Source organism: Callospermophilus lateralis, chromosome 9, assembly GCF_048772815.1.
Source record: "Callospermophilus lateralis isolate mCalLat2 chromosome 9, mCalLat2.hap1, whole genome shotgun sequence".
Classification (NCBI taxonomy): Eukaryota; Metazoa; Chordata; class Mammalia; order Rodentia; family Sciuridae; genus Callospermophilus; species Callospermophilus lateralis.
This window is the reverse complement of record NC_135313.1, coordinates 28,672,391-28,731,188: the sequence shown is the minus strand read 5'-3', so window position 1 is coordinate 28,731,188 and position 58,798 is coordinate 28,672,391. Positions and strand designations below refer to the sequence as shown.

General features: G+C 37.1%; 2 protein-coding genes and 1 pseudogene across 4 annotated transcripts; 1 reads left to right on the top strand and 2 right to left on the bottom strand.

The window, feature by feature from the left end:
• Window positions 1–3,791: 3,791 nt before the first annotated feature.
• On the bottom strand, window positions 3,792–26,845 carry Mdh1b (malate dehydrogenase 1B). The gene is made up of 12 exons (XM_076866451.2): window positions 26,824–26,845; window positions 22,490–22,602; window positions 19,867–20,001; window positions 19,529–19,671; window positions 17,360–17,856; window positions 13,963–14,104; window positions 12,446–12,609; window positions 10,437–10,576; window positions 10,092–10,143; window positions 7,906–7,977; window positions 5,503–5,568; window positions 3,792–3,881 (listed from the first exon to the last, which is right to left on the bottom strand). Exons 1-12 carry the CDS (start codon window positions 26,843–26,845, stop codon window positions 3,871–3,873), a joined length of 1,557 nt encoding a protein of 518 aa, XP_076722566.1. The 3' UTR covers window positions 3,792–3,870.
• A 373-nt stretch (window positions 26,846–27,218) lies between these two features.
• Window positions 27,219–53,900, top strand: Fastkd2 (FAST kinase domains 2). 3 transcript variants are annotated; one of them, XM_076865603.2, is made up of 12 exons: window positions 27,219–27,288; window positions 27,942–28,777; window positions 30,629–30,732; window positions 31,498–31,606; window positions 31,858–31,981; window positions 32,244–32,383; window positions 33,854–34,026; window positions 45,912–46,075; window positions 47,428–47,643; window positions 47,991–48,075; window positions 50,421–50,535; window positions 51,587–53,900. In XM_076865603.2, the coding sequence occupies exons 2-12, from the start codon at window positions 28,040–28,042 to the stop codon at window positions 51,704–51,706; spliced, it is 2,088 nt and encodes a 695-aa protein (XP_076721718.2). In that variant the 5' UTR covers window positions 27,219–27,288; window positions 27,942–28,039; the 3' UTR covers window positions 51,707–53,900. The 3 variants fall into 3 exon arrangements, with proteins under 3 accessions (XP_076721718.2, XP_076721717.2, XP_076721719.2); XM_076865602.2 differs by having other exon boundaries at window positions 27,223–27,374; XM_076865604.2 differs by having other exon boundaries at window positions 27,240–27,267.
• Window positions 39,132–39,617, bottom strand: LOC143407177 (large ribosomal subunit protein uL23 pseudogene; annotated as a pseudogene).
• Window positions 53,901–58,798: the final 4,898 nt, after the last annotated feature.

Below are 58,798 nucleotides of genomic sequence, written 5' to 3'. Positions count from 1 at the left end.
GAAAAGACTGCTCCATAGTGTCAGACCTAAAAAGACTCCAGTGACATAGATTTTGGGACACTCTGTTTTAGTCAGCTTTTTCACTGCTGTGACCAAAGGACTTATTTTGTTTGGGGGCTCACATGCTTCAGAGGTCTCAGTCCAGAGATGGCTGACTCCATTCCTTAGGACCTGAGGTGAGGCAGAACAACACATGAAGAGTGTGGGTGAGGAAGGCAAGTGGGAACATGGTGCTGGGAAGCAGAGAGACACTCCACTTGCCAGAGATAAAATATAAACCCCAAAGGCACGTCCCCAATGACCCACCTCCTCCAGCCACATCTTAACCTGCTTTTCATTACCATTCAGTTAATCCCTATCTGGATTAATTCACTGATTGGATTAAGGCTCTTAATTGGATTGGATTAACCTGCATCAACTCATATTTTTAATATTCTCCCCAATTCTAGCCAGAATATCTGCTGCCATCAACCTACTTCACTCCTAGACCAGTAGGACCGAATAAATCAGAACCAACTGTTAAGACAGATAGCTGAGTTTATGATACCTAGGACTTGCAACTCAGCAGGTTTAGGGGGAGCCTGAGAATTTGCATTTTTAACATGTTTCCAAAAGATAATGATGCTGCTGTTCTGGGGATCATACTTTGGCAACCACTGCCCTCGGCTGTAGGCAGTCACCCTCTAAATCAACCACTCCCTAACTCATTTTATCCTTAATTTCACTCCAGATATTGTAGTCTGGATTTCACTTTCTGACCACAGAATTCTTCTCGAAACATACCAGTAAATTCTTTTAGGGTTTTAATGCCATCTACTGTAGTCCATGCTCAATTTTATAAGATTCAGATTTGCTGCTTCCTTGCCTTTGCACATATCATTTGTCCAACTTGGATTGTTATGGTTTATATATTAGGTGTTCCCTAAAAGCTCAAGTGTGAGATAATGCATCAGAGTTTAAAGGTGAAATGATTGGGTTATGAGAGCTTTGATGTAATCAGTGAATTAATTCCAGTAGGGATTGATTGAGTGGTAACTGAGAACTGGTAGGGTGCGGCTGAAGGAGGTGGGTCCCTGGGGACATGCCTTTGGGGCAAAATTTTGCATATTTTGAAGTCTCTCTCTGCTTCCTGTGGCCAGGTCTGAAGCCACTTCCTTCCACCATACTCTTCTGCCATGATGTTCTGCCTCACCTCAAGCCCCAAGGAATGGAGCCTGCTGCCTATGGACTAAGACCTCTGAATCCATGAGATTCCAAATAAACTTTTCTTCTTCTAAAATTGTTCGCAGGAGTAGAAAAATAAATAAATAAAAAATAAAACCTCTAATACAGTAGGATATCATTTTAAGCAGGAAGGAAGGAAGCAGGGAGGACCTATATCTTGCATACAGATCTTCAAAAGACTTCTCTTTATGTGTCATTGTCCAAAACTGGATAACATGCCTGTCCCTAGACCAATCACTGTCAAATAGGGACTAAATTAGATGTATCAATATTTATTCCCTAGTATTAGGCTCATCCCAACAAAATCAGAGTTCTTTAGTTAAGATGATAGGGCAGGGATGTGGGAGGAGCAACTGATACCTGCTAAAGTGACAAGGATTTATATACAATTAACTCATTTTTCAGTGACCAATAATTGTTTTAAAAACACCACCTTTCCCCAAATCATGCACTAATTTTTCTACCAAATATCCCTCCCTCATGCCTGTTACCATGTCAATTTTAATAACAGAATTTTTAAAAATAATCTCACACTTAAGTTATTTCTAGTGGAGAAACCAGATGTTTCCCAAATTGGTAACAGACTACTCTGAGAATCAGTGCAAGAGTCAAAAAACTAAAATCTCCCTGAAAATTATTTTTGAGATGGCACAGTCATTATTTTTAAATAAATAACAAACATGAATACTCTTCTCCCAGAGTAATATTTTATATTAATTTGGAACAAGGGTGTTGTAGCAGATGTAGTGATTAAGGTCAAGTTGTTCCATTTGCATATGGGAGTCTCTCCTAGGGTATGCTATATAATAGTTCAGATTTATGCTGGAAAGTACAGAATGCTGAGGATTGGGATGAATGTGTTGCAAGAGGACAAAATTGCCTGTCTCTCTCTAGTTTGATATCCATCAATTGCAGAAAAAAACATTATCTGATTGGTTCGAACTTAACAACTATTGGGAAAAATGTCTCTAAGTAGCAGGGCCACTGTGATGATAGGTAATGTGTGTTCATGGTTATATTCTGTTTCAGTTTTTCCACCTTGTCCTGAGTGCTCTGTGATTCACATAACTGGTTCAAAGAAAATGGAACAGGAAGCTTTTCTTTGGCTTCTTGGTCTGAATCACATTTTTTAACCTAGCTCACTTTTACCATGAAAAAGTTCTGCAGCTATGTGTAGAGAATTCATTCAATTATTGTTCTTTGCGGCCACACTACTTTGGCTAAGGAGTCCACAAAGAAAGGCAGGGGAAGTGACAGTAGATTAGGGCACAGACTGATGTCCTTAACACAGACATTAAAGTTTTCTTCACAATAACATCAAATCAAGTGCTAACCTTAAAGACAAGCAAAAATCAGTCATAGTTTTGAAATTATCCATTTCACTATATGCTGGTATAGAAACAATATAGAGGCATGTGAACGTCTCCTGATTATTAGAAAGCAATCTGGACCTTAAGAGCTGTTCAAAGGTATAGGAAAAGCACAGACAACTTCAGTCTTTTATAATAAGAGTCCTGGACTTTCAAAAGTTTCTACCTGGCATTTGTTAGAATTTTTTTTTAAAGGGGGGGGGAGAGAGAGAGAGAGAGAGAGAGAGAGAGAGAGAGAGAGAGAGAAAGAAAGAGAGAGAGAGAGAGAGAATTCTTAATATTTATTTATTTTTTTAGCTTTTCGGTGGACACGACATCTTTGTTTGTTTGTATGTGGAGCTGAGGATCGAACCCGGGCTGCACGCATGCCAGGCGAGCGTGCTACCGCTTGAGCCACATCCCCAGCCTTGTTAGAAATTTTTAATGACAATTTTTTATTTCAAGCATGCAATTTTATAGTCAAAGTCTATGCTTTTCCTTCAAAATTCAGCTTATTAAGGCCGTATCTGGTGTCAAAAATAAAAACCTATTCAATTGAAGTTAAAGACAAAAATACAATTTGTTGCAAAGACACTCATCTCAAGCAAATCCCAGAGAGCACAGCACATAGCCAGGTCTGGAGGTACCAAACCTGACCAGCCCTGAAGATTTCATAGGTAGAAGTTTGTGGTCTTTTTTAGTTCACTACTATTAATATCACTCAGACACAAACTTACTCATTCATTTGTCTCAGTTCAAGTATTTTTTTTTAGAAAAGAAAGATCAAGTTAATAAATAAGTGGTCTCCTTGATTCTCTCAGGAGGATATACAAGCAAAGATGCAATGATTGACAACCGTTTAAATGTTATTTAAGAAAATAATATTTGATACCAAAATATTTGAGAAAATGCAATAATAAACAAACATAGTAACGGATACAGGTACCACAAAATGATTGAACTCTTGACATTTTGTTCTATCAGTTTTATTTAATTGCCTAGCATAATATTATCTAAGACTGAAATAAATTCTTCAAAATTATTCTTTCTTACATACTGACATTCACAGGTCTTTTTATATATGTGGCAGTACCAAATAACTTCATTTTGGTCTAATTGAATCTGTTATAGTTCTGCAGTTTTGCCTTTGGAGTATGTACAGGAAAGAAAAACAAAAGATGTAACAATTTAAAAAAGACATCAAGTAGGCTATGTTTTTTATTAGTTTTTCATTTTCTCCTCTCTTCATTCTATTTACTGGATTACTGTATTCAATCTGATTCAATGGCCAAGGGAGTCAGGTAGATTCTATGGGGAAATAAAACCAGAAGATCATCATTAGATATTTTCATATATTTTTTCAAAATACATTTTTATATATTTCAAAATGAATTCTGGCCTCTCTCCTGACCTTATGCCATTTCCATGTGCACTCTCTATTGGCTCCTTTGTTTCTCATTGTGAATTATGTATGCAGATATATTCTCAGCTCCATTTCATCTCTAGGTCCTGCTTCTCCTGAATAGACCAATTCTGATTCTCTGTGCTTAACTCCATTCCAAAGTCCATCAGAATGAAAGTTGCACTAGATTGTGTCCATTTTATTGAACATTTGCATAAGTGTGGAGACTTGGGTGAACATCCTGATTCGTCAATTACAAAGAAATCTGTCTGCCTTGATTTCATAAAATATTAGGAGAACTCAGTAACTTACTTTGGAAACTGGACTTGCAGATATATCTGGTCTGTTTTCTTCCTTATTCAGTCATTCATTCTGAGGGAAGGATTAGGGCTCTTGCTGTTATAGCTTTGGTTATAAAAGAGAGAAGCTAGGTTCCAGAAGAGTGGGCAAGTCAGGCTGAGTGCCTGGGGATGTGGGAGCAGGAAGAATTTAAAAAGAATTGCATAACAAGAAAACTGGATTTTCTATTGCCCAGTTCTGTTTGTAGAATAAGAAAATATTCACTAATGTTTTGTCTACCCACCGACCATTTATGGGTTCTTGATTCTGACTTTCAGAGATGGTTTGAGGTATCAAATCTAAAAACTCTACTGTAGTAAATAAAGAACTAACAAAATAGTTTTTAGCATTTAAAGCACATTGAGTTTTGCAGTTATTCTCATTTTCACCTATATTGTTCTTTTCACTCAAGTTTCTCTTAGTGCCTTTCCCTGAGAAGAGTTGTATGATGTTAGACCACTTTTTTTTTTTTTTATGGAATCTCAATCTAAGACTATGGCTTGAATCCAGCCACATAGCAGCTTTTAGCAATTTCCTGTGAAGCCATGGCCTCACAACAGAAATCATTGGGGAACATCTCAGTGCTTGCCAGCTTCTTTCTATTCAAAGAGGTAAAGACGTAGTAAAAATGGAAGCAGACTAGATTATTATTATTTTGACATGTGATTTGTATAGGAAGATTCAGAAAATATGTGATCCTCTGCATAAATATTTGCAAGTTATATATGTGATATAGACATTTATATGACAGAGAAAGGGGGTGGGCAATCACCAGATTTCCTTTCTTAGGAGAATTCTAACTTGGCTTTGTCAGTCTGTTCCTCTGACCCACTTTCCGAGAACGATCCTGTCTAGCCATATTGGCTATTTCAGCTTTGTAAAGAAGAATTAAGTAGAAAAAGGAAATGTGAGAAGGACAAGACACAAGGGGCCAGAGCTGAGGTTGGAGTATTTTGGGAGAGTCTGAAGTGAGTCTGAGATGGAAACAGTTTCAGTCTTAAACATAATTATTGACATTTTTATCCCCCCATTCAAAGTACTTACGAAGTGTAAGAAAAGTAACAGAGAGCTTTCCAAAAATTGTTCTGGATTTTTGGGCATGTTCTTCTGACTACCACATCTAAGACTGGCTGATATGAGCCGTGAATACGAGCACCGCAAAGATTGTCCACAGCCCCAGTGACTTACCGTCTGACAGCACTGCATCTTTTTCGTCTTCTGGGGCTTGATCAGAAAATATGCTATCTTGATGGCCTGAAAGTAAAATTAAAGAAGACATGTTGGGTTTAGAATATAACCAACAGCCTATGAGGTGATCTAAGCCAGTGTTTTTCAAGGGTGGTAGACCAGGATCCACAGTCAAGAATACATTTTATGTTATAGACCAGGACATACACTTTTATACATTAAAATGAAACAAAAATTATATAAAATAATATTATCTAATCTATACTTGTTTATTTTTTTCTTAAAAATCTTTGTTTACTTTTTTCTTTCTATTCTATTTTAGTTTGTTGGGGGCAAAAAGGACCTGGAATTTTTACTATTTTCTTATCAATTTTACAATATTTAGATGAAAAAAATGCTAGTAATGAAATTGATTTCATTAGTCACTAGTTTTTTTTTTTTTTTTTTTCCTAACAGCCCAGTAAGGTTATAGCCCAGACGTAGCTCTAGCTAACGGGCCCTCTTAAGAGATCTCCTCGGGTTAGGACTGAGTTTACCAAGCTCATTTGGGCAGTGATTTGGGATGTGTAAACATCCTCTATAGGGCCGGTGATGCATCCAGAGTGGTTCTGTAAGCCATCTATTTCATGCTTTGTCCCGCCGTCCACCAGCCATACTGATAACCATACAGCTGAATAGTACATGGCCCCTCCTTATCTTACCGACTCCACTCATCCTTTTTACATTCTCTGCTTTAGCCCAGCTACCCTACTTAATATCTTCTGGAAATCTTTTTATTTATTTATTTATTTATTTTTACGGCTCTAGGTTGGAAGTTCTGGTTAAGTCTTGATTTCCTGAAATGCCTCCTTTGCCACATTCCTTTCCCCTGGTGGATACTTTTACAACCTCCTAAGAAGGAGGTTCTCTCTAAATGAAGTGAATGATCCCTACTCATCTTTCCAGAGAAGGTCTCATGTCATCTCTTCTGGAAAGGCTTTCCTAATATTATATTAGGAGACCCTAGGTCCTTCCACTTCACCCTGGACCTCCTACCATTTGATAAGATCTAAATGCTTGTGTTATCCCTCCACCCCAATTCCTATGTTGAAACCTCAACCCCAATGTACTCTACTGAAAGTGGGGCCTCTGAGAGGTGATTAAGTCATGAGGATAGTCCTCACGTGTGGGATTATATCCTTATAAAACAGGCCCAAGGGAGCTTGTTTGTCCTTGTCTACCATGTGAGGACACAGTGAGAAGCGCCATGTATGAACTCGGAAATGGTACTGATCACACAACAAATCTGCCAATAAGGTTCTATTATTACAAGCTATCCCGTTTGTTTATTTATTTGTTTATCTTTTGGTACTGGTGTTTGAACCCAGGGGCATTTAGCCACATCCCCAGGCCTTTTTATGTTTTATTTTGGGGCAGGGTCCTGCTGACTTGTTAAGGGCCTTCCTAAGTTGCTGAGGCTGGCTTTGAACTCATGATTCTTCTGCTTCAGCCTCCTGAGACACTGGGATTACAGTCATGTACCACTGCACCCAGCCAGTGTATGGTATTTTGTTATAGCAGCCTGAACAAACTTAGACATCTCTCAGTGAGGTAATTTTCTCTTAGTTATTTCCTATGCTCCATGGTAAATACTTTTTAGGGCAGATGTTAACGTTTATTTTTATGTTCCTATCATATAGCACCCCTTCTCCCTCCCTCCCTCTTTCCCTCCCTCCTTCCCTCCCTCCCTCCCTTCCTTCCTTCCTTCCTTCCTTCCTTCCTTCCTTCCTTCCTCACTTTCTCCCTCCTTTCTTTCCTTCCTATGGGCAAAATACATATAACAGGGAATCTGCCTTCTTAAAATTTTAAGGACACAGTTAACTATGTGTACATTGTGTGCAGCAGATCTCTGGAAGCTTTTCAACTTACATAACTGAACTAGCACAGTTTCTGAATAAATAAATGCCAATTTGTTTATCTTTAGCCATCTTAAGTCCCAGGTAGATTTCAAGTTTCTTTCTCCATCTTACATAAAGGATCCTTCCTTTCCTTGTGAGGTTTTAGAGAGTTACTTATTATGTACTTTCTTTCACCCTATGGTGCCCCAACTTAGCATGTTTTCTAATTCACTGAGTGTCCTGCACCTCAGAGTCTCAAGGCTCCTTTCCTCTACAGGGTTTGTGTGGCCAGCTTCCCTATTGTGTCCCCCAGCAACTAGGAAATAGAAGATGCACCACAAATTTTGGGTTATTTCCTCCAAAGTTTTAAATAAATTTAAAATATGATCTTATTTTTTAGTATGTGATAAGGGTGATAAATGACTTAACTCCCTTTTTGTAGTTAATGGATGCTCAAATTCTTTTCTTTGAAATTTAATGTTAACCTTTAGATTAAAAAAGGCACCTTTTCCTTATGTGTACCTACCATTTTGTTCTTCCTGATTGTCATCTGTGCTGGCTAAGGAGAGCCTTCTATCTCTTAGGGATAATTCAGTTTCTAAAAGTCAGAAAGGTAAGCATTAAATTAATTGAAGAGATTAAAAAAAGTCATACACGAATCATATCAGTGATAAGTTACTAAGCAAAGTTCTCCAAACTGTGAGTGTGCAATGCTCTGATTACTTCAATGCTCTAAGTTTGGGATCCCTGCAAAGGTTCAAAGGTAACAGAGTCAAGGTCAATCAAATACTCCTGCATGCACGCCTGCTCACACCCTCCCACCCACCCACCCCTTGACCTTTGTTAATAAGTACACAGCATATGATCAGGTCATTTTCTTTTTCAAGATTCTCTATAAGGCAAATATAGATGGGAAATGTAGGACCAGCTACAAGTCAATGGAGTCAAATTTAGGACAACAGTTTTATAGCCCTCTCTGATAAAAGGAATTTGAGTTCTAGTCTGCCAAATGCAGAAAGCCACCCAGAAAGCCTCTAAATTCTGGGAATAAGAGTTCTACACAACCCTCTGTGCCTGCACTTTCCACCTCTGCTCTGTCTCTGGGCTGCTTGGTTTGGACTGCTTCTGACTTGACCAACGGTCAGAATCGCTTCTGAATTCCCAAACCTTTCAGGAAATCCACGAGTTGTTTAACCAAAAGAAGCCCGAGTCCTCTGGGACTCCTCAGAGCCAACCCATCATCAAGTCTTGATAAACACATCTAAAGATCTCTCCAATTGCTTTGCCTCTAGTCTTGGCTGTAAAGCTCTCTTCCTCGTGTCTCTGTGCCACCTCCTAACACCAGTCTTTTTGCAGACAGCCTTGCCTTATTCCAGAATGTTTTCCAAATGAATCCCACACCTGAGCAATTCCAGGGGCTCATCCTTCTCTCGACTACCTGTCTTGCATGCTCCTCTGCCACCTGCTCAGCATCATGTTATTCTCTACCCAGAAGCCTCCCACAGCTCTTGGGTCCACACCTTATGGCTCTCTCCGCACCACCTCTTTAGGTTTTAGCCACATAAGCTTTTTCGCAGTTTTTTTTCCAAACAAGCTGATCTTTGCTTTTCTGCTTCAAGTTCTTCCTCCTATCCCCAAGCCTCTCACAGAACAGCACTTTGTACTTCTCATTCCTAAGATGTACCACAATGGAGTCATTTATACATGTGGCCCCTTAGTGGACTGTAGGTTCCAAGAGAGCAAGATCATGTCTACTGTATCTATTCATGTATTTCCATCTCCTAGCACTGACTTATAGTTGGTAATCCATAAGTGATAGTGGAAGAAATGTTGGACTCCAAAAAACATTTGGCTAAAGCTCTTCATGTACATTAATTTATTTCTACATGCCTATTTCCACAGTTAAGGTGGGATTTTCTCTAAAGTAAAGGAAGAAAAGAGAGATGACAGCACTTCTTATGAGTTTCTGATTAGAGAAAATATCAATGAAAAAAATAAGCTTATTGAAATTTCCTGAGTTTAAATTAAGTTATCTAAAAGTAAATATAGTGGTGTGGTTTAACTTATGTTTCCAAAAAGGTATGTTGCAGTTCTAACCCCTGTGAATGTGACTTTATTTGAAAATAGGGTCTTAGAAGATATAATCAATCTAAGATGTGGACTTACTGGATTAGGGTGAGTCCTAAATGCAATGACTGGCGTCCTCTTAAGGAAAGACAGACTTAGAAACAAACACACAAAAGGAAGACACACATACAAGGGAAGTCAGGGATTAGAGTGGTACAGCTACAAACCAAGAACACCAAGTGTTGGATCAGAAGCTAGAAGAGGTAAGGAAGATTCTTCCTAGAGCCTTCAAAGGGAACATGGCCCTACTGATGGCTGAATTTAGGTGTTCCAGTCCTTTGACTGTAAGCAAATAAGTTCCTATTGTTTTCAGTCACACAGTTTGTGGTAGTTTGTTATAGTAGTTCTCAAAAACTAACATATTATTCCCCAAAGTTATAAGGTCATGGCATTTTTAAGATATTATTTTCTTAGCATTCTTCTGTTTTATTTCAAAAGATATACTGAACGTGGCAGTTTATTTTGTCAATAATTTGGTTTAAAAATAATAAAACATGGATTAGAGTCATCTATATTAACAGTGATTATTGTAACAAGTATTAAATACTCTTTAATAGCAGTACAACACCACATTCAAGAGGTTACCTGAATGATATGGCTGAAAAGTCAGCATGTCTCCAAGCGCAACAAGTTTCTCCTGTTGACAAATTTTATAATCAGAGAATTAAATGACCATACTTACTTACTTATTATTTAAAGAGAAAAATGCTTTGATTTTTCATGTTAAATAAATGGTAATTTTAACATACCAGATGTTATATAATCAGATGAGTAGTGTTCTTCTGCAGATTTCTTTAAACTTTCATTGCCTCATTATTTTTAGGAATATGGTACAAACTGAACCCACAGAAAACCAATGTATGCTTTGCCCTGGGGGACTCAGTTTCAGCATTGTCAAAGTCAGTTCCCTTGAATGTACTCTGGCATTACCTGAATTAGATCACTTGTCATTCTGGTCATTATTTGTTGACTTATTTCAACATCTGGGAGATCTGTAAGAACCACCCATGTTCCATTCTCAAATTTCACAGGCATAGAAAAGACAATCCCTTCGGGAATACCAAACTGGCCTGTAGTGAGTAGATACAAAGAAAAGCAAAACAAAAGCATTCAGAAAAACAAACCCTATTAAGTGTTATAGAAAAGGACACACATAATAGACAACTTATAATGAGAATGGTGAACTAAATTTCTAGAAATTCCTCAAGGGAGGACTGAAGCACTCACTTTCTAAGTATTGGCTGAGCACCTGTTTAAGTGCTGACAGTACTCCCATCTCTAGTTCTCTCCTATCCCAAGGGTTAATGCACTCTTTCCTTTTTAAATCTTGCCTGGATTCTTTGTATCTGTTTCCTACAACTTTTCCATGGCTCCCTATAAAGCCCATGAGCAAGTCATTTGTCCAATCTGGTCTTCCAGTCTTCTAGCCTACTATGGCAGTCTTATTGCCAGGGTATGAAGGACAGGGAAAGGAAAGAAGTGGGCAGGAAAGTTGGCTATTTCCTTGCAGTTTCCAGGACCTCATTTGAATGTGCTCTCTATAAAAAGATTGGCATTCTTTATTACTAATTGAGCACCATTCAGATAAGATGACTCCCCTTCTTTGATGCCTCAAATAAGAAAATGATTCTGCCATTCTGGACACTGAAAATGTAGTCACTAGGATATCTTCTTCCCCCTTTCATTTTGAATGAAATTCCTATAGAGATTAATTCAACTTTATTTCTATAAATAAAGGGTTTTAAGTATCCATTTTCCTACCAAGTTACATACAATGATTTAAAATCACACTGTGGCAATGTTCATGAATCTTAACCTCAATTGAATAAGATTCACTGAGTGTTTTCCATACAAAATGCTCCTATAGGAAGGTGTAGAAAGATGACCCAGACAAAGCCCCTGCCCTCAGAGTGCAGATTCTCACGTAAAGGACACATATATAACTAAAAAGGCAGACTACAATATGCTCTCTGACAGATGAACGAAATACTACATAAGTATAGAGGTGAAGACAGGTTAATTCTGACATGGGGAATTTGGAGAGATGTCTTCAAAATGCACTGAAGTCACTGGAACAAGGTGGAAGATGGTGATGATTCTGCTAATAACACAAGGAATGCAAGAGGTAGATCAGATTGGGAAGGAAGACAGTAAGTTCAGTTAGGTGTACATTGGGTTGTGTTATGTGTGACAGCATGGTTACCTGCTAAACAGGTAGCCATATTTGGTAGGCTAGAACTCAGCAGAGGGGCCCTGGCCCATAGCATTGAAGAAAATAAGCTTGCTAAGGGAGACAGGAAAACACAAAGGGAAGAGATGCTTTAGGTAGAACTATAGAGGACAGAATATTAGCTATTCTTTTTCCTGTTTTGTAAAAATGACAGAAGATGGTTTTAGCTAGTGTTTATCTGCTAAATAGGTTTTAGTAGATTAAAACATTAAGGCTGTAGACATTTCTATCTAGTATTTGTGGACAGAGAGCAACCTTTTCACATTCTAGTGCTGCCTGGTCCTCTTGCCCTCATTTGTATCCTACTCTGCATCTTTCTTCCCAGGGATTCCCATAACCAGTGCTCTTCTCACTCTTGTCTTCCAGATCAGCATCATTCAGACTTTGTGGCTTCCTGTAGTGAAGATGTCCATTATGAAGATGCCCTGTTTCTTCCTGCTCCCAGCCTAGAACTGACTTTGCTTTCCCTTTCTTGCCTTCATAAAACTGAGTGTGTCTGGCTGTCCTTTACTGTAGATTTCCTAAAGGAAAATGCCAGGTAAATTCCTATTGTGTTTCCAGTGCAGTCATACAAAATATTGTCGAGTTTTTGAATGAATAACTGTACAATGAATTATGGTAACATAAAAGTTCACAGAGGTTATAGACCATTTTAAGACCTAGACAAGAGGTTTTTAAATATTACAAGAAATGAAAAACCCAGATTTACCTTCACTCAGTACTCCTAAAGACACAATCTCCCCAGGTGGTGAGCCATGGTACCAATATTTCAACGTAGTGGCTATACTGTGTGAAGCTAAAATGCGTCCAAATTGTTTTCCCGTGGAGGTCAAACTTTTAATGGTCATCACAAATTCTCTTTTTACCCACTCACTGTAAGGAGAAAAAGAAACAATTTTACAATGGAGAGAGGAATGCAAATTACAAAAGATATTCTCTGGTTCAATGAAACTAAGTACTAGGAATTATATACATACTCAAGACTGAAATATGACTTCATATGCCCTTTCTTCAACTGACTTCAGTCCCCATAAAAAGTTGATGGAAAAATAATCAAGCATAGCAGAAAGGAATCCCAAAATTTCAAACTTAACACCATGATAATATGAATATGGAACACAGAAAAGTGGCCAAATACTGCAGGGAAAATTACTTTCACTACAAAGAATTTATTCTATGTAGATGTTATTTTGGAACCAGTGATATCCTTCATTTAAAATAAAACAATTTCATGAAGCACTGAATTATTCATCTGAGATTTAGGGAATAATTAAGTTTTTATGGTCTGAATCTAAACTCAGGGAATAGCCTAGCTTGGCTAGAATGAGTGCTAAAGGGCTGCCCCTGCTAATGCGTTAGCACATGACACAGCTCCATGCAACACTGGCCCTGTGTAGGCAGCACACAAGAGAAATCTGGCTCCAGAAGGGCAAACCGGGGACACATCATTCCCAGACACGGACCAAGTTCCTAGGTTGTGAGGAGGGGAAAGTGAGGGGAAATGGAAAGGATATGAGACAACTGGGAAAGTGTTGTAGAGTTTAGAAAAATGCTTCAAAGGCACTCCTGCTGGTCTCTCCTCTTCCGCCTCCTCACAATGCTGGTGTTTCTTATGCTTTACCTGGATTAATCCATTTCATGATGCCGACATTCCTGTATGGGCTATCTCATGTTACTGTTTCCATTTTGCAGATGGAGAAACGAAGGCATAAGAGATTAAGTGATTTCTCAAAAGCCACACAGCTGATAGGTGGCTGAGAGTTCCAAACCAAGCAGCTTGGTCCTGGGATTATGTGCCTCACCACCTCTCAGTTCTGGCTCTATTGGAACACAATACCCAGCCTGGCCTGGTTTGCTTATTATCTTTAATTCCTCTTTCTTAAAATGCCTCAAATAATTTAAACTTGGATATATATCTGTCTTTACACTAAGTAAGATTACCTTTACATATACTTGTTTTAGAGATAAGTTTAATTAAGTAAATAAACTAAGGATCATCTGACATATAAAAAACATAATTTCAAAATCAAATAAATTAGGATTGGGAGCAACTTGATGATATTCTGTGGAATTTTCTATGTTTGCTTTAAAAGAAAGCATGAACAAATATGAGCAAAAATATGAGTTAATTTTGCACAAAGATTTATGGATGCTTCTAAAGAAAGTAACAACTATCGTACATTTATTTAACATTGTTGGTATACATCACTTAAAAATATACTGTACCTATCAAAAATCACATCTAAAACAGGGCGAGAAAATTCAGGAGGTCCCCAAATGGCACTGTCATATTTGTAAACCCGTGTTTTCCTCAGATCAACATAGTTATTTCCACTGATATTACCCCAAATTATTACATCTTTGATGCCTGAGAATAGAAATAAAAATAATCATGATAAATAATATCACAACATTAATACAAATATATTAACATAACATTATAAAATATTAATATAAAAAATCACCTGAATCCTACTTTTTCTATTTTAGAATGTTCCATTGGCTGTAAAATAAACTGGAGGGGGCTGGGGTTGTGGCTCAGCAGTAGAGCACTCACCTAGCACGTGCAAGGCCCTGGGTTTGATCCTTAACACCACATAAAATAAAAAAAATAAAAAAATAAAGATATTGTGAACCCAAAAAATAAATAAAAAATAAATAAAGTGGAGAGTATATTGCAAAAGGTGTGGATCATCTCCCTAATTATCAGCACTTGGCAATCACTAATAATGCTCTGTGAAGGTGTGATATATGATTAAAGTCAAGGAATACTGAAAGTTCCCTGAAAGAAACTGCTACTGAAAATTATATCACCGGGGTTGGTCCTGGATCTCTAGCAAGAGACAGGCAGGGAAGAAGAAGGTGGGAATGGATCTCAAGTAGATCCCCATCAATGCCTGTCTCATCCTCTGACATTCTCTTCTGCACCGAAATGGCTCATGAAGTTGGAATAGCCACTTCTCCCTTCACTACCCTACTCCCAAGAGATCTTATAATATGCACTTGGGTCCATCCATTAGCTGTATGATGTAGGAGCTTGGGTAGGGTAGGTAGTCAGGCTTTGGAGTTCATGATCCACACAGGAAAATTATTCTCTAGCTCCAGGTAAACATAAGGTAGATTTTCTTTTTAGAGATTAAAAAAGACTTTTAATCTCACTGGGTCTCATTTTTCTTACTGGCTCTGAGTCTCTTTATAGCTCTACAAACCCTAAATTATGATTCAAAAAATTAGTGAACATCTGCTGCTTTTTGTCTCTCTTCCTCCTTCTTTTTTTCTTTAACAGTATCCTGGGTTTTCTTTAAATAATTACCCTTTCTTCAATCTCAGTCCATATGGTTTGGATGGGGCTGTTGTTATTTCTTAGATCCAGCAATAGACATGAGATCCAGATTCTACTCTCTTGGACACAGTGACTGATTCAGAGATAGGCATGTGGTCTGAACCTGGCCAATGAGTTTGTACTCTTTTTGTACAAACCAGCAGGGAAGAAAGTCTTCTTTCTACTGGTTAGGTAAGTCATGAACTTGTGAGTTGAGGATGCCAGTGGCTATGTTGCTACACCTTAGAGCCTACCTTACAGTAAAACTAACTGAAGGGTCAGCCAGAAAAAGAGACCAGTGAGTCCTGATGTCATCATTGGAGCCCCAGTGTTCAGCTATACCTAAAAAAAAACTACCACTTCAGGTACTTTGAGTTGACTTTCTATCACTTGTAACACAGGAGTACCAATTAATTCTACACATGGTCTGAGAACGTGTGAACTGAACTTAGGGATCCGCTGAACCTAGCTTTTATGGAAAGGTTTGCACTCTCTTGGCAGTTGCAGCTATCCCTGAGTGATTTCCTTAGTGATTTCCCTCTTTCACATCATTTTGCTTAAGTGTTTTTACTTTTACTGGGTTCTCCTTGTTTCACTGACAATTCCACTTCAATTACTATTTCTCTAACATTTCTCCTTCCTCTTCCTGGCTTTCCTCTATTTTTATTTCTTTCTGCTCATCACATGCTTATTTGCTTTAAGTAGAGCAGAACTTATAATTATGGCACCAGCAGACCCACAAGACAGTACCTTTCTAGTTGAAAGCCTAGGCTACCAGCCCCCAACACATATGCCTCATTTAAAATTTTCTATCACTGCCTCTTCTTGACATTTTTCATCAGTGTATTATGAATCTTTTGTGATAAATCAGTGTCTACATATATAACTATAAGGTCAATGACAGAGATAAAATGGTTAGGAAATGTTTCATTTCCTATTGAATAATTTTAGCATTAGTCTGGTTGAGTTTTATCATGGAAGTTAGATACTAAAGATATGTATACAAGAATACAAGGAGTTATACTTCCTGGGGTTTCACTGGGAAGAAACAGATAAAGCAGCACAGGCTCTAATATCAGGGGCTCATTCAAGTCTTCCATGGCCTGGTTTAGGCATTCCAGGTTCGCACTTCCTTGGGTTTCATTCTTGTGAAGTCTTGTGCCTCCTCCCATTCTCAGTGTTGCAACTGCTCCATCTCTGGGCACAAAGAACTAAAATATGTCAGATGTGTTCTTGCCTTGAAAATATAACCATCCATTTTGGGATCCAGTTTCATCTTCAGATGGTTCTGATGTCTACCAGTTCAAAGATATTATAAGCCTACTGATAAAGTTAAACATCCTTGCAAATGTTACCATGTGCCAGGTATTCTTGCACACAGTTACTTTAGAAATATTATCTCATTGGATCCTTACATCTATTCTGAGAGGGAGGTGCTGTTAACATCCTCATTTTACATATGAGGAAACTGAGGAACAGCATGTTTGCTCAAGGTCACATGGATGGGAAGTGGGGCAAAGCCATTTTAACATAGCTCTAAATTTTTTTAAGCATTGATTACCTTAATTGACCATTATTGAGGAAAAATTGAATATTAGGCTTCAAATTATTCTTTGACTAGTATAGGCCTTATATCAAATATCTGTTCATTAATTTATTTTATTTTATTTATTTATATGTGGTGCTGAGAATTGAACCCAGTGCTTTACACATGCTAGGCAAATGCTCCATCACTGAGCTACAACCCCAGCCCTTGTTTGTTAGTTTTTATAATGAAGGACCAGGTCAATTGTAAAAGCTGGTTAAAAAAATTTTAAAAATGCCCATACAGTTGTCTCTGTTATCCAAGATTTTACTTTTCATGACCTCAGTTTCTCTCAATGAACTACAGTCTAAAAATACTAAATGGAAAATTCCAGAAATAATTCATGTTTTGGAGAACTTTTATTATAATATATTGTTATAATTATTCTATATTATCATTAGTTATTATTGTTAACTTTTTACTGTTCCTAATTTGTAAATTACACCTCATCAAGTATGTACATATAGAAATAAACAATGTATGTAGGGTCTAGTACTATATGTGGTTTCAGGCACTCACTGGGGGTCCTAGAATATATCCCCTAACTAAGGCAGACTACTGTAGTTGGACTACTGTAGTTAAATAAGTTGTTAGTATCTACTTTCTACTTTTATTCTAGCTATCCAGAAAATCCAAGGGGATGCACCTTCTTCCTAGCTGCTTGAAATCGTGTTGTTTCAAAGCACAAACACAAACATCAGCAGGAGTTCACTCACATGAAGCAGTTGTTTTCAATTTTCTGGCTACTGCCGCTTTGGCTTGGCCTTCCACCCCCAGAGCCACCGCGATAATGTTGTGAGCGATGCTTGGGGCGTTCATCATAAGCAAGACCGTTTTAAGATTCACAAAGGTTTTTCCTCCCACAATAACCCTGACAGATTCGTGAGCATTTTTCTCAATCAGGTGCCCGTAGAGACGACACAGTGGCAACTTGCTTCTCAGGCACTCTTCTAGACCATACACCTCCTCCTCGGTGCTGTCGTCAAGGATGATGACCACATGGGCCTGGTGGAAGGCGTATTTCTCCGTAGTACAGCTGGAGACACTGCGAAGGACAGGCGACGCCAGGTCCTGGGTCTCCATCACCAGGCTTTTGAGTAGTTCTTCGGACTGCTCCTTGTCAAACAGAGTTAGGCTAATTTCCGTCTGCATCCCAAACACTTCACCACTCGTCAGTATGGGAAGGAGGTTGTAGCAGGCAGGAGAGGTTGCACTGATAAAAATGCAGAGTTGAATTGTGAATGGTTAGATCCTTTGCCCTCTTAAGCATTTATTCTTAATAGATATTTCTGCATGTGCATTGTAGGATGATTTAATATTTTTATGCATTCTACAGCTGCATAGACATTTTGAAGGCTAAAAATTGGAAATAGAACAAAAAATGTTTCATTAATAACCCCTTGCTCTGGGTATCTCAAAACAATCTCAAGTAAGACATGTATCTGTGTAATATGTTTTTCAAATAAAACAGAATTCCCCATATGCAGAAAGCAAAATTTCAAAGAGATATATCACACTATTTCAATTACACGTTTACATTTCTTCTTAAAAGAAAAAGACCTAAGTTTCTGTTAGCCACAGCTTTTTAAAATTTTATACACTTATCTATAAAGTAATGACTTTTTTTTTCTTTTTAGAAAGGACCATCTTTTCCAAATTTCCACAAAGACAAATCCTTATAAAAATGGCTAGGATCAACACAGGCTGTGTATGGTATCTTTTTAACTGTATTTTGCAAGTATCTGGGTCTTCTATTTCTGTGATAATCAACTGTAGGGAGTTCGGAATTGCATCTGAGAATTTCTGGTGTTCACAACCGGCTTGGGGAGGGGTGCAACAGGAGTTTCAACAGTATCTATACCATTTTGATGCTCTTTAGATGTGGCATTTATTAAAGCTGGGTTATAGGATCATAGATGTTTACTAAACAATTTTCAATTCTTTGAGTATTTATAATATTTCAAAATAACCATCATCTTTAAAGTAAGTGCACATGTTAGGTACACACATACTTCTTACTCTACAGAAGGATAATGTGAGAGTCAGACTGAGGGATGGGGAAAGGAGAGGCGGGAGAGGGAGAGAGCAAGAAAGACAGAGACAATACAGAGATGAAAGAGAGAGAGTACAGATGGATGGAACTGGAGAACATTATGCTAAGTGAGATTAGTCAGACTCAAAAAGTCAAGGGTTGTATGTTTGCTCTCGTATGTGGAAGCTTGAGAGGAAAAGGAAATAAAAGGGATCTCATGAACATAGAAGGGAGACCAGTAGACTAGAGGAAGGGGCTGGGGAGGGGGAAAGGAGGACACAAGAGAATTAAACAGACTAAAATGTGAATTGTGCATGTATGAATGTATCACAATGAATGCCATCATTATGCAAAGCTATAATGCACCAATAAAAATCAAATTAAATCAAATCAAAGAAAGAGAGACAGTGACAGCAAAGACTGGATGTGTCCCAGTCTGGGAGCAATGGCAAGCTAACTTGAGAAGGAAAAAAAAGAAGAAGAAATAAAGTGAGGGGAGTGGGGATACAGAAGGGGAGCACAAGAGGAGGAACCAAGGAAACCTAGCAAGTGGCAATGGTTAGAGAGGACCAGTGCCAGAGACAGAAATCTGGCAAAGCAGTCATACTATACAGTTAAGTGAGTGTGTGTGCATGTGTGTGTATGCACCCATAAGTGTGAAATCTAGAACTCATACATGGGGTTACAATGGAGGACACACACACATATCTAACCATAAATGTGCATGCATGCTCCCAACACACATCTCAAACTTGATATTCAGGTATTCTTCCATCATGAAATTAATCCCATCTCATTGTTCTTTCTAAAAATAAAAGCCAATCTCCTAAATCCTAGTGTTTGACTATCTTACCTGGTGATCCAGACCTGCAAGGGGCTGATGAGATCTTTCTGGGTTTCCTTCTCCAGCTCTTTTTCTATATGTGCCTCCAGGTTCTCGTGAGCAATTACCATCATTAGCTCAGTCATCATGTTAGAGGTGACATCATAGTAAAGCTAAACATGGAGAATGAAAAAGTCAACCTCAGAAAATAGATCATCACTCAATAATGGTCATAATGGAAAATTTTTGTTCTAACTCAAAATAGACTAGAAAGAGAGATGACAGAATATCCTGAAAATAACATTTGAAACATATAATAATGTAATACAATAATATATTTTTTTGAACAGACAAGTTAATTTATGCACCTGAGCATGCTCCAGGAACTCATTATATCCTCCCAAAAGCAAACCCTTTCCTCCACGATCCAGCAGCTCTCTCCAGATAATGGGAGACTTTTTGTGATTCCACTTATTCTTTTCACACACATCTTTCAGCCATTCCTGTTGAATGACACTCCAAAAAAAATCATATATTAGATCTGCCCAATAATTCAATTCAATACCAATTTGGGTATCTTTAAACAGTAAAAAGTAAGTATAGAAAAATAATGATGATTTAAGTTACAAATTAATAAAAAAGAAAGAATAGATCTTCAAATTCATTAGTCAAATAAAGTTACTGAAAGTTAGTCTTTTGGAAACCTGGAGTACAAATTTTTAATTTAAAGAGAGGCCAGATGTTCTAATTAGACTTATTTTTAAAAAGTGACTTATATCCCCTGTATTCTTCTTATATATGACCTACTTCCAGTTTTAGGGACACATAAATTTTGATATTTATTTTCTGTGAACATTGTTTATATGATTCAGACTGAATAAGCTAAAAGTCACTTGGGAGTATCTGCTAATATTTATCAGAAAAAGCGTAAATTACCATTTTCTAGTTTATGTATACTAGGCCTCCCAATGATAAGATCTGAGAAAACTGGGCAGAGTGGTGCATACCTGTAATCCAGGGGCTTGGGAGGCTGAGGCAGGAGGATAGCAAGCTCAAAGCCAGCCTTAGCAACTTAGTGAGGCCCTAAGAAACTTAGGGAGACCCTGTCTTAAAGGGATAGGGATGTGGCTCAGTTGTTAAGTGCTCCTAGGTTCAATCCCAGTTCAAAAAAAAAAAAAAAAAAGATCTGAGAAGGCAGAAGAAAACATCTACTGTTAAAGAAATACTATAACTAACACCAGGGGATGAAATAACAGTTGCAGTCTGCTCACAGAAGAGACAGAAGTTATACAATAGTGCAAGAGAATGGGCTGCCACTCAGTAAAGTCTACCTAGTTATTGTGCTTCTAAATGTTCAGCAACAAAGACCAATGCGCTTTCATGGCAAATTGATCACACTGAACTCCTATCACCCTAAACAGAGTAATGTCTTATTAGAATTGCATTTACATGTATTCTGGGTAAATAACTGCCTTTTCTACTCTTAGATCTTTGACCAGTATGGATTAGGGCTTGCAAAATTACTTTGAATGAAAGGACTCAGTTTACAGCAAAGAGATGCAGTATTTAGCATGTAACCATGGGTTCCACAGTCCTTATCATATATCACATCACCCAGAATAATAGAGGGCAGGACAGGCCACCAAAGGTACAGGTGCTAGCTTAAAGACTGATACCTTGGAAGGATGGGGCATCTCTTTCAGGATGTTATACACGTCATAAATCAATGTAATATTTTGCCCTAATATGTAGAATACCTGAATCCAGGAACCAAGGAGTAGAATTAAGAGTGATCCTGCTTACCATCACCCCCAGGGACCCACTTGGGTAACCTGTGCTTCCATAGACTCTATTATTCTAGACTGTGTGAGATTCTAAATCCTAAAGGGAGACTGTTTCTATCAAGGGAAACAGGAAGAGTACCACTAAATTTAAGCTGTAGTTTCCATTAGTCACATTGAGCTCCTGTGCCAAGTAGCAGGCAAGGAGAGGAGATGCCATGCTTGAAGGACTAATTACCCTGCTGATGATGCTGATGATGAGCATACAGAGCAGCCATTGCCCAACATAAGCAGTAAAGAATATTTAGGATCTAGGTTCCACAGGGGTGTCTTTGTTATTTTCCTGCTTGATTTTGACAGTAAATGAACAAGTGTACCAATTCTATCCTGAAAATGGACTAGGAATCAGATCCCTTAAGGTCACCACACCTAATAAGTCTCCTACACCAGTAGAGGATGAAGGGAATATATAATGGATAGTAGAGAAGAGAGGTGACAAGAGTTAGTTTGGTTCTGAAAACTATGTGCAGTTGGAAATATAGGTCATTTGACTAATATTACTCCTGAAAGGTTTCTCTGGGGAAAGACATCAACCAGAATCCTGGAGGACTTATTACTAGATGGCATAAATTATTTCATGGATCATATGGGTCCAAAGGCATAATGAGTGTACTAAAGAGGATGCCATCGAGTCCAGCTTCTACCTTCATAATCAAAGCACCCAAAGCTCCTTCTCAAAGTGTGCTTATGAGGCAACTCAGTCACAAATGTGGGTATTTCAAATAAATAAGTCCTCCTCCTATTAGGAATCAGCTATATTAAGAGGATGCTAAATACTATCGATTAAGCATTGGAAGAAAATGTACAGTTAATAAGTGCAATTTAAGCTAGCTGAATTCTTGGTTGGGCTGGTGATGGAAGAGCCAGACTTATTCTACTTATGGTTAGGTTTCATTTGATCTACTAGGTATTACGGAAAAAGCAATGATGTTTTGAGACTGATAAGTTAGAGCTCATTTTATAGTATTCAAACATCATTAGTACATGAACACTTATTACTGGAGGTCAATATGATACACTAGCTAATATTTAATCAAATTAAAATGTGATTTTATGCACATACAAGTTTAACTTGAACATGGGAGATCCTGGGTTCAAGTCTTATTAAAAAGACAAACAACAACAACAAGAAAAAAAAAAGGCATCTTACCTCCCAAACATCAGGATGTTGTGTAATTTTATATATCTGAAAATCAGGAAGATTCTTCTGTAAATAGTCTGCCAGAAGTTCTGTTTTTGCATAATATGGACAATCTGCTCTACCTAAGAGAGTTCAAATGTTTTCTTTTATCACACAAAATTATCATGAAGTTATGGAATTAATCATAGTTATAATATAATTTTATAACAAAATTATAGTATAAACTGCTATGACATAAACTTCTGATTTTTATTATATTATATTAAGAGGCTGCTAAGTACTATCAATTAAGCAGTGAACTAATCACCAGCAGCCACTCAAAGCCAAAGGGTGAGGAGTGGTAATGAGGGAGGGCACCTGTGGATTTCATGTGTGGCCCACAGTTAGAAGGGAGGGAGAAACTGAGGGAAACAGAAGAGTGTGGGATAACTTCTACTTTCTGACTTGGATAGAGGATTGTGACTTTACTAGAGAGAAATTATGGATAAGAAGTTTAATTTCAGACAGGTGTAGTTGGAGATATCTGTAGTGTATTTAAGTGGGCACAACCAGCAGTTAGATATGTAAATCTCAAGTTCATGGGCTATATAAGGGTTTCAGACACACATTTTGCAGTCATTAATGGGTTAAATCCACCATAGGAAATAGGTATGGGTTTAAGACAGAGCAGGAGATAACAAGTGCTGAAACTTCTCTGTAACATTCTCTCTTAATTAATTCCAGTCACTAGTTCGTCAACATCATGGGAACTCCCAAGTTATCAAGCTCCCTCTGTCCATTAGCCTCTCTGTCTAGTTGAAATACATTGCCCATCATTCTAAGGCTCATGATCTGAATAATCTGGGCCTTCTGTCCCAGGAAATCATCTTGGTAAAAGTCCTTCACCTTCAATGAACTCAATTACCTGCCTTCTCTGTGCCTGGGTCCCATTTGCTAGTCACCACTGGAGAAACATGGTGGAACCAAGCAGAGGAACAACATTATAAATTCATGGTCACCAGACTTTATTAGCCCTCAACTCTGCCTGGTGAGCTTTCTGCTTCCCTTACAAGCACTCATTTCTGTTCTCCACGGTGACTATTCCAAGTTATGTCCATTTCCTCCAAATCTCTTCCCCAACCCCACAGTTTCTCTGCACTATCAGAAGATAGGGGCTAGAGATATGGCTCAGTGGAGTGTGAGCACATGTGAGGCCTGGGTTCAGTCCCCAGAACTACAACAGAACAAAGAAAAAATAAACATAAGGAGGAGGAGGAAGGAGGCGAACACTGACAACATTGATGATGGTAATAGACACCTTGCTTTCTACTTTACAAAAACCAAACCAAACTAAACAAAATGGACTCAGTGGGGAAATCCCTCAGTCTTCTGCCATCACACCTGCAAGCCAGTTTGTATTTGGACTCCTCCTTTCTCCTTTTCAATGAAAAAGGAATCCCTTCTCCTTTCTCTGTCTAATCCTACCACTTGATCACTGCATCTTTTGCCCTCTAAGAAACCTTGCTGAACTGATTATCTTCTACAGATAGAATCTTATGTTTCTAATGCTCCCTTTACAACATACATAAATATATTTAAGTTGTTTCTCGTGTGCTAAAACATGCAACGTTCTATTTGCCCTTCTATTAAAACTTCTTTTAAAAACACTCCATACTTGCCACCCTCAATTCTTCACTTTCATTTAGTTCTCATCCCGCTGCCATCTAGCTTATCTGACAGTTTCCTCGGTATTTAGTGGCACAGATGACCCTAGATACAACGGATTTTTAAAATCCTTTTCTTGTTGTTGACCCTTAGGAGCACTCACTACTGATACCCTCCTCCACTCTTTGAAAACACTAAGTATAATGGGACATTCTGCAGGTTTTCCTTCTATCTCTCTGGCTGTTCTCTGTACTTCGCAGGTCCTTATTCCCTTATTGACCCATTAAAAACATCAGTCTTCAAATGTCTTATCTTTGTACCCTATGTATTCTTCCTTTGTTTCATGTAGAAATCTGAATTTTCAGCTCAGACCTATCCCTATACCTACCTAGATGTCTATATATACCCTCCTATATTCTCCCATCTCCTTCTAAATGTCTTATAGGTACTCAGCATGTCTATGCTAGCTCCCTACCAAATGTGCTCCTTCTCCTATGTTCTTTTTATGTCCATCTCCCCAAATACTTAAGGATATTAAGAATATCTGGAGTATTAAGCCTATTCTTCTGCTCAATTTTTTCAAATGATTCCTAATAGACCCAGGTATCCAAACTATTGCTTGGGAATAATTTTTAGTTTCTTCTCCCTTACCTGACTCCCCCAAACAATTAGACAATCAGTTGTATAGATTCTGCCTCCCTTATCTCTCTCCATTTCCATCTCTCACTTCTCTCCATTTCCATTGTCCACGGTGCTAGGGAGGGCTACCACCAATGTTTTCCTGATCTATAGTGCCAGTCTCCTAACTTGTCTGTGGGCATTCAGTCTTTCTCTCTCACACCATGTCCATAATGGTCAGAAAGGCAAAAGGCAAATAAGCATGTTCTCCCCTTCCAAAAACCTTCTAGTCACTTTGGATACAGTCTAAACTACTAAATGTAAATGTGGCTCAGAAGAATCTACATTATCTATCTCAGGCCTTAGCTTGAGACAGTCACTTCCTTTATACTCTTTGCTCCAGTCCTACTAAACTTATTTCAATTTTATGCTAATTGTATATTCTCAAGTATCACCAAATTAGTTCTCCTCACTCCTATCCCACTCCCTGACACCCATGTTTAAATTGCTCTGCTCCGCCCTATCTCTTCTCTTCTAGGTGACTTTCATCTTTCAGCTATTCTGCTCCCTGTGGGAAGCCCTTACCTGTCTAAGATTCCTTGCCACCACTACTGAAGAACACTCACTGCCTTGCAACTATCACACACAAAACACTTTCTGTAAAATTTTCACTCTTTCAAACATATAGTCAATGCTCAAAAATATTCTTTTAATGAAGCAAAGGAAATAGATTTTAGGAAGATGGTAAATGTCAATTGTGTTCAATGTATCAAAGAAGTTGAATAAGACAAAGAATGAACAGCTTTAGTAAAAGTCATTGGTGACTTTGGTGAGGCAGTTTCCATAATGATACAGATTGAGTGAAATGAAGGAATAAAAATAGAAGAGGAATCTACTCTTTTAAGAAACATGCTGAAGGCTCACGCCTATAATTCCAGCTGACTTGTGAGGCTAAGGCAGGAGGATCATTAGTTGGAGAACATCCTCAGCAATTTATTGAGGCCCTAAGCAACTTAGTGAGAGCCTGTCTCAAAATAAAAACTAAAAGGGCTCGGGGATGTAGCTCAGTGGTAAAGTGTCCCTGGGTTCAATCCTCACTCTCAAAACAAACAACTTAAAAAAAGAAAGAAACTTGCTGAGAACAGGAGGAAACAGGTACAATATAAGCCCCCTCCATGGTTCTTTGCTGCCAGTCCACACTTCAGTTCCTCCCTCACCCTGCATTGCTGCCAAGATGGACTTCCTAAAATGCAAGCCTATTAGGATTCTCCTGCCTAAAAATTTTCATAACTTTTTTTGAACTCCCCATTCGTTTCAAGACACAGTTCAAACATGTTTGCTAGGTGTATAGGAAGTGCAAAACAATTGCCCTTACCTGTGTATGTAAGATTGTCTCTTGCTTCTGTAGATCTAGCCCCAAAGACCCACATTTTGGTCCTCCATTAGACTATGAGGCTTTACCCTCTGCTTTTATCTGGAATGGCCTCCCTATCCAAACCTTCACAACTCAGTTCCCCTAGTGAGTTCCTTGGGTCCCTATTACTCCCACCCCTCACCTTCAGATCTGGGGTGTATTCATCCAGAGGTAAGTGTACCACTCCCTCATTACATTAGTCACACCATATCAAAAGTACTTCATTATGTGCTTTTATCTCATGAGAACGAATACTCCCCGAAGAATGCCCCCCTCCCCCCAAAAAAACCAAAACCCAAACTCAAACCAAAAACCTGTATTCCCTGTGTTCAGCTGTGCTTTGCAAACTGTCACAATCCAATAAACTCTTTGAAAAGCACAAGAAAGCCTGAGGTGGTCCGTAGGGGCTGGAATTGTTAGAATAGAAGCCAGGTAAGATCACAGTGTTCAATAAATTGAGGAAGTTGAATAAGACTAAGACTGGACAGCTTTAGTAAAAGTCACTGGTAACTTCGGAGGGGACAGCTTCCATGTGAGGCATAACTAGAAGCCAGAGTGAGTGGAATGAAGGAACGAAGATAGAAGAGCAATCTACACTTTAAGGGGCCATGGGAGGAGAGTTGTTGGCATTTTGGGTCATCTGCGAGCGAGAGCGGGGATCACTCACCCGCAATCACGAATTTGGCCATGTTTAAAGAAACCTAGAAGTAGGGACCGCGGCGGCACGGTTTCTGGGCAACCCGCGCCGCCAAGAGTGGCGCAGGCGCAGTCTGAGGCTGCCGCATTGAACTCGGCCGCCCAGCCAGATAGTTGGGCGTTCAAAGTTGTGACTTGAATGGGTTACTTTCAGTGTAGGATCATATATTGTCTTTATAAGCTCCGTGGTTTCTTCCACTCCTAGTTTCCATCTCTGCCTTCAATAAAACTAGTCATTCTTTTTTGGTAGCCTTTTTTTTTTTTTTTTTTCCCCTCTCCAAACATATCTTTCTGCAACCGCCAGGAACATATCCTTTTTGACCTGTAAGGGAATCCGTAAAATCTCGCGATTCGCGTGCTTGTCGGCAAAGTTGTCATGGCGGCCTCCGTATAGTGGCACGGGTTCTGCTATAAGGTGACTGGAGGACGAGCACAGGTGGGGCCACCGGCAGTATAACACCCTAGACTTTTTGCCCTACGAAGAAAGGTCTGAGGAGTAGCCTCGGCAGTGAGTTTAAGGAGGTAGGTTAGTGCTGGGTATCCCAGCTGCAGGAGCACGTTGACACGGGTTGTGGGGTCCGGTGAGTGACATCTTACAAGCGTGGGGCACATCATTTTTGTTTCCTGCTTCCTGTCCCGAGCAAGTCCAACTTGTCCAAGTCAGTATTATTAACAGGCCGTGTTCTGTCGTTGCTAAAGCATCATGTTGGAAAGTATCCATCAAAGTTAAACTTTTTATTTCCATTGAAGATATTTCAAAGGCAGTACTAACACAAATTTCTTTCGCAGAGGAAGCTTTATGGAAGAACTTTTCATGTAAAATCTTTTTTCTTCTTCTTTTTTTCTGTTTCTTTTCAAGCTAGTTTTTGCAAGAATTGTTTTTAAAGTGGTTGACCCTGAGTACTTTAAAACAATGCACACATTGTGGTAAAAATGGGGGACGCCTGTATTGGTGAATTAGTTTTACCTTTTAAATGTAAATCTGTTGGATTGGTAGGTTCCCACCTTAGCCTCTGTTAAATGTATTGTGTTTATTTAAATAGAAGATTGGTTTAATTTTTCTTTCTTCCTTTACTCTGTTCCTTACAGGAAAACAACAGCATGTGTTCTCTTTCACTAATAGGAGTGACTTTTGTTTTATACTGGCAACTTTAAACCCATTTGAAAGTGTTTCGGTGGATAGCAAAATGAACAACAAAACAAGTTCCTTTCTATGGAACCTCAGACAACTCAGTACTTCAGTTTCAAAAAGCAGAACTTTGAGGCAGTATTCTTTGGGATTTTGCACACCAAAAAATGCTCATTCAAACCAGAAGCTAAGAAAACTTCTGTTAAATGACTTTCATAATAGAATGCAAACATCCATTAGATATCTCTTTCAGGGTTCATTCATTTTAAAATCAGGATATAGTGGCTTTCAAACAAGAGACCTGTGCAATGTCACTGTCTTTAAAGTTGACAGACTACTTTGTTCTAGAAGCTTATCTGTTGACTCAACACATTCTCTTGTCTCTGTTGGTACATCTGATAATGGATTGAAGAAAGTAAACTTTCATCATGAGGCCTCTGGTGAAGATATGTTCACCAAGGGAACAAAACCAACCCCTGTGACCTCTAGAAAACTGTCTGAGGAATGTAATTCCCTGTGTGATGTTTTAGATATATTTTCCAAAGCACCTACATTTCCTAGTAGTAACTATTTGTCAGCAATGTGGACAATTGCCAAAAGGATGTCCGATGACCAGAAACACTTTGAAAAGCAGTTGATGTTTAATCACCCTGCGTTTAACCAGCTGTGTGAACAAACAATAAGAGAAGCCAAGATTATGCACTATGACCACCTACTGTTCAGTCTTCATGCTATAGTGAAGCTTGGAGTCCCTCAGAATACTCTTCTGGTACAGACGTTGCTGAGGTTTATCCAGGTAAAATTTAAGGGCGACTTAAATGTGTTTTTACTCAGTTTATCATATCTCAAAAGAATGGGGAGGGAAATTGATGTATAGCTACCAAAAGAGATCAATCATTTATTTTTGCATTTCTTTTTTAGAGACCTTAAGTTAGGTCATTTCTTTTGATGTGGAAATCTGTGAAAGTCTGCCCCCTTTACTTTCTCCAGTGTTGTGAATAGGCTAAAATGGGGAGAGATGCAAGATTTACAAAGAAAGGTTGAGTAGTTGAAGGAAGGAGAGAAGGGAAGGGAACTGATGTTTATTCAGCATCTTTCCCTTTTACTTATATAATTTATTTAATCCTCTTAACCTTATGGGATCAATGTTATTTTGAGGATGAGGAACCAGTCCCAGTGATATTAAGCTGTTTGACTAAGGTCACACAGCTGGTAGATTCATTTATTCATGTAATAAACATATATTAGTTGTCAACAAGTTGTTGCATTTGTCAGTGGGGATATAAAACACGATTCCTAATACACATGAAGCTTATAATCTAGAGGGGAAGATATATTTTTTAATAATTTGTAAACACCTCAGACTTCTAAACTGAAATTATAGTAATAAAATAATGTTTATTTTAAAGAAAGAAGTTCTTGAAGATAATTTGACACATATGTTATCTAGCTGTGGAATTCAAGAATTAGGTTCATAGGTGTACGAGAGTTTTTAACTTTAACTTTCTACATTACTGTGATTTCCTTATGTTTTCAATTAAGAACTAATTTTTATTTGTATATATATATATTTATTTCAGCCACAGAATATCCATGCTTATTTGGTAGATTATATATTAGTTTCTTGTGTAGTTACTTAAAAGTGATTTATAATAAATCACCCTACCTAGTCAGTGATCCTCTTACTGGTACTAGATCTTGGACAGGTATTCTACACTGGTGAAGTAGAAGCCATGGATATTTGGAGTCAGAATATCTGTATGTGTGATTATGTCTCACTGCCATCAATGACTTTGCCCTTCATTCACAGCCAGATAGACTTTCCTTTCAGAGCAGGTATTGATGGAGTACCACAGATTGTCTCATGGTAACAAAATCTTTTTTTCCTTTCAGACTTATTCATTTTTATCATTATCTGGTTCTGACTCAATACATTATAACTGGTTAGTGATATAATTTTAGCAAAGAGTGTACCTCTTTTGTCCTGATTTCCTCAAATGTGATCATAATTAACCTTATGAGGTATATAGGGTAGTTGTGATTAAATTGTGGAGTACCAGATCAACTTTTTTCTTACTATTCATTTTCCAAATTATGCTCACTGCCATTTCTGGAATCAAAATTAGTACCCTAAATAAAGAGACCTCAAGGAAGGATTCTTGGAGCCTGGGCTCCCTGAGACCCAGATAGCGGTTGTAAAATGTGGCAGGAGATTTACAACTGAAGTTAATAGGTTCAGGAAAGATATTCAGGAAAGGATAGATAAATTATAAGAACACAGCCTCCTAAGGGTCTTTAAGAAGGAGAAAGTTGCTCTGTGTACTTCAGTAGGTCTTATATTACTGTATCATATTGCCTTCATGATAGTCTTGGGTCCTAAGAAGAGGTAAAAATAATGTTTGATAGAAATTGTCATTTAATTAAATATAAAAATGTATATGCATAAAAGAATATGCATCTGTTATTTGGTAAATTCACTTAAGTATGATGTCTTCTTTCCCAGAGAAGATGTTTATTATTGACTGACTATATTGACTCAGTTTTGTACTTAGTCCTTTATTTAAAGACATCAGGTCAGTGGTTTTGCTTGTCGGAGATAGTACTATATGCTCATCATCTTTAGTGTTTTTTAATTATATTTCAATAGGAACGTATCAATGAGTGTGATGAGAGATGTCTTTCCATTTTGTCAACTATTTTAGAGGCAATGAAACCATGCAAGAATGTGCATGTTCTTCGAGCAGGATTGTGGTGAGAATTCTCTTATGCTTTCTTCATGTGGTTTTTCTCTGTTCTTCCTCTTACACTGGAAATTAAAAATTGAGATGTAAATGAGCAGGAGAATAGAGGGAGGGAAGGCACTGTTGGTAAGTCTTTACTTCTTTATTGAACTTAAAATCCTGACTTTGTATGAAATAAAGTTAGAAATAATACCTTTTTTTTTTAGGGTTTACCATATAAAAAATTGTGGGCGACATTGAATTCTAAATTAATGTATTTTAAAAGAAAGTAGAGTGCTTGCTTAGCAGTAAATTCTATCTCCAGCACCACAAAAAGGCTGAAAAAATGAAAAATGAAAAAACAGTACCAATATGGAGTGGGGAAGATTGACATGTATATTCAATTCAGAATGGTTATTTGGGCACTGTGTAGGGGTTACATGACATTGACTCAGCTTGAAAGGGGATTTATAAAATCGATGCAACTGATCTAATGGCATAGATTAATGAGTATAATAGTTAATTTTATATCTTTGTTGGCTATTCCTAGGATATCCCAGTATAATCTCCTGATGTGATTTGCTCATTAATAAAGAGCGTAATAATGTGAGAGGAAGTGGGGCTAGACTGGTTCTAGATCTTTTACTAACTACTTATACTCTCATAGAAAGGTTCATGTCTATGGGCTTCATGTTTCTTGCCTGTGGGAAGGGAGAGCTCGACCAAATGAAATTTTAAGATTTCTGTTCTGGTTTAAAGATTCTAGGATTATAACTTTTATTGTGTTTAATTATAGGATACTAGTTGATCAGCAGGTTTGGAAAATAGAACGTGTCTTTACTTTACAAACTGTGATGAAATATATTGGAAAGGATACACCAGTTGCTCTTAAAAGGAAATTGGAGGTAAATAGCTGAATTTTCTCTAGAAGGGTAAGATTTGAGAAAAGTCTTATGATTTGCTATCACTTCCTAAAGTCAATTTTTTAGGAAGACATGGCAATGCGTTTGAGTTTGGCTCTGCTAAAGTGAATTAACATATTTACTTGTCTATTTCAGTTATTTTTTCTAAACTTCATCCTTTTTACTTAAAAATAAAAGTTTATTTTTCTACAAATGATAAATTAAATATGAACTTATTATTATTATTTTTTTAGATGAAAGCCTTGAAAGAATTAGACAGATTTTCTGTTTTGAATAGCCAACGCATGTTTGAGGTATTAGCTGCTATGAATCACCGTTCTGTTATACTCCTGAATGAATGCAGTAAGATGGTCATAGGTAAGAGGAATTTTTTTTTTTTTTTTATGATTTGTAGCATTTTACCTACTGTTTTAAATTGTATATGTTATGTTTTTAAGACTTTATCTTGATATGAAGAAAATATGATATATGGTTATATCTAAACTTTATTTTTGCTTGTAGTGTTGTTTTTTGACAAAATACATTGCTGTTTTTTCCTAAAGAAACAAAAGTATTGAGCATTGTGAATCTTATATCCAAAACTGGTAATTTTGGTTGTTTATTTAACTCATTCTTAAAGATAATATCCATGGATGTCCTTTTAAAATATTGATCAGCATATTGCAATCCTGCAAAGACCTCCGATACCAGAATTTAGATCTCTTCAAGGGAATAGCAGATTATGTGGCTACAACTTTTGAAATCTGGAAATTAAAACAAGTGAGTATATTATCAGTTGAGAATAAACTTCAGAAAATTTTGAGAAGAATATTAGTTTATTTAGCATTTTAAGTATTTCTCTTTCTGCTTTGTACCATTTAAGATATCAGAATATTTCAGTGCTAAATAGGCTTTTGAAAAATAAGCTCTTTATTATTTCTGTCTAGCAGTTATTTGTTAATATACTGTTCAATCTTTTTTTTTTTTTTGGTACCAGGGATTGAATCCAGGGGTTCTTTACTACATCCCTAGCTCTTTTTATAATTTTTTAATTTGGAGACTGGGTCTCACTAAATTGTTTAGGTCCTTGCTAAGTTGCTGAGGCTGGCTGGCTTTGAACTCAGGATCCTTCTACCTCAGCCTCCTGAGCTGCTCCTGTTGAATCTTTTTTTTTTTTTTTTTTTAAATATTTTATTTTTTAATTGTAGATGTACACAACACCTTTATTTTATTTCTTTATTTTTGTGTTGTGCTGAGGAGAAAACCTAGTGACTCATATGTGTAAGGCAAATGCTTCACCACTTAGCTTCAACTCTACCCCTCCTGTTCGATCTTTTAATCATATTTCTATGTGAAACAAAAATCCAAAAATCCAAAGTTTTCTCTTCTACTTGGTTTTCAAAAGGTTGAATGGTACTTTAGTTAGATACTTGGCATTGTTTATACATCTTCCTTGTTAGATTTTGAAAACATAGAGATGGGTACTATGACAGGTATGTAGTTTTTGAAGAATAAAATGTTATTACTTAGTGATTATGTCCATTGTTTCTTTCTGAGTAAAAGTTTCAATTTAAGAGTGGTGTTTAATAACATACACATCTAAATGAATCAAGCTAGCAGAAATTCCTTTTTCCAGTGAAGTAGGTGGTAATTATGGTGGACCACAAGGTTCAATTTACTTTGGAGAGTAAGATGAATATGGAATTTACTATGAAACTGATTTCAGAAAGAGAAGTAATTGTTGTGATAAAGACCAAAAAAGAAATTGGAGGCAAACTGGAAATTTTATTTTAATAATATTGCTCCATTCTTTTAGAAATTACTATTAAATTTAGAAATTTTTTAGTTATCACATGTATTAGAAACTAGGAAGTATTTAGGTTTGGAAGTGGGAGCAGTTCAAGATTGAGTTGGTCATTTTGAAAAACTCTAGAAAAGGTGTATTTAAAAGTAATTTTCAGATCAGTAGTATGAAATCCATGTTAGAAAGAATTTGTTTTTAAATGGAATAAGAAGTAAAGAAATCATTGTATGCCCTAATTCTCGACTTATAAAAAGAGATTGCTTATTAACTTGATATCTCATTCAACAACTAATGAAACAGATTTTATGAGGAAAAGATAATTTTTCCTTTTTAGGGAATATTCTGTGTGACAGCACATTTCTGGTTTTTTTTTTTTTGAGATTAAAAAATTACTAGTAGCATAATGTGCCTATTAATTAATGAGTTTCCCCTCAATTCTTTTTAAGGTTCTTTTTCTCCTCCTTTTATTTGAAAACTTTGGATTTCGACATGTTGGTTTGATGGACTTGTTTATGAAGAAAATAGTAGAGGATCCTTCATTCTTAAGCTTGAGGAGCATTGTCTCTATTCTTCATGTATATTCTTCTCTGAATCATTTCTGTGATTCCCAGGACAGAGAGTATGTACTTTTTTCTTTTTATCTCTTTTTTGTCATATTGCATACTTACAGAAAAGATTGCCAACCAAATGTTTAATCAGTTACCACAAGGGAACATATCCACAGCCATCATGCATGTCAAGAGATAAAACCTAGTGTTTCTTACTCAATTATGAAGTTAAACATAATTTTGTTTTATTTTTGTTGTTCTTTGTTTTGCTTGTTTCTTGGTTCTTTATATTTGTTCATTCAATATTGGCGTTTTCATTTTGAACTCTCAGTTTATTCCTTCAGCTCCTAAATTCATAGTTCATTTTTTTAAAGCTTGATTGAGAAATTGGGAGTTTTTAATTATTATTATTTTTTATTTTTAGGACACAACATAAGATCTACACTCTAACAAAATTTTTAGTATGCAACACAGTATTGTTAACTATAAGCACAGTATTGTTCAGCAGATCTCTAAAACATAATCATCTTGCCTAATGGAAACATTGTACCTGTTGAACAAAAGCTGACCCATTTTTTTCTTCCCTTCTTTTCTACGGCAACCACCAGTCAATTCTCTTTCTGAGTTTGATGTTTTTTAGGTGTCTAAAAAGTGAGATTATGTACTGTTTGTCCTGTGACTAGTTTATTTCATGTAGCGTTATGTCATCCAAGTTCCTGTGTGTTGCAGCATATGACAGAATTTTCTCCTTTTTTAAGACTTATTCCATTGTGTATATGTATATAAAGATATAAAGATATCTCTTTATTTATGGATATTTAGATTGTTTGTATATGGTTACTCTTATGAATAATGTTACATTGAACATGGGAGTGGAGGTATCTTTTTGATCTTGATTTCAGTTTTTACGAATACCTGGGTGTGGGATTGGAGATCATATGGTAGTTCCACTTTAAAGTTGGGGAGGAATCTTCACACTGTTTTCCATAGTGGCCACACCATTTTGCATTTCCACCAATAGTTTGCAGATGTTCTGATTTCTTTGCAACCTTGCTTTATTTATCTTCTTTTTTTTTTTTTTTTTTTTTTATAATAGCCAGGTATGAGATGATATCTCATTATGGTTTTGAAATGTGTTTCCCTGATGATTTTATTAGTGATATTGAACATCTTTTCACATGCTTGTCCATCATGTATATGTCTACATTTGGAAAAATGTCCACATAAGTCCTTTGCTTGTTTTTTAAATCATGTTGATTTTCTGCTATTGAGTTGTAGGAGTTCCTTATATATTTTTTATATTAACCCCCTATCAGATATATTTTCTCTATATATAGATTGCCTTTTGATTCTGTTGATTGTTTTTTTTGCTATGCAGAAGACTTCCTTGTCTGTTTTTGCTTTTGTTGTTTGTACTTTTGGTATCATAGCCAGAGCATCATTGCCTATACCAGTGTCATAAAGCTTTTCCTGTCATGTTTCCTCCTACAAGTTTTTGAGTTTCAGATTTTAGGTTAAATTATTAATCCATTTTGAGTCAACTCTTGTGAATAGTGTAAGATAAAGTTCTAATTTTATTATTTTGAATGTGGATATCGGTTTTCCTAACACTTTTATTGAAGACACTATGCTTTTTCCATTGTTCATTCTAGTCACCCTTGTCTGTTTTTATGCCAGTACCACACTGTTTTTTTAAATTAATGTAGATTTGTAATATATTTTGAATCCAAAAAATGTTACGGTTCCAGCTTAGTTTTTCTTTACCAAAATTGCTTTGGCAATTTTGTGACTCCCATATGAATTTTAAGGTTATATTTTTCTCTTCTGTAAAAAGTGCTGTTGGAGTTTTGATGGAGATTGCATTGTATCTGTAGATCATGTTGAAATAGTATGGACATTTTAAAAATATTGTCTTACAATCCATGAACATGAGATGTCTTTCTATTTACTTAATGTTGTCTTTAATTCATCAAAGTTTTGTAGTTTTTAGTGCATAAGTCTTTTACTTGCCTGGTTAGTCTTATTCCTAAATATTTTATTCTTTTTTTATGCTATTATAAATGGAATTGATTTTTATATGTGTGTATGTATATATATATATATATATATTTTTTTTTTTTTGGATAGTTCATTGCATGGGAATAAAGCAAATACTTCTTTTCTTAGGTGAATGCTTCTTTCTTTTCTTTTTTTTCCTATTTATTTATTTAACCTAATTGCTCCAAGTAGGCATTCTTGTCCTGTTTTTGATCTTAAAGGAGAAGATTTTCGTTTTTCACCATTGAATATGATGTTAGCTATGGGCTTTTCATATATGACTTTTATTATGTTGAGATATATTCCTTCCATGCTTAATTTGCTGAGATCTTTTATCAGAAAAGACTGTTCATTTTTTTTTCAAACTCTTTTCTTTATTAAGATGATTGTGTGATATTTATCCTTCATGCTGTTAATTTGGTGTATCACATTAATTGATTATGTATGTTGAACCAACCTTACATACCTAGATAAATCTTGCTTGTAGTATACGAACTTGTAATGTGCTGTTGAATTTGGTTGGCTGGTATTTTGTTGAGGACTTTTGCATTTATGTTCATCATATTGACCTGTGATTTTTTTGTAGAGCTGTTTGTCTGGCTTTGGTGTGAGGGTAATGCTGATCTCATGAATTTAGAAATGTTCCAACTTCTTCAAATGTTTGGATGAATTTAAGAAGGACTGGTATTAATTCTTCTCTCAATATTTGGTAGTATTCATCAGTGAAGCCATTCTAGTCCTGGCTTTTTCATTGTTTTCTTTTCTTTTTGTGGTGCTGAGAATTAAACCCAGGGCCTCACTCATGGTAGGCAAGTGCTCTGCCACTGAACTACACCCCAGTCCTGTTGAGGTTTTGATTACTAATTCAGTCTTTTATTCCTTATTGACCTGTTTAGACTTTTTATATATTTCTAGGACTTCATCTATTTCTTTTTGATTATCCAATTTGTTGTCATGTAATTTTTTGTAATCTTTTATGATCTTATTATTTCTGTGACATTAGTTATAATATCTCTTTGTTCAAAACTGATTTTATTCATTTGAATCTTCTTTTCTTTTCTCCTGCTAGTCTCCTTAGAGATTTGTCAATTTTGTTAACCTCTTCAAGAAACCAAGTCTTAGGTTTGCCACTTTTTTTCTATTCTTTATTTCCTTTATTTCTATTATAATCTTAATTCTGCTAATTGTAAACTTAGTTTGTTCTTTTTTTTTAAGCTTTTTGAGGTATAAATTCAAATTGTTTGAGATCTTTCTTTTCTTTAGTTGGCATTTATTGCTTCCTTTTTTATAGTACTTTTTCTGCATCCTATAATTTTTTGTGTTCATGTTTTTGATGAAATATTTTCTGATTTTCCTTTTGATTTCTTCTTTGACCCACTAGTTAGTTATTCAAGAGTGTGTTGTATGATTTTCACATATTTGTGAACTTCTTTCTGTTACCAATTTATGATTTTTATCCCATTGTGGTTTAAAAGGAGACCTGATATGATTTCAGTTTTCATAAATTTCTTAAGACTTTTTTTTTGTGATATAACACTTGAACTGTCCTTAAGAATGTTCTGTGTGCGCTTGAGAAAATGTATTCTGGTGCTATATGTTCTATATGTATTTGTTATGTTCATTTAACCTATAACATTGTTCAAGTTCTTTATGTCCTTATTGCTTTTCTTTCTGGATGTTCTGTCCATTATTCAAAGTAAGGTTATTATGCTGCAGTCTATTACTCCTTTCAGATCTGTCAGTTTTTGCTTTATAGGTGGGTGCTCTGATGTTGAATCCATATATTTTATAATTGGTGTATTTTCATGATGAACTAACCCTTTTATCATTATATGATAACCTTCTTAGTCTATTATGAGAGGTTTTAACTGAAAAATCTATTTTGTCTGATACAAATATGGCTACCCCTGCTCTTATTTGTCTATTGTTGCATGGAATATATTTTTCCCAGTCTATTTTCTGATTATTTGTGTTCTTAAATCTAAAGTGAGTTTCTTGTTCACTGCATATATTTGGGTTCTGTTTTTTTTATTTTTATTTTTATTTTTTTTAGTCCATTTAGCTACTTTAGTCTTTTTATTGGGAAGTTTAATACATTTATATTTAACTAATTATTAAGAGAAGGACTTACTATTGTCATTTCATTATTTTCCATTTTGTAATTCTTTTTTTTCCCTTTCTTGCTGTCTTCCTTTATAATTGGATATGTGCTATTATTCTTTTTTTTTTCTTTTGTGTATTCTTGATAGGTATTTTATTTCTGGCTACTGTAAGGTCTTACATAAAACATCACTGTAGCAATGTATATAAGATAGTAGCTTTAATCACATACAAAGACTGTACACTTTTCCCCCCACTGATGTTTCAATTTAGTAGGATTCTATTAATATATTTTTATAATTATAGTACTCTTAATACTTTTATTCTTTAACTTTTACACTAGAATTAAAAGTGGTTTACATACTATTCATTACAATATTATAATCTTCTATATTTTTATATATTTACCTTTGGTGAGTTTTCTACTTTCATATATATGTATATAGTTTTCCTTTTTGTGGTACTGAGGATTGAAATGAGGGGCACTTTACTACTGAGCTTTTATTCTGAGACCTTTTTTATTTTTTTATTTTGAGACAGGATCTCACTAAGTTGCCTAGGTGGGCCTTGAATCTATGATTCTTTTGTCTCTGCCTCCTGAGTTGCTGGGATTACAGACATGTACCCTGTAGCCCAGCAACTTTCATACACTTTTGTATTTCTATTTTGTGTCATTTTATTTCAACTAGAAAAACGCCCTTTAGCATTTCTGTATGGCAAGCGTAGTGGTGATATTCTCCCTCAGCTTTCATTTGTTGGAAAATCTTTGTCTCTCCTTCATTTTTGAAGGGCTGTTATCCCAAGGATAGTTGGGATATTATCCCAAGAATAGTTGGTTTTTGGTTGGCACTTTGAATATATATATTATCCCACTTCATTCCGGCCTGCAGGGTTTTGCCGAGAAATCTCTGATAGTTCTATAGAGGTTCCCATATATATGTATATGGTGATATACTCTTCTCTTGCTTCTTTCAAAATTCTGTCTTTGCCTTTTGAGGTTTTTTTTTTTTTAATGTTGAAAAAAAAGGTATATTTAGAATTAGACAGCTGGACTCTGTTTAGATGATCCCAATTTTTTGGCAACGTCCAAAGCATCATAATTAGGAGCCAGTCAAACATATGCCTTCTTCTCTCCATCAGGCCTGATCAGGGTGTTAACCTTGGCCAGATCAATGTCAGAGCTTCTTTATAGCTTGTTTGATCTGGTGTTTGTTGGTCTTGACATTCACAATGAATACAGTGTGTTGTTGTCTTCTATCTTCTTCATGGCTGGCTCTGTGGTCAAGGGGAACTTGATGATGGCATAGTGGTTAAGCTTGTTCCTTCTGGGGGCGCTCTTCGGAGGATATTTTGGCTGCCTCCGGAGCCATATTGTCTTGGGTTGCCGGAAGGTAGGTGACTTGTGGATTTTCTTCTTTTTATGCCTGTGGACACCCTTCAACACTGCCTTCTCGGCCTTCAAAGCTTTTGTTTTAGCTTCAGCTTTGGGAGGGGCAGGAGCTTCCTTCTTAGCTTTCAGCACCATCATGGTGGTACGCATGCCTATGACTTGACAATCTGATTACATTGTGTCTTGATATAGATTTCTTTGGGTTTGTCCAATGGAGGCATTTGGGCTTTTTGAGTGTGGACATCCATTATTCTCCCCAAGATTTTGAGGGGTTTTGGGTACTGTTCCTTTAAATGAACTTCTGGCTCCTCCCTCTCTCTTCTGAAACTCTTTAAATACAATTGTGGTGTGCTTATTGATGTCCCATAAGTCCTTTAGACTTTCTTAATACATTTTTATTCTCCCGCCCTTTGAATTAGAGAATTTCAAATGACCTGTGTTTGGATTAGCTGATGTTTTTCTTTGTGTTCAAATGTGCTTTCAGCTCTCTAGTGAATTTTTCAGTATAGGTGAAACCAGAGAGGTTTGATTCCCTGCAGCTGCTGGCAGGTGGGAACAGAGTTTCTCTGATTCTGCTGGTGGGTGGGGTCTGCATAAAGTTGCAGGCCTCTGCAGCTGAGTAGTCTTGCTGCTTTTAATGGTGGGTCATGCCGTCCAATGTTGTAGCAGAACCCAGCAGCTCACCATCAATTTCTAATTCTTTCTGGATTCTTGTCTCATGAATTCAGAGAATGAAATCCACAGACTAGGATAAGTGAGTTTAAGAGTAGGATACAGGAACAAAACTCTTGCAATGCAAGAGAGGACCCAATAGCAGTTTTTCTCCCACAAGTGCTAGTCTAGGGGTTTATATAGCACTGGGTAACTGCTATTGGTCTAAGCTTATGCTAATTAGAGTTTGAAAGAATGCTATTGGTTCAATACCATTGCTATTGGTTCAAATTTATGTTAATTAGGATTTGGAAACATTAACACTATTAGTCAATTCTTGAGTCCTGGTTTCCATTCAGGCCTGCCCCACTGCCATTTTCTTACCACAGGTTAAGAAGGTTGAGGTCATGGAATGGTCTATGCTAGCAGTTCGATGCTGTGCCGCGTGAAGTGGCCTTCTGTAGCAGGCATCGTGTCATGCCCAGGCCTGACCTTCAAAGGGTGACAGGTCAGCCTACCTTGGCTTGCGGTACTTCAGGACTGCTTTACCTACATGGCAGGCCCCACACAGCTGCAGACTGTGCTTGCTTTGCTGTTGTCCACCTGGATTGCCTCTTCACTGTTTTACCACTCTGCTGCCACTGCTTAGCAGGGTCCAGCAGACTGGCAGTGCTGCTTGGCAGCCAGGGAGTCATGTCATTGGTGTTATGGTCTTCAGGTCTAGAATTCTCTTTGGCTTTATTTTTGAGGTTTATTATCTCTTTGTTGATGTCCTCATATTGTTTTATGTATCATTTTCCTGATTTTATTTACTTGTCTGTGTCCTCTTGAAATTTACTGAACTTCTCTAAGTCAATTATCTTGTATGCTTTGTGAGTTATCTAATGAATATCCATTTCTTTGGGGTTGATTACTGGAGATTTTTTGTGCTCCTCTGATTGTTGCCATGTTTCTGATTCTTTCTGTGCCTCATAGCTGTGCATCCATGTCTACACATTTAAAGAAACAACTGCATCTTCCTGTCTTTACAGACTGGCTTTGTCAAGGAAAGACCCTTACCAGTCAGTCCAGATACAGAATATGGAGTATCATCAACCTTTTCTCTGTATACATAGATTCCTAATTAGAAATAGTTATTAGTTCTACTGTTTTTAGGAAGCCATGATCTCTTCCTTCCTCTAATGTCTGCTGACCAGCAGGCTAGGACATTGGAGGTATACCTTATTCCTTTCCTGTCTCTTGTGGAGTAGCTTTGAGATGAGCCCTTTTCCTAATCTTGGAGAGTTGTGTTGCCTGCTGCAAACCGCCAATCCCTTTTCCTTTCTTCTTAATTTCTCCTTGGCTTCTGAATTGTGCTTGTTGTATTGACGTGGAGATGCGAGGCAAGATAGAAACTGACACCTCAGCATACTGAAAGCTGTGAGGTTGGAGCCATGCTCCATTCCTCTCCCTTGCTCCCTGGAATGAAGCCTTGTCTTCTGTACCTTCTCTCAATCTTGTGGAGGTGTGCTGGGTGTAGAAAGTCACATACCCTTTTTCCTTTGTTCTTAATTGCCTTTAGGCATCTGAACTGTCTGGTTCCATTAGTACCTCACATGAGACCAAACAGAAACCAGTCCCTTGGTCCATATGCTAAAAGTCCAGCACATTCAGTGCATGCACCACTCTTTGCTCCATGGGAGTAGTTGCAGGCCAAGGTAATCTCTTATGCTGCTGAGCTGTGCCTGCTGGCAGGAGGGGTGGCATGCAAAGAAATTGCTCTCCTTATCTGTGTCCATGCAGCTATTCTTGGTTTTGTGTGCATCTGAAATACTACAACGTCTTAACTGGATTCTGGACTTCCATAAAGCCTCATAAGGGCTTTCTGATCTATATATTTTTGTTAAATCATTTTTTCTGTGGGGCAGTTAGGGCTGGACCTTTTTATTCTGCTATCTTGCTGACTCACTCCACTATAGTTTATTTGGTCTGTGCTACTGCATTATCTTCTTTTATTTTAACCACAAACATGTAACAGTTTCTTAGGTTCTACAAGTTGTTTTATGCCTTTGCTTTTCTTTCTTTAGATCTTTCTTTCTCTCTCGAACAGTTAGGAGTCATTAAAAACTAGATATGTATATAAAATGTCATCTGTTAGAAGATCGATTAAAAGCATAGATAGCTTTCTTATGTTTGAATTCTAGCTCTGCTGTTCAGAAACTACTTGACTTTTGACAAGTTATTTATCTATGCTTTGACTTATTCATTATTAAAATGGGCTTGAGTTACTTGTAGTTGCATTGGGTCATTTTGAAAATTCATGCCAGGTTCTTAATCCCTGGCACAAAGTAATCTTTATTTTTTCTCTTTCCACATTTTTCAATTGGTGCATTATAATTGTGCATAATGGTGGGATTGGTCACATATTCATACATGTCTACAACATAAGAATATAATTTGGCCAATATCCAAAGTAATCTTTAGATTAAAAATTAAAATAGAGTTTAGGTCACAGCTCTTGGAGGAACACACTACCGCAGTTCTAAAAGTCTTCATGGCAGTATTCACAGTCAATCCCTTTGCCGTCATCTGGCTTGATTACAACTGTCTTCTATCATGTTGTTTTTTTCTTATTCAAATTTACCCACAAAATCCAGCTGGGTTTGGGACAGATATCTACCCGATGTGGGCAGATAATCAACAAAGTCATACTGAGCCACCTAAAAAGCAACTGGCCACCATGCTCTATAGCAAGTGGACAAATTCAGCTCAGACCACGTTTTGTGTGCTTTCCTAATTGTCTCCTTCAGAGCCCAGATGCTTGCCATGTCTCATACAGATCTCTTAGAACCTTGACCACATAGTTATAGTTGTTTGTCAATTAATCTGCCTCTGCTTCTCAGTTGGCAAGCACTCTAGAGTCAGAACCAGGTTCCTGTTGTCTTGAACTTCATCCAGATTCATCCTTCATCTACTTCCCTGCTCGTTTTTCTTATGAGGCTGGCTCCTGGCGATCCCGTAGACATTTCAGATGAACGGTATCCAGCTAAGTGGTAGTTAAAACTCCAGAAACAGTTCCACAGATTCTTTGGGATTAGAAAACAAGCACTGACCGTTTAGAGAGCTTTTTTTTTAGCTGACTCTACACAGCCCAAGAGATAACTTTGTCCAATAAAATTTTATATTGGAAATAGAGGGAAAATAATAGAGGTTTAAAAAAAAAGCCATGAAACTCAATAAAACAGCAGGAACAGAATTAGTACAGCAAGCAAATTATAAATATTGCCCTTTTGTCTGTCTGCTCTGCCTTTATTTAACCTTGTAGTTCTTAACTAGAAGTGGTTTTGCCTCCAAAGGAATATTGAACAGTGCTGGAGACATTTTTTGACATTTTGTTATCATGACTGGAGGAAGTTTCTAATGGGTAGAGGCCAGGGATGCTACTGACGTCTTGCTCTGCACAGGATAGACCGCCTCTTACACCAAGGAGCCATCCAACTAAGTGTCCATAGTGCTGAGATTGATCTCACCCTTAGTCTCCCATCTCAACATTTCTTCTCTAGAGAAAGGGAACAGCCAAAGTGCAGTTGATAGATCAAGGTTAGTCAGTCATGAATGTGCAGTTGCCTGAGTTTTCTACTCTCAGGACATAAAAAAGAAGTTTGTATTCCCTTCTTAGTCTAGTTAGGAGGACACATCTAGGAAGGCAGTAGGTGCCGGGTACCAAATGAATGCTTTATGAAGGAAAGAGAATAGATAGTGACAGGGGTGGCAAAGCTATGGAAGCAGCATAATGCTAAGCATTTGGAAAGACATTGACTAGAAGAGAGGAATTGAGTCAGATGGTGGTGCCAAATTTGACTTAGCGTAATGAATGCCCTTTTTGTGTACACTAATCATTTTATTGGCGGAAGGGATGTATTCAATCCAGAATATTTTCTTGGGTTTGAAACTCAAGAAAGAAAATATTTACCACTTATACCGTGTTGTTTTGATCCTTTGGATTCTTCTCTTTTGATCTGCATTTACCACCCTATGGATAATCCCAGATTTGCATCTCTGGTTGTTAGTGTACTCTGAGTTCCAAACCTATCTCTGGGGTTTGTATGTCTTCACTGTACATCTTGAAGTGTCTCAAGTTTCAGTAATTCTGGAGTGAGCTCATAATTATTGACTCATCCTTGTCTACTAATGTGCTCCTCCTTCTGTCTCTTCTTCTAAGTTTAGTTATTCATTTAGCCATTAAATGTTTACCAAGCACCTGGATAGTTAGGCAAAAAGATAAATAAGACAGTCATTCTCACCAGAGGATTCGGTGTAATAGATAAATTGGACATCTAAATTGGCAGTTAAATATAGCATGAAAAATAGAGTGATAGAGATGCATACAGGAAATGTGTACTCAGTGCTGCCAGGAAGAGATGGTATCTGAGCTGGTCTTAAAAGCTGGATGTATAGGAGATCATAGGGGAAGAGAAGCAGGAAAGGACATGCTGAGTAGAAGGCACTGTGTTTGCAAGACCTGAAAGAAACAGCAGAACATGTGAGGAAGCAGCACACAGCTTGGGGCTGTGAAAGCATAGGGTACAGGTGAGGAGAGAGGGAGAGAAAAGATACAGAAGTAATCACTACCCAGTCTCCAGACTTCATCATCTGTGGCCCTACCCTGTCCTACCTGTCTTTGGATTGCACAATCCAAGTGAAATCAGCCATCAGTTTAATAATGATGTCTCATTTTTTTCTGTAAGATCTGTTTAATTTCTCTGTCTTGTTGTAACGCCTATACCTCTCCTAGCCTACCATGCCTCCCTTCCTTCTGGACCCAATCAGCTGGGTCTGTGGGATCTCTCAGTTGATCTTAAACATTTGCCCTTCAGTTGCATTGTTAATTAGGCATATTTGCCCTTATCGTAAGAATCCCTACTCTGTGCTTTCCTCTCACTAGTTATTCACTGACACTGAAATAGCGTACATTTTTAGGACTTCGTTCAATTGATCTTCCCTTTTCTCATCTTTTTACCTGTTCAAATTCTCCCAAATGCTACTCTACTTTTTTTCCTCTGTACTATCTCAGTACTTTCCATGTATTTTATTTTTTTCTTACATAATGATACAGATAAAAGATTCCCTGAGAGTCAGACTGACCTGGGCTCAAAAAATATCTGTGCCATTTATTAGTATTATCACTCTGGGTAAATAACCTCACCGAAATTTGATCTTTCCTCTCTGATGCTAAAATTCTTTGTTATACTGTATAATATTAGCTCTGGGTGGGAAACTTAGTTTACAGTTCTTTTAACCCAGAATATTTTCTTGGGTTTGAAACTCAAGAAAGAAAACTTGATAGCTAGGGAATTTTAATTAATTACAAAACTGCAGTGGTGGTCCAGCCTTAAAGAAAATCTAATATAATGATTAAAAGGCTGTGGATATTGACAATTTAGGTTCTGATATTGTCTTTGCTACTTCTTAGCTGTTTATTCATATACTACTAATTCCTCAACTTCTTTGAGCCTGTTTACTCATCTTTATTATGAGGGTAATAGTAATAATAGCCCATAGAGTTTTAATAGGAATTAAATGAAAGTATGTAAAACACTTTTTGTGCAAGACAATAGCAACAGCAAGTTGACACATACTCTGTCCCAAACTGTGTGTAAAAAGTTATTTACAAGCCTGCTTTTTTTCTCTTTACTTTGGATTTCTTAAGGATGCTGGTTCTATAGCAGCTAAGTAGGTCTTCCATAACCGTGCCTTCTATGTAAATTTGAAATCTGGTTTTTCTTTGTTCCCCAAAAGGTTCCTGGAAATTATGGCTAGTGCTCTGACCGGCTGTCTTCATCACATCTCTTCTGAAAACCTTCTGAATGCAATATGTTCATTTTGTGTGATGAATTATTTCCCCTTGGCCCCTGTTAACCAGCTTTTCCAAAAGAATGTGATCAGTGAGCTGCTGACATCAGGTAGGACGTTGTTGCAAATAATGACTGAAAGAAGGCACTACCACTGTCTACCTTGTGATTCCAAATGGGGTTTCAGTCAGAGCAGTGTGAGTTAAATGTGCAGAACAGATGTTCCTGAGAAAAGGACTGATAATGGTGAAGTTAAAGCTCAGTGCTCAAACCAGCAAACCCACTGAGCCTCCTGTAGTGACAGGGGCTGTGTATAGAAGAGAAGAAAAAGGGTGGCATCGTTGTGTTAGTCAGCTTTCCATCCCATGACAAAAAGACCTAAGAAGATCAACTTATAAGGAGGAGACATTTATTTTGGTCCTGTTTCAGAGTTTTCAGTCCATGATTGCTGGGCTGTGTCACTTTGGCCTGTGACAGCATGGTACATCATGATGGGAACACATGATGGAGAAGGCTGCTTACCTCATGACAGCCAGGCAGGAGAGAAAAGGAGGGAGGAAGGGGCCAGAGTACCAGTGACCTTCAAGGGCACCCCAGTGCTCTAACTTCCTTCCACTAGACTCTGCCTCCTAGAGGTTCCACTGCCTTTCAATAGCACCACAGGATGACCTCTAGTCCTTTAGCATGTAGGCCTTTGGGGACATTAAAGATCCAAGCTCAATCAGCTTTACACTTTTTTGTTTACACTGTATGCTTTTATACAAAGGCTGAATGTTCCATTTGTTCTTTATGCCTAGATCAGAGGTGGTTTGCATTTCCTAATCTGTACATGTCACATTTAAAGCCACTTAAGTCAATCCTTATAGCTGTAAACATTTGGTTACTTGTGACCTGGAGGACACAGCCTGTTAGAATAAATAACTAAATAGCTATCAAATTAGCGAATTTATTTTTAGAACCAAATTAATTGTTGGCTTTTAAATAAGAAAAATAAAGATCTGGATAGACATACAAACCTTGATGATGTATCTGAGAATAAGTTAGTTGAAATCCTTTTAAAAACAATGTTATAAAATCCCAAAATAGTATATTTAAGAAACAGCCTTAAAGCCAGGGGAACCTTCATTCTAGTCCCAACTTTGCCTTTAATTACACATCAGGCTTCTTTTAACATTCTTGGATATTGCCTCTATAAAATGAGGAGTTTAGACTAAATCACTTCTAAAGATATTTTAAGGCCTAAAACATGGACAGGTACAGGGCACTGGTCCAGGCCTTGGAAAGTAGGGCAACATTGATAGAGTTCTTATAATAAGAAAGCTGATTACAAATATAGATGCAGTGTAATTTTTAAAATGTGGCATTAATATTTTTCATAATGATGCATTTCCTTCCTCCCTCCCTCCCTCCCTCCCTCCCTTTCTTTCTTTCTTTCTTTTCTTTCTTTCTTTCTTTCTTTCTAGGTAACATTGAGAGGAATGTTCATAAGCTTCACATTGCTGATACTTGTTTAACACTGGATGACACTCCTTATCAGAAGGCCATAGACATTTCACTACCACAGCAGCCATCACCACTACCTCGCCCGAATGCAGAGATTACAGAGGCACTAACTAGCCTTCTAGGTGGTGAAGGATACTTCTCCAAAGATGTGCAGTTGCCACATAATTATCATATTGGTATGAGAAGTTTCTTTATTTAATTTTATTTATTTTCTTTCAGAGGCTGGGGAGTTTACTGCAGCATGTCCAGTGCAGTGTAGTGTTGCCTTTGGACCTGCCTTTGATTCTTACTCTGTGTCTTACTTATCTGCAAAAGCACAATAATAATAGTACCCATCTCATAAGATTCTTGTGGCCAATAAAGCAAATTTTCGAAGTCTCTGGATTAGTGTTTGGCACATGGCTAGCTCTCAATATGTTTAGCTATCATTATCATTAATGATATTATTAGTGTTAGACACATTTTCAAACAGAAAATCACTTTGAGCAATGTTGCAACATTAATATCAAATTTTTTCTTTCAGATTTTGAAATCAGAATGGATACTAACAGGAGCCAAGTGCTTTCATTTTCTGACATTGATGTGACTTCTGCTACAAATATGCAAAGGTTGCTTACCAATACTCATTTGCTGGATTTTCTTTTTGGGGGGCGATGAGGGTATCAGGGATTGATCTAAGGGGCACTCCACTACCGAGTCACATCCCCAGCCTTATTTTGAATTTTATTTAGAGACAGGGTCTTACTGAGTTGCTTAGCCCCTCGCTTTTGCTGAGGTTGGCTTTGAACTCATGATCTTCCTGGCTCAGCTGCTGGGATTACAGATGTGCACTACTGCGCCTGGCTCATTTGCTGGACTTTCTGAATTTAAATCTTAATTCCGAAAGACTTCATGTGAAATATCATAATACCATGACCTTACATTTGTATGGAGCCTGCAATGGATCATGGGACTTCTTAGCCTTAAATCTGTTGCTTAGGTGCAAATGTTTGCATTTTGTTGAATACAGTGGACTGGAGTTAGGTCACTTACCAAAATAGACATTTTAAAAAAAATGTTCTGAAGCTAAAATAATTGAAACTATCACTGCAGTATAAACTTCTGAGAAGATAATAATAATGACTATAGATACCTACAAAAATCAAATACCTACTAAATATTTTGCTCTATCACTTGCAAAAATCAAATACCTACTAAATATTTTGCTCTATCACCAAGACCTTTTCAAAAGTAGAGAAACCTTAACTTCTTAATTAAGCTGTGTTGTATACGAAGCAGAGCCCATCGAAGGTAATCATAAGTTGTTCCTTTGTCTCACACATTATAAATAGAGTACCTTTGGGAAAATTATGATGCCATATCATGAGGGAATGTCTTGCCTGGTCAGCAGATGTATGTGATCATGGGATCATTGCACACACACACCCCTATTCAGTCAGCCTTTGTGGAAAGTCTCTGTTAGGCCCCGTGGGGCACACAAAGATGAGTCAGATATGAATGTCAACCCTGTGGAATTTAAATATCCTGTTATTCTATTGGATAGGTACATAAATATTAAGAGGAAGGTGCAAAATAAATCTTCAGGGATTCAAATTCTTATCTACCCATTCCTTTCCATTCACATGAAGTTCTGTAAGTTTTCCCTTTCTGAATTCATTTGGCTATTTCTGGACCATTTTTTCATGTGCTGTCTTCCCTGCCCTTGTTACCATCTGCTCAAAAAAGGCTTTCTCTTGGTGTTAGTCAGTTTAGAATTGCTGTGATCAAAATACCTGACCAGAACAACTTAGAAAAGCAAACGTTTATTTCAGCTCATGATGTCAATGATTTGGTCCATGGTCTGCCAAATCATTACTCTGGATCTCCAAGGTGAGGCAGAACAACATGGTGGAAGGTGGTGTTAGAGGAGATCTGCTCAAGACATGACAGATGGGAAGCAGAGAGAGAAAGGGGAAGGGGCTTCAGGGAAGATGAACCTTTGCAGGGCACTCCCTCAGTGACCCACCCTGCTAGTCATGCCTCTTGGAACTAGAGATTACCCAGTCAATTCATTCAAACTAGAATGGATTGATCAGGTTGCAGATATCATAATCTAATCATTTAAATCTGCATATTTCTATATTTACATAGGAATTTTGGGAGGCACCACATATCCAAACCATTAATACTCTAACCCTAGTCACAGGTAATTTTATGTTTTCAGGTATATCATTGTTCTTACATAATAAAATAGTATAGTTCTCAGCACGAAGTACTGAGAAGAGAAGAAGCAAACATTTCTTTAAAAATATGAAATTTCTCTTTTAGCAGCCAGGATAGAGAAGACAATAGTCTTAATGTCTTTTTTTTTCCTCCCATTTTTTCCCCTCCTAATGAACTCATTACTCATTTCCAAAATGCAAAGAACAATGAAAAAATTAAGTGACACCTTGCACATTTTTGTTACATTTACACATTTTACGTTTTTTAGTCTTTCCTTTCTCTTAGGGTTTCCTTTGTGTTTGGTCTCTAAGTTATGGTTTTTAAATATTGCTCTTTAGAGTATGTGAAGTGTGTACAAGAAGAGCATTACCATTGGTGTTAACCTCCACCAGAGCGTCTACTGGATAATTGTATTCAGATCAGAGATTAGCACACAGGAAACCCTTAAAAAAGAGTGCTTTTATATCTGAAAAATTTCTACTTCAAAAAAATAGCCATTCTTAAAGATGGCTGAGGGATAACTTCGTTATATATTAATGATAAGGTTTTAGTTTACAAAGTAATCTTTGTATTTTGTAGCATCTTCAGAGGCCAAGTAACGGAAAGAGGTGAAGGACTAAGATTGTAGGGAATGGTAAGGACTGTGGTGAGTGAAGAGCTCCACTTAGAAACCCCCAAAGAGCATCAAGGCAGCAGGACTGTAAATGGTGGTCTCTATAACTGTTCTCATATTGTTTATGTTTGTTTTCAGAGTAGCTGTGCTGTGTGTTCCTAGATCTGTTTATTGTTTGGATTCAAACCACCCCAGAGGATTCTTTGCTGTGAAAATGCGTCATTTGAATGCAATGGGTTTTCATGTAATCTTGGTAAGCAAAAAAATGCATATGAAACACTCTTTAATTACTGTTATACATTCTAACAGCTACCAGGAATGGTGAAGTTGATTACTAGGACTCTATAGAGAAATTGTGAGCATTATTAGAATAAGTGCTTTAGTTGTTTGTTTTATTTTTTAATATATATATTTTTTAGTTGTAGATGGACACAATAGCTTTATTCTATTTATTTATTTATTTTTATGTGGTGTTGAGGATTGAACCCAGTGCTTCACACATGCTAGGTGAGCACTCCACCACTGAGCCACAGCCACAGCCCACTGTTTTTTTTTTTTTTAATAAGAACATTTCTAATACATGACTTGGCTTCTACTCAGCTGATTACTATCATTTTTTGATAAGAAAGTAATATCTTTTCTTATATAATTGAATACACATGAAACCATTTTCAGTTTCTCAATTATCTTGAACAGGGAAGAAAAAATATTAAAGCTCTGCTTTCCCTGGCCAGTGAGGCTGTTGGAGAGTGCTTGTTTCCTGGATAGCTTGGGGATGATGGTTCTCTTCTTCCCTCTTATGCTTCCCTTTGATCCCAAGCAACACAGCTCTTCTTTAACAGCAAGAATCTTGCAAATAAATTTATGATAATCTTGGAATCCATCTCAGTGCAACTCGTTTTGTCCTACACAAAATGTAAAGTGTAAACATTTGATCTTCCATTATCATACTTTAGTATCCAGGGACAGATTGTCCAGATTACTGAGATTAAGATAGCTTCTTTCTTTTGATGTACTACTATTTAAGATTTTGTTTTTCATACTGGTGATATACATTCTAAGGAAGATTCCCCCCCAGAAAATAATTTTTATACCATTTAGAGGGCCTTTAAAATTTTTATAATTTTTACTGTTATATCTTTACTCATTCTGAGCTTATCATCTCATTTGACCTTTAAAATATGAGGTAACTGCTTTTAAAAAGCAGTTGACTTTAATATGTTTGATCCCTACATTAGTTTTTTTCCTTTGTGTATGTGTGTTATCTTTTCATAAACTGACTATTTTCTTCTTTCTTTGGTAAGGTCAACAAGTGGGAGTTGGAAAAACTAAAGATGGAAGATGTGGTCACATTTTTGAAGACTAAAATTTATTCAGTTGAAGCCCTTCCTTCTGCTGATGCAAATTTGCAAAGCACATATTAAAGTAAAAGTCAACCTTTTCATATTAGGACATATGCATTTATAAAAATAACTTTAATAAAGACTGAAATTCAGTTATCAATGAAATTTACCTGACTGTTCACTATAACAGAAAAAGTTGCTTCATTTCTTCAAGTTAATTTTAAGAATGACAGAAGTGTTGATTACTGGTACCTTAGAATATATTGAAAAAATTCCAGAAGGATCATTTTCCCAACACCTGTTCCCTCTACTATACAGATATTTGACAAATTCAAGAGCTGTAGGTTTCATTTTTTTTCTCCCCAGCTTTACTATTTGAAAAAATTTGTAATCTAGGAACTACAAATTTTTAGTTGGTCTTGATGTGTCATAGGCAAGTTGGTGTGTCTTTGTGTTTGAAATCTGTGAATACGTACTTCTGCTATCACTGTTCTATGATATTGTGTTATACCTCCAAATCACTTCACTTTATTGAAGTATAATTGACATACAATAAACTTATATATTGAAGGTATTCAAGTGTTGGCCAGATAGCAATTGGTCTTGGTACTCAAGTTGTAGAGGATGTGAACTAGTGAGGCAGCATGTTAAAAATGATAAGGATGGCATTTGCCTTTGCAACCAGTGCTGCAGGTGGAGAAACACAGATGAGATAGTACATAGTTGGCATAGTTGCTAATACCTTGCCATTATTTATGTTATTCCTTTCTCTTAACCTCTCCCATCATTTTATGAGATCTTTTTTTTTTTTTTTTAAAGAAAGAGGGAGAGAGAGAGAGAATTTTTTTTTTAGTATTTGGCGGACACAACATCCTTGTCTGTATGTGGCGCTGAGGATCGAACCCGGGCTGCACGCATGCCAGGCAAGCGCGCTACCACTTGAGCCACATTCCCAGCCCTTATGAGATCTTTTAAATTAAATATATAGCTGAAGTGTGTTGTGAATCAGACCTGAGTACTATTTTTTCAATTGTGTCTATTTAGTCTCTGTTCAATTATTTGTTGCAGTTTAAATATTTTTTTCTGTACTTGTCTACCCAGTATTTGAGTTCTTGGGGATATGGTGGTGAATAGGCGGGTCACTTGTGGAGCTTGCAGTATGGGTTTCATGTAAACTGGTATTGTTCTGCCCACAAGTACAGAAGACTTGTAGTTCCTAGACATCTTACTAGGTACTGGGTACTGCTCAGTATTCATGTGTAGTTTCTCTGTTGTCTTAGCCTTTTGAGGTGTATCGGCTCTCAGGATTCTCTCTGGTCTTTCATTTCCTCGTCTCTAGAATGAGGATAAGTTATTTACCAAGGCTACGCAGATAGTTGATCAGGGCTAAGGTTTGAATGTGAGCTGACATGGGCTTACAGGAAAAGTAGTTGAGGATTCCCCAGGCTGGCAATAAAACAAAACTGAAGCAATAAGACAACAGCTGTTGGGTTTTATCAACTTAATGCAGCCTGCATTTAGGGAAGGTTAGATCTAAAAGGAAGCTCAGTGGTCATTTAGTGACCTCCTTCATTTTATAGATGAAGAAGTTAAGGCTCAAAGAATTTTATTATTCGGAAGTTTCAGCTATGCCATTGATTTCTGCATCGTCCTATTTCAGGGCTATTCATCCCAAGTGGTCTGGATTCTGGTTCCAAATTGGACATCGTCTAGTTTTAGCCAAGTGATTTAACCTTTATAAGTTTAAGAATGAGGTGAGAATATTCTGTTATTAGAGAAACTAGGGTTCATTCTTTAAATGTTAAGTGTGTATCAGTTTCTTCTAGAGGTTAATTATGATTCATATTCAGAGAATTGGACAAATTTATGAATACTTAAACTGCCATTTGGAGTAGTAATTTTCTTTGAGTTTGAACTGATTGACATAGCAGATGAGAAGACATTTCCCTTTGACTACATCACTAATGTTAGCATTCTTCCTTTTGTGGCAATGAAAGAACAATGGGCAGAGAGCTGTTCAACAAGAGAGAGTTGCAGTCTACTAGTAAATATGTGCACATACGAACATCTGAGATATTTTTGCCTTTCAAATTAGTATTTTGGTTTTCTTTTAAGAATTGCAATGCTAATGAAGGTATAATGATGTAAGCACTTGCATATGCTACTAATGGAATGTAAATAGCTTTTCTGGAATGTACTTTGTGATTTTTTTTTCCTTCCATGTTTTTAAAAATGGCTTTATTGAAGTATAATTGACATACAATAAACTTATATATTGAAGGTACACAATTTGATAAATTTTGATAGACATACACATGCCTTGGAAACCATCACCACAATCAAGATAATTAACATATCCCTCATCTTTAAAAGGTCCCCTGGAAACCACAAGTCTGTGGCACACATGGAAAAAGATAGTATTTCCATAGTACTAGCTGTAGAACATTTGGGGTTCTATTTGGAAGTTGGTAGCAAAAAATATTTTCCTTATATAAGAAATGAATCAGTAAAATCTGAAGCATTAGGGAAGATATTAGATGTTTCATTGTGTGATTGAAATGATTACATGTAATTCTTTTTTTTTTTTTTTTTTTTTTTAAATAGGTGTTGCTGGAGTTTAAACCCAGGGTTTGCACTTGATAGACAAATGCTCTACCACTGAGCGACATCCCCAACCCTTTATTTGGAGATAGGTCCTGGCTCAGTTGCCCAGGCTGGCCTTGAACTTGAGATCCTCTGCCTCAGTCTCTTGCATAGCTCTGATTACAGGCATGCACCGGCATACCTGGCTGTTGTACATGCAATTCTTTTTTTTTTTTTTAATATTTTTTAGTTGCCAATAGATTTTTCACTTTATTTGTTTATTCATATTTGGTGCTTAGGATCAAACCCAGAGCCTCATATATGCTAGGCAAGTGCTCTACCACCGAGCCACAGCCCCAGTCCTGTACATGCAATTCTTGATCAAGACACTTTAATAAGTTCTTCAAATTCTTGATATTTAGTATTGACAAACTATCTACAAAAGTAGCTAATGAAACAATTTATTTTTAAAACCATACAAAAATTGAAAATTATGTTTATAACCTAACAAATCTTCCTATTCTGTCATTGACAGAATGTGTGGTATTGGTATCTTTTTTTGTGTGTGATAATACAAATGGATCTCAAATGCAATTGAAGTATTTCTAAAGAATGATGATATTTTAATTATGGAGTGGATCTATCTATCTATCTATCTATATATATATATATATATATATATATATATAGAGAGAGAGAGAGAGAGAGAGAGAGAGAGTATTAGTCACCCTTGAATATCTCTTAAGTACATAGAATTCTGTCCATAAGACAGATCTGGGGTATCTGTTGGAGCTGTACCTATGAGAAGCTGGCATTCCTCAAACCCTACCTGACTTCACTTTACTGACATTTCCCCTTGTGTACAATGGTCAATGGTTCGCTCAGCAGCAGACTACTCACATAGTTGTCCCAGTGATGGGACATACTGTTGGCTTCACATAACATCACAGCAGAGCAGCAAAGGCCAGATGCTCCTCATAGTTGTTAACCATAGGAACTGAGAGTGGGACTGTCAGATCCCTTCATATTTGGGCTACCTTTTAGAAGCCCTAGGAGATCACTGACCAACAGTGCTTTGGTCACCTAGCTCTTTGCGGCTACCCAGAAGACTGAGGAGTTAGATAGATATCTCTTGACGTACTTGTGACCCTTGTGTGTACACGGGCATATTCTGGTCACCCATAATCCCATATAAAGCTGAAGTCTACATTTTTGAGACTCCCAGCTTGAATTCCAATTGTGGCCTAGCTTTCTTCATGCAGATGGGCCTACCTGAAATTAGGAGGGTTAAATGAGATGGAAATCATGCTTCTGTTGGTTCTGCCAGCAAACTGCCATGGAACATTTTATTTGTCTGGAGTAGCAATAGCAAAGGTTCCAGGGTGAGGTATGGCAGTATGTAGGATGTCCATTTTGCTGGTGGGGATTGTGGCTAAGGTAATGTGTCTCTGGAACCAGAGATGGGGCAGCATCTTCATGACTTCTCAGCTTCTAGGCTGTCAGCAGAGATAGCAGCTCTTTGGACAGCCTGTTCTCTGATGGTGTTTAGGGAGTCATTGCTGGAAGTCAGACTAAACTACACATTTCTTCAGTTTTTCTAATCATATAAGCAGAATGAGTCTTCTATGAATGGCCAGAAATTATCCTCCAAACATATTGTGCTAAATAGAGTAGTTTCTGTTATCAGCAACTGAATGCTGACTAATGACAGTATCACAGATAATATGCTTATATAGGTTGTAGAATGAAAAAAATAAAAAAAACGTTTTTTTAACATTTTCTGAATTTTGCTTTAAAGAATTTTGTTCAGGGTCAGAGAAACACATGCTGTTACTAAGAACCACTAGGAATAACACGTAAACTGCAGTTGGGTTTACATGTGACCTTGCCCTCAGCACGTTGCTCCAGGCACAGACAAAGCTCTCCTGGCAGGTGAGAGAGGAAACCTGCCTTCGTTTTCTGCTTGTTCTTCTTGCACTCAATTTTCACCTTTCTTCCCCATATTTTCACTGCATTTCTTGCCAGTTCCCTCTCAGCAATCTCCTTACACTAGGAAGCACATCATCATGAAGAGGGAAAAGGGATGGCATCAATATTTTACCCAGTGGTCTCAGGAAATCCATGCCTTGATGTTGCTCAAAAAATGTGGAACTGGAGAAAGATATGAAATTAAATTAGACAAAGAAATTGAATGCTTGGGTGTTACTTAAAGTCACCAGAAAATATTTCCCTATCTTACTAAAGACTAATCTTGAAGAATACCTAGTCTTGAAGAAAATCAATTCAATGAAACTGAGGGGCAATGCCCTCTTCATCAACTTGAGGTTCATATAAGGTTACATCCCCTGCTGTTGCTCCTGCTGCTGTTGTGAGCTGTGGTTGAGGCTGGGGGTGCTCTGTGATCCAGTCCACAGGCCATGCCTCTGATACGTCTGCTCTGTATCCAGTTGTCCCAGCACACAAATATATACAACTTACTGTGCTGCAGAGAGGAAGGTACTGCTCCCTCAGTTTATACCATGCTCCGTGGATTGAGCCAATTTTCAAAACTTTCCCCCAGGCCATGGGAGTTAAGGCAGAACAGGTTGTCTAGTCACAGTCTTCTTTTTGCTCTATAATATTTCTTGAGCATTGCTGGGTAAAGACGTAGCTTGAAAGAAAAACAGGCAACCCAGGCAGTGCTGGTCACATTAATTGAGAATGTGAATGCAAAATTACTTGTGAATTTACTTGCTCATTTTTAAAATGAACTGTGTGCTCATTTATTTGTAAGCCACAGTATCTCATTTACATGGTGCTGTTTGTCTTAGCTACACAAACTAACAAGATCCTTCTCAAATTTACCTATGAGTTTTGTATCATTTTTATTTAAAAATTAAATTGTGGTAAAGTAACAATGAAATTTACCATCTTACCCATTTTTAAGTGTACATTAAATATACTTGCAGTATTTTGCAATAATCAGTATCATCTGTAGAATCTTAAATTTACAAAATAGAAACTGTACTCCTTGTTTCCTTCTACCATTAGGCCTAGGCAACCATTGTTTACTTTCTATCTCTATAATTTTTTTTTTTTTCAATACTGGGATGGAACCCAGCACCTTGCTCATACCAGGCAAGTACCCTGCCCCAGCCTTGTCTAAATGTGAAGACTCTGGATACCTCATAAAAGTGGAATTATACAGTATTTGCCCTTTTCTGCCTGGCTTATTTCACTTAGCATAATGTTCTTCCAGCTCATCCATGTTGTAGGATATGTCAGAATTTCCTTTCTTCTTAAGACTAAAAAATATTTCATTATATGTATATATCATATTTTGTTTATGGATTCCTCTGTTGATGGGCACTTGAGTTGCTTCTACATTTTCTATCAATGTGTGTGTTTTTCTGGAAGCTTGTTTTTCTCCTTAGTGTCAAATTGTTTTAGTGTTTGGTTTCTCATTTCTGGAATATTTTCTTATCCCAAAGATGATCATCTGATCAACAGTCTACCTGTATCTATCTATCATCTCCTCCTAAAGGTCTTTATTGGTTCAGTTTTTTAATGAAGTATAATATATATTACTGGTGTATATTTTATGTATCCTAATATCCTTTCAGTGTGAATTTAATTTTTGGAAATGTCAAAAAGCTTCTATGTAAGGCAAATTTGATGAATGAGTGATTAAACTAAGTAACAATGGTGACTATTAAGTGCCTACTTTGTGTCACATGTGTCTTCATCACAACCCCGTTTGGTGGACATTAACAAACATTAATATGCGTTTTATAGTAAAGCTGATACTCCAGGACTTTCAGTGTTTTTCCTAGGCGTGAATAATTAGAAAAAAGGCAGAGCTGGACTGCAGTCCTTCTGACCCCAAAGTTTGTATCACTCCACCTGTATTACTCAAGCGTTCCTGGTGATTTTAATCACTTGCCTACTTGACAAAAATATAAATTCTTGGCCTGTTTCAGACATATGGACTAAGATTCCACAGAGGATTGGCCTGGAAGTTTATACAGCTTGGTGTCATGTATCTCCACTATGTTTCTAAGGTACTGAGATTATGTGTGCAGCTCATGGACAGCTCTGAAGGCACTTTGCACGGCAGAGACTCAGCTATGTTATGAGCATTAGGTATTGGAATGACAGAATAGGCTTCAAAGTGACTTATTTGAAAGGCAATATTCGAATATTCTGATTCAGAGTCATTAAAATGAACTGCCCCACTGCTATGTAGAGAGACAGCATTTTGCATTGGAAAGAGTAAGCCTTCCCCGGTTTAGGATCTTTGAAAAGTTTCAACGTCTCAGAGCCTTCATTTCTTCATCTCTAAAATGGGGATGCTAATTCCCAGTTTGAAGGACTATTGTATATATTATATATATATATATATATATATATATATATATATATGTCTTTTCATGGAGTAGATGCTTAATAATTGGTAGTTCTTATAACAATGAAGCAAATTCCCCATGGTGAATTGTATATGTGAACCACAACCCTTGAGAGTGATCGTTGTGTGATAAGCTGCTTGATCAAAGTTTCCAGCTGAAATGATCTGGAGCCAAATCTTGAAAACTACTTGCGGAGAAGCTTCTA

What these genes read in the sequence shown, in the direction of transcription:
- Mdh1b (XM_076866451.2), bottom strand. Translation starts at nt 26,845, where the DNA reads ATGGCCAAATTCGTGATTGCGG. An exon ending in TTGCAGGTCTGGATCACCAG is followed by an intron (nt 17,857 to 19,528) that starts GTAAGATAGTCA and finishes CATTTTTATCAG; the next exon opens with TGCAACCTCTCCTGCCTGCT. An exon ending in TTTTCAGCCATATCATTCAG is followed by an intron (nt 7,978 to 10,091) that starts GTAACCTCTTGA and finishes TCTGACTTTTAG; the next exon opens with AAACTGAATTATCCCTAAGA.
- Fastkd2 (XM_076865603.2), top strand. Translation starts at nt 28,040, where the DNA reads ATGAACAACAAAACAAGTTCCTTTCTATGGAACCTCAGACAACTCAGT. An exon ending in TGTGATTCCCAGGACAGAGA is followed by an intron (nt 34,027 to 45,911) that starts GTATGTACTTTT and finishes GTTCCCCAAAAG; the next exon opens with GTTCCTGGAAATTATGGCTA. An exon ending in TGGGTTTTCATGTAATCTTG is followed by an intron (nt 50,536 to 51,586) that starts GTAAGCAAAAAA and finishes TTCTTTGGTAAG; the next exon opens with GTCAACAAGTGGGAGTTGGA.